The following is a 72,089-nucleotide window of genomic DNA, read 5'->3' on the forward strand; positions in this document are numbered from 1 at the left end:
TAGGACACCTCAATAAAAATGTGTCCTTGTAGGGTGTCCTTAAAGCCCATAATCCTAGTAGTGCGTTTATCTTTACTTTATTTTGTTAGGTTTTGTGGTAGTTTTCTTATTTTTGAATTTGTTTAAGTAGATGGTAAATAAATAAAAAAAACAATAGTCTTGCCTATTTACTATTTGCTTATTACTTATTGCAAGTTCAGCTTTTAGTATGTTGAAATTTGTTGTTGAAAGTAAAAAGTTGTAATTGCGGTAAAATTGGACTAATTGGAGCATATTGTACTTGTGAAAGTTAGCCTTAATTACTCATTCTTTTTACTTAAAAATTGTACCAATTTCGCTTTTAGCTTGTAAGTTTTAAATTTCTTTGATTTTGTCAAGGTATTTTAATTTCACTCCTTTAAGGTTTGAATTTAATTAGAACTTGTGGAGTAGGATTTTATCTTTGTACCGTCGAGTTTATTCACTCTTCACAAGTAAGCTCATCTGATTGAATTAATTCATGAGGAGTTATCGAAAAGTTGAGTGTTAGACAACACCCAAAGATGGATTCCTATTCCCCTTTTAAGTAAATTGGATTGGGATTTCACCTTTGTAACGGATTGGTTCATCACTTTTCACCACTAGGCTCACCTTAAGAAGGCGATGTCTAGGTAAGAGGCTAGGGATTTATCCCGGGTATTGTGTCATGTACTAAGTGAGCCTCGCTCTACCAAAGCCGCATCTACTCTTACCTGGTCGTACTTCGATAAGAGTTACCGAAGGTTTTAAGTGTTGAACTTTGCGTTTAAGTTTGGAACTACGCCAAGCGTCGCACTTAGCTTGGAACTACGCCAAGCTCGTTACACCTAATTTGGAACTACGCCAAATTTGAAATCCTTCTCCCATTTGCTTTTTTACTTACAAGTTCTTGCTAAATTCTTATCCTCTTAGAAGCGCTATTAAAGTTCTATTGATAAAGGAAGGGAGGTTGAAAATAAACAAGTCTTTGAGCAAATTGCACATATTTGGGTAAAAAGCGTAAATAATTAAGCAAGATCTAACAATTGCAATTTGCAAAAGTTTGAAAGATTTGTGCGATTACTCTTTTTAAGTGTGTTAATTTGTATAGTTTCTTGTATTCTTATTTACTAACACTTTTGACTTGTGTGATTCATATCCCGTCAATTTGGAAGTGGTTTACACACCGTTCTAGAGCCTAACGATCAATCGACACCGCAAGGGCAATCACTTAAGCTCACGGCCCCTTCTTCATCTACTATCTATTCTAATACGTTGGTTCAATCATCCGAGGAAGTATAATTCGGAGAAAGGGAGTCCGGTTCTAGTTGTTAATAATCTAGCCACCTTGGATAGATTATTCAAGCTAGACCAAGAAGCAAGGGTTGCAAATCCAAGCCTTGGACCGAGAAAGTATCATATTGTGATGGCCGGCGAAGAAGAAAGAGAGGAAATAGGAGAGCAAAGGCCAATAAGGGATTGTGCCTTACCATCATTGTCCACACATTCAAGATGCATTGTCTTGCCACCGTGTGCCTCTTCATTTGAGATAAAACCAAGCTTCTTGCAAACGCTTCCAACCTTTTATGGATTGCCAAACAATGATCCATATCACCATCTACTAGAGTTTGAGGAGGCTTGTGCAAATATTAAGCTCAATGGAATGACGGAGAATGCTTTTGAAGCTTAGATTGTTTCCATGTTCCTTGAAGGAGAAAGCAAAGATGTGGCTCAACAAGTTGCCTTCTAATAATATCCACTCTTGGGAAGATATGTAAAGGAAGTTTATCACTAAGTACTTTCCACCCGGAAAAGCAAATGAGCGAAGGACCGCTTTGATGACCTTTAGAGAAGATCAAGATGAGTTATTCCACGAAGCATGGGAGAGGTTCAAGGACCTTGAGCTTGGTTGCCCTAACCATGGTCAAAGTCAAGACATGTTGATGAGTCTTTTCTATCAAGGGTTGTCTTCGGAAACTAGAAGGAAAGTTGATAATGCAAGTGGCGGTGACTTCATGGATATGACCTCAAGAGAAGCACATCAAGTGTTGGAGAAACTAGCCGAGAGATCTCAATTATGGGACAATAACCCACAAGGCTGCAAGTCTTCTTCTACACATGTGTCTTTGAGAGATGCCACTCAACCTAAAATTGGTGGTATGTATGAGATTAAGACTCCTAATGTGGATGTACAACAAGAGCTTAGAAGAATGAAAGAGAGCATGAACAAGAAGTTTGAGATGTTATTGAAGCAACAAGCTAAGGGTGGTCGCGAGCATGTCAATGAGGTAAATCAAGAGCCACTTGTGTGTTTGATATGTGAAGGAGTCAACCATGATACCCTTTCTTGTCCACATGGTGATTGTTTCCCAGAGATTATCGAAGAGTGCAAGAAAATGGGGTACCAAAGGCCCAAGAATGATCCATACTCCAACACATATAATCTCGGTTGGAGGAACCATCCTAACTTTTCATGGGGTGGCAATCAAGGTGGAAATCAAGAAGGTGCACAAGGAGTTGGTTATGGTGGCGGTAATTATGGAGGGGCTAGTGGAAGCCAAGGGTTTCAAGGCAATAAGGGTGTAGTTGGTGGTAATGCTTATCCTAGGCCACCTTATCAAGCAAGACCTCCCTTCCAAGCTCCTATTCCTCAAGCTCAAGCACCTATTCCTCTACCTCAAGGGGAAGCACCAAAGTCTAGCTTAGAGAAGATGCTTGTCAAGATGCTTGGTATCCGAGAGGAGTCGTGGAGGATGTGCTAGTACATGTGGATGAATTGGTCATGCCAGCCGATTTCGTTATTCTTGACATGGAAGAAGTCTACCAAGATGATCTCCCTATCATCTTTGGTAGAGCTTTTATGGCCACGGTGGGGACAAAGATTGATGTCAAATTGGGCTTACTCACCATGACCGTATATGACACCACTATTGGGTTCAAGATCTTTGATGAATTAAGGAAGCCCATGAGGTTGCTAAAAGTCTATTCTATTGAAGTGGGGGACAACATTGATGACTTGGTGGAACACACTTTTTGTGAGACTTCATCAAGTGATGCCTTGGAAGCGGCATTAGCACACTTCGGGATGGATTTTTGTGAAGAGGGTACTATGGAAGCCGTTGAGCATCTTGATTCTTATCTTTCTATGGGTAGACCGACATTTGAGGATAATGAGATGCATGCCTCTAACACTTATCTTTCCATTGATTCCATTCCTCCGATTGTAAGTTCGACTTCGATTGAGTTGAAGAAGGAGGTCATTAAGCTTCTTGATAATGGAGTGATTTATTCCATTTCATATTCCAAGTGGGTATCACCAATTCAAGTGGTGCCCAAGAAGGGTGGAATGATGGTGGTAGAAAATGAAAAGGGAGAGATGGTTCCTCAAAGGGTTGCCGACACATGGAGAGTGTGTGTAGATTACCGGAAGCTCAATACCGCCACTCGAAAGGATCACTTCCCACTCCCTTTCATAGACCAAATGCTTGAGAGACTTGCGGGGCACTCATATTATTGCTTCTTGGACGGGTATAGCGGCTACAACCAAATTCCGATTGCTCCACAAGACCAAGAGAAGAGTACCTTTACATGTCCTTATGGCAGTCTCGCCTACCGGCGGATGCCATTCGGGCTATGCAATGCACCCGCCACTTTTCAAAGATGTATGATGGCAATATTCGGAGATGTGGTGGAGAAGTTTCTAGAAGTGTTCATGGATGACTTCTCGGTTTTTGGTGATAGCTTTGAGAAGTGTCTTGATCATCTTTCTCGTGTCTTGAAGAGGTGTGAAGTGTCACGCCCCTGATTTTTAACACAAATAAAAATCGATATACAATCTCATAATTATACATGCGTGATCGTTCAGTCATCAATATCAAATTGATAGGAGCATTTTTATGCGACGTTTTAATAGTTAACTCCCCATATTTTGCTTAGTTATTTCCTTTACTTAATCATTTTTAATTTAGTTTCTATTTTCTAGGTATATCGAATAAATGGAGAAGAAATGAGCTTAAAGGCAGAAGGGATGCAGAAATGAGCTGAAATGAAGAAATGGAGTATTCCTGGTCTGACTAGGAATCCCAGTCAACGCAGGAATCCTGATGAGGCTAGGAAACCTGAAGGCTAATCAAGGGAGATTAAATCTGATTTTTGCATGGGAAATCAAGGAGATTACGTTGAGAAAATCAAGGGAGAGTTTCAAGGGATTGTGCAACAAGATAAGGCTCAAAACAAGTCCAGATTCGTTCCTTAATTCCCTCAAGATTTGTTGGCTGAAATTAGAGAATAAAATCTGCAATTTTAATGTGGAAATCAAGAGAAAATCAAGGGGAGGAAATTAAGGATAAAGCCATGGAGAGATTTAAGGGAGAAAATGTCCAAAACAAGTCCAGATTCATTCCTAATTTCACTTAAGAGCAATTTGGCCGAAAATTAAGAATAAAATCAGATTAAATCTTGGGAAAATCAGCAACAATATATTAGGGATTGATTTTGGAGCTTTTTGATTGGTTGGATGACATAGCAGAGCTGACGTGGCATTATCTGATTGGTTAATGCTGTGTGGATCAATCTTGAAGACTTGGAGACTAAGTTGCCATCCTCCTATAAATAGGAGCATTCTCTACACAATTCAACACACCATCAAACTACAACACCACAACACACAACAACAACAACACCTCTTCAATCAGAAAAATTCTCTCCATTCTCTAGTCTTCAGAAGCTCTGCGTCTCAACCAAGGAGGAGAAGAAGTCATGCAATACATCAAGATCCTAGCCACCATCCATCCTTGTGTCGTCCCTAGAAGATTGCTTGCTTTCAAGGATCTTCAATTTCTTCGTCTCAAGGCTTGTCATCAATCTTTCACGGTGTATTTCATACTTTCTTTTGTTTTCCTTTGTTCGATTCGTAGAGTTATGAATTCTAGTTAACATGACGTTAAGGGAAAAGTTTAAAGCCCATTTTTTATGTTTTGAAATAAAGTTGTGATTGATAGGAGCATTTTAATGCGACGTTTTAACTGCATTTTCCTACATTTTCTGCGTTATTTCCTTAATAAAACTCTGTTTAGGAAAGTTTCCATTCTTCGATTGGGAAAGTTCCTATTTGTAGAAAGTTTCTATTTTGTAGTTTCTATTTTTCATTTTCTGGAAAGTTTCCATTTTCAGTTTAGGAAAGTTGCCATTTTTCATTTTAGGAAAGTTTCTATTTTTCTTAATAGTTTCTGTTGGCTGGAGATTTTAAAGGAAAGAGAATATGTGTTGAACACGAAAAGCTCTCAAAGGAGTCTAGATTCATCCCTAGAATTCCTAAAGGAAGTTTGGCCGAATTTGAACTACAAAATCAGAAATTATCTCAAGGTATTTCGGCAACTAAATAATAGGGAGGTATTTTAGAGAATTTTGTGATTGGTTGGACCACCTCATAGGGCTTATGTGGCAAGCTAGCATTGGAGGAAATTATGTGGAGTTATCACATTAATGCCGTGAGAATTTTGAGAGAAGTACACAGCTTGGAGAGCAAGGAGGCCGTCCCCTATATATACTCTCTCATTCTCAACTTCTAGGGTCCCTCTCTTTTACGTTTTATACTTTAGAAAAATCAGAAAACCTCTTTAGTTTCCGTGAGCATCTTCATTCCTCTCTCTATCCTCTAGTCATCTCCACGAGTTCAAGCAAGGCCAAGGGAGAAGAAGAATTGCCGTGAGCATCCATCATCCATCACCATCCTTGAAGCTTGCTTTCGAGATTCAAGGGATCATAACATCAATCGTTCATCACCATCATCATCCACGGTGTAATCCGATTCTCCTTTGTAACCTTTGCTTTGAATTTCGTTGGTTATGAACTAGTTGACATATATGTTTGAACAAGTATTAATTTCTGGAATTTTTATAATTGAATGAGAATTTCGACTTATATATTTTGATTCTAATGTTGCTTATGTGAGAATTTTTAATTGAATTTGCTTTACAGAAAACTTTTATATGTTCATCTTATTTGGGTCGACACTTATAGGATTTGCATGTAATTGGTGCTAGGTTTAAGAACATGAATCAACTTTTTGCTTTGTGTAAACTTGAATCAAAGTAGTAAAGGTTTTGGACAAAGATCGAATTTAATTGAAGAGGATTGCAATTAGGTGGACTTTTCCATAACTAAGTTGTACACTTGAGTTGATAGCCTTTCTCTATGTCTAATGCGTTAAACATGTCATGATTGACTAGCTTTCTAGGGCTTTGATAGGAGCATTTTAATGCGACGTTTTAACTGCATTTCCCTACATTTTTCTGCGCCATTTCCTTGAAAAATCCTTGTTTTGGAAAGTTTCCATTCTTTGATTGGGAAAGTTCCTTATTGTAGAAAGTTTCCATTTTTGTAGTTTTCATTTCTCATTTCTGGCAAGTTTCCATTTTCAGTTTAGGAAAGTTTCTATTTTTCATTTTTAGAAAGTTTCTATTTTTAATACAGTTTCTATTTTCAGGACCTCCGAGCTAAAAAGTGGAAATGAACGCACGAATGGAAAGAGGAGCCTGCGAACATCAAGACGAACGAATATGAGAGAAAATGGCCCACACATTTGAGCAGAAATGAAGAAATAAGCTTTCCTAGTCCAACCAGGAAATCCTACGAAATGGAGGAAGGCTTCCCCAGCAAGTTTCCAACGCAACTATGAAAAAGAAATGGAAAAACAATGTGTTTTGCGTTGGAAGATGAGAAGGCTTGAAGATGAAGCAACGAGGCCCAAGAACTCTATGGATTTTCGGCAAAATGGATCAAGGCCCATCAAAGCCCATGACATTAGGGTTTGTGACGCAAAACCCTAACCCTAAAGATGTTTTGCCGTGAAAACCAAAGGGGAGAGAGAGAAGGTGGCGTGAAAATCAAAAGAAGAATAAAAGATTACACAAGAGATTTTCTAGGGTGAAGTTTATGGAAAGAATTCATTCCTAGAAACCCTAAGCATGTTTTGGCCGAAATATCAAGAAGAAAATCAGAAAATATTCAAGGAATTTCGGCAAGAATATATTAGGGTATCTTCTTGGAGTTTTATGATTGGTTGGATGACACACTAGGGCTTACTTGGCAAATTCTCATTGGTGGAAGGCATGTGGAATTATTAATTTAATTCCTTGGAAAATAAATCAGAAATTCACGGCTTGGAGACCAAGTATGCGGTCCCCTATATATACTCTCTCATTCTCAACGTCTAGGGTTCCTCTCCCATACGTTTTACAACTTAGAAAAAATCAGAAAATCCCTCTAGCATAGCCGTGAGTTCCTCCATCCTCTAGAGCAAGCCACAAGTTCAAGCAAGGCCAAGGAAGAGAAGAAGAAGCCGTGACCTATTCCTCCACCATCCACCTTTGAAGCTTGCTTTCGAGTTTTAAAGAATTCATCTTTATTCAACCATTATCATCTTCCATCCACGGTGTAATTCAATCTCTACTTTGTAACCTTTGCTTTGAATTTCGTTGGTTTTGTTCTAGTTGACATATGTGTTTGAATGAATATTAATTTCTGGAATTTTTTATGATTGAATGAAATTTTCAGATTCATATTATTGTTCTTCGAAAGTTGCTTATGTGGGTTTGTTTAATTAAATTTGCATTATAGATAACTTTTGTATTTTAATCTTATGTGGTTGCAAACATTTAGGGTTTCAATATGAATGGTGTTACAATTTAAGAACATGAATCAACTTTTTGGTTTTGTGTTCTTGAATCGAAAAGTAGTAAAGGTTTTGTACAAAAATCAAATTTAATTAAAGAGGATTGCAATTAGGTGGACTTTTTCATACTAAGTTGCACACTTGAGTTGATAGCCTTTCTAGGTGCTTATTGCGTTGAACATGTCATGATTGACTAGCTTTCTAGGGCTTGAATGCATGTTTGATAGGATTAGTCTTTGTGCTTTCACTTAGATTAATTAGCATTGAAAAGTAAAATATGGGAAATTGTTTGCTTTTAACGTTTCACATGATCAACTCCTTTCTCATGACTTTGATGAACAATATTAGGGTTTGAATCAATTTTAATCATATGTTTCGGGCTTTGATCTTTGTTCTCTCATTCCATTTGTATTTTTATGTTTTTGCATTTTAATTGTTTTGTTAACTTAGTTTTATTTTCGAAAAACCAAAAACAAAATTCCCCCTTTTCGTGTAAAATGTTTATAATTGTAAATATCTTTGTGAATATTATACTTTGTTTTAATTTTAATTGTTTAATTGTTTGACAATGACAGGTGTACCCTCAATCCCCGGAATAGAACGATCCCTATTTGCTTATACTACTAACGATATTTCAGGGTTAAATTATGCGCTTGCAAAAAGCGTGTCAGGCTTGATTACATGTTTGATAGGATTGATCTAGGTGCTTTCGCTTAGGTTAATTAGCATTGAAAAGTAAAATAGGGGAAATCATTTGCTTTCGAATGTTTCACATGATCAACTCCTTTCTCATGACTTAGATGAACAATATTAGAATTGAATCGAATTTGACTATAAGTTTCGGTTTTGATCTTTGTTTCTCTCATTCTATCTTTATATTTATGTTTTTGCATTTTGATTGTTTTCTTTACTTAGTTTATTTTCGAAAACCAAAACAAAATCCCCCTTTCTCGTAAATAATGTTTATACTTGTGAATATCTTTGTGAATATTATACTTTGTTTTAATTTTAATTGTTTAATTGTTTGACAATGACAGGTGTACCCTCAATCCCCGGAATAGAACGATCCCTATTTACTATATACTACTAATGACATTTCAGGGTTAAATTATGCGCTTGCAATAAGCGCATCAGTGATTTTTATATGTTGATTTTTATGTTGCTTATGTGAGATTGCTTAATTGATTTTGTTTTATAGAAAACTTTTATATGTATGTGTTCTTTGGTGGCCAACTTAGGATATATGCATGTAATTGGAGCTAGATTTAAGTAGTAAAGGCTTTGGACAAAAGTCGAAATCAATTAAGGAGGATTGCAAATAGGTGAACTTATTCATAACTAGGTTGTGCACTTTAGTTGACATCCTTTCTTTGTTCTTCATGCATTGAATGTGTTCTTGAGTAGCTAGCTTTCTAGACTATGATTGCATGTTCAATAGGATTAATTTAGGTGCTTTCACTTAGATTAATTATTGAAGGAAAGTAAAATATGAGAAATCGTTTGCTTTCTAACGTTTCACATGGTCAACTTTTTTCTCATGACATAGATAATCAACTATAGGAATTGTAATTGGATTTCATGCATATGATTGTGGTTTTGATCTTTGTTCATTACGTTCTACCCTTGTATATATGTTTTAACATTTTCTTTATTTTATTTACTTTTAATTTTTGATTTAATAATCCTAATCCCCCCTCTTTACGTTAACTTGTATATATTTCTATTCTTTGTTTTATTTTTGTAAATAATACTTTTTACTTACTTGTTTTTGCAATTACAGGTGTACCCTCAATCCCCGGCTAGAACGATCCCTACTTATTCTATACTAACGATGACATTTTACAGGGTTAAATTATGCGCTTGCTTTTTAGCGTATCACAAATACCTGGAAACTTTTTCCCTTTAAACTACCCACATATTGATGCCCTTAACCCACTATGCCAAAATTGACCCGCTCCATAGAGTCATATATTACATAAGCTTACGAATTAAATTGTCAACAACAAAATAATAAGTAAATGCTCCTCAGAGCTTACTACAAGCGGAAGTCATAACAACGGTAAAGTCACAAAATTGGCTTCCTACCGTAATGCTGTCAGCACGCCACCTCAGCTTCAGCCACGATTACCCTGACTTGCAGGATTAACCCCTATACCATTCCATTGAATAGTGCACCGGGTTGCCACACAACAAACCCGGTAAGCTTATAAAGCTCGTATGAGTAAACTCAAAACCACAAAGCAAAACACATTTCTTAAGTCACCACAACCTAAACAACGATAAGCATACATCTCGCACCTACAACCATCAATTCCATATCCTTCCACATCGTGCTTACATAAGTGAACTGGTGACTAAAGCCTAATGCTCAGATCCTCAATCCTAGCATCCAATTACACAAATTTCGGTCAAATAAGACTTCCTCAAGCAATGTTTGACGCCATCCTGATAGGAGCATAAAGTGCGACGATATTATTGAGTATATGCCCCATTTTAGACTTGTTTCTCCCTTAAGTTTCGTGTTTTGAGTTATCGAGTCAGTTTAAGAGTCTTGTACAGTGTTTGGCGTAAAATAGGCGCAAAATGCGAAATTTATGAAAAAAATCCTAACGGGATCAGGATTCCTTACCGTCGACGTTTTTGCGGTCTTTACATTAATTCCCTTTATTTTCTCTTAAAAAAAATCTGATATTCTCCACCTTTTTGTAGGAAATTTAACACGTTTGACCAAGCAATGAAGAAGGGAAATAAAGGAGAAAGACGTTTCAGCTGGAAAATAAATAAAGGAGAAAGACGTTTTCAGTTCGGGAATAAAGGAGAAAGACGTTTCAGCTGTTAAAAAGACCCCATTATGAGAGGAGTTAATGCCATAAAGGAGACGTTTTCAGTTGGAAAATTAAAGGAATTATGATGCAATCCCATCCGTCCAATGATGAAGGGTATGATCGACAAAAGCCAACCAATGCTCCCCTATAAATAGGCAACGTCCAGAACAGAATTTCCATCACTTCCTAGCCAAGATCACTTCCCGGCCTATCACTTCCCGGCCCATCACTTCCTAACCAAGATCACTTCCTGGCCAAAAACGTTTCCGAGACTCTGCCCAATTCACTCCTTACACTTCCATCACTCACAAGACCGTGACCACCATCCATCCATCAATCTACGAAGTTCTTAGGCGCTGAGTCAAGGACGCTCCACCACCATAGTAGAGACGAGTTCATCACCTTGTTGCCAAGACGCTGAGGAAAGCTTCAAAGTGTAACTATGACTCTACTTACAATTTTTATTTCGGTTTTGTGTGTTTGGATTTGCGAGTTGTGTAATTGGAGACATGAGATTTTTAGAATATTTTTATTAATATTTTTGAGATTTTCAGTTTATTATTGAGTTAATTTCGAGAATTCTTTGATGATGCATGTCACAATCTTGTGCCCTTTTACGTGTTTAGGTAATTTTCAGAGTTAGGTTAATAAGTTTGCATGCTAGAATCACGCTGAGTATTCTTGTGTGTTTGCTTAATTTGCCAAGGGTAATTGTTATTTGTTAAGGCGCTGAGTTAAACAAGTAGTAATTAGTTCTAAAAAGTGGTAAAAATCATGCTTTAATGATTAAATGATTCTGGAAATTACGTGTTAAATTCTATGTGTAATGGTTAATTTGCACGTGTGAGTTGATTCGAGGGTTAGATAATACTACTAGTTAAGAGAATTACGCTGAGTGTTTTCGAAAATTAGTAGTATTAGGCTTGGTAAGGACTTTTCCGATCCAAGCCTACATTAGAACGAATCAGATAAATGGATTGATCCGCTGAGGCTTTTCATTTGGGCTCTTATCTATGCATTCAAGATGGGCACAGTTTTGTAGCATGTTGAAATGAATTTCTCAGTGGTATTGGTCTAGGTTAGGGAAGTCGATCATTGTATATAGTTTTATTTGTTTCGTTTTTATTTTAAGTAGATTAGGAACCAAATCTCAAAACCCCCATTTTATTGTTTTATTTGTTAATTGACCTTTTTGTGTAGGTGTACCCTACAATCCCCGGACTGAACGATCCCTGCTTATCCTATACTGACAACTACATTTTGCAGGGTTAAATTGTGAGGCTATTTTAGCCGCATCAATTTTTGGCGCCGTTGCCGGGGATTGTTAAAATCCCTAGTACTTAAAGTGTCATTGATTTTGTTGTTTATATAGAATGCATGCTAAATTTTTGTACTACACTTGTGGAATGGTGACAAATTGCGATTTATGTTTGGCCAAGCTATAATTGTGATTTAGTTTAAGTTTTATGAGTGTTACGAAACTAAGCATGTCTTTTATAATTGTTGTACAATTTGTAGAAGTTTTTAAGCATGTTGTAAATTGTAGAATGAGTTTTTTTTTTTTTTTTTTTTTAAGCATGTTGTAAATTGTATGTGTTTCACTTAGATTAATATACTTAGGTAGTCATGAATTTAGTTAAATACTTAATTGTTGTCAGTGTGTAAAATCGTATGAGTAGACAAGGGCCCTTTTGTTAATATTGGCCTAAACCCTTCATTAGTACCTTGCTAAGGTCTCTTGAGGTTGAGGGCGGCCTTTATTAGCACTTGGAGAACGGTCTAACACATAAGTTAATTTCCCAGCTGAGTAAGGGGCGCATACGGATGGTGTCTTAGGTTGGGACCCTGGGTGATGGGTTCAATTGGATCTCAGAGATACTATAGAATGTGCGTACACCACTATGTGGGAGTAGCCGATAGGGGCCTAAACCTCAATGAGGGAGTAGCCTCCGTAGTATCACCAAAACGAGTCCTCCCTCTCACTTAACTCTTAATCTGGCCATTCGGCCTTCTGAAACAAAGGAAAGAGACTTATGTCTAGGCGACTATCCCTATATCGTATCTCACCAATAGTAGTGGTTTCTATTGGGCTCGACTTACAACTTGAAATCAATTGAGATATTAACTAAGTTTATAACAAACTTAAACTTAAAAAAAAAAAAAAAAAAAAAAAAATGTTGTGTGACATGCTTAAGGTATATTGGATTAAACATGACCTTGTCGAGGGTAGCTGTTCTATAGTCCCATTGCACAAACGAGGTCCTCTGTTCCAGTACCTAAGTATGTAAATGTAAAAGTAACTTAGAAAGTAGGAAAGACATAATGCTTCATGGATCTACAAGGAGAAGACAAAGGCCTACCATGACAAAATGATCCGCGGAAAAAGCTTCCAAGTGGGCCAGAAAGTTCTGTTATTCCATTCCAGACTTAAGCTATTCCCTGGTAAACTTCGTTCTCGTTGGGTTGGCCCATTTATAGTTACAAATGTGTTTGCTCATGGTGCTGTAGAGATCAAGAGTGAGAAGACGGGGAAGGAGTTCAAGGTAAATGGGCATCATCTCAAGCCCTACTATGAGTCCTTCGTGGGGCACACATTGGAAGAGATACCCCTCCAGGAGGCACCCCATGACGTGTGAACAAGGAGAAGAGTCCCGGCTGAAGGACTGTAAATATTAAGCGCTGCATGGGAGGCAACCCATTTCAACAGAAGCTGTGGAGGAGCCATCAACGAGAGTTTGACATTTCTATCCCTTCACTTGCTTAGGTTGAATTGTACTTGTGTCTTTGTTTGTTTGTTTGTTTATTTTACCCTTCCCATATTTAGGGTCTATATACCATATTTCTTGCCTACATTGAGGACAATGTAGATTCTAAGTGTGGGGTGGGTTTACACCTTTATTTTCAGAATTTTTTTTTAGTTTAAAAAAAAAAAAATTTATTTTGTTGGTTTTATAGTCTTTTTGTTTGTTTGAGTCTTAGGATGCTCCTAATGTCTAGGATGAACATGTCTCTGAATTCATGGCTGAAGGTTTTCACAATCGAAATAGGACTTAATTGAATTCTGTGGTTAATCGACGTTGTGATACTTGTATGAAGATTTGAGATAGGATCGTAACTTGGTTCATTAAGCATGCTAGGATTAAGTCTGATTCATTTGACCCTAAGTGAGCTTTTGAGCTAAACTACTTTCTTTTCGAGGGCTTAAATGATAATTCCAGAATTTCATGGCTGTATTTGCAAAACCTCATCATTCTTTGAAAATCCAATGATCATGTGCCATAGATTTTAATGGACTAGAGAATACTAGAACTCGGCTGTTGTGACTGTCAAAACTTGTATGCCATAATATGCTCTGATCCTGGATAGGATAGAAGGCATTAGGGTAACCACCATAGCCAAACAAGCATGTGTCCCCAATTGTGCCCGTCGTGGGACTCCTTAGAGTGAACCCCTTTGAGCCTACGTTGAAAACCTTTGTTTCATCACCCTCACTACCCTACCCTGAGCTTAGTACAGGATATCTCTACCCTTGTCCTAGGGACTTAGTAGAGCATGACATAGTGTGTAGGGGTGACGATGAAAGACAACTGTGGGGTGGGGAAAAACCAAGAGAAAGAAACAAAAAAAATAGCCATAAAAAATGAAAGAAAATGAAAAAAAAGAAAGAAAGAAAAAACGGCAAAAGAAAAGAAAAATTGAAAAGAAAACTCTTGGGAAATTGTTGAAGTGTGGTTTTGGACTTTCATATTTGTAGAAGGCTCAAAGTTGAAAATTAGGCCTTTGTCCGTTTCCATGTTGGTTAGAGTGAATTGGGTCCAAAATAATGATAATTGGCCCATACAAAAATGATGACATAAGGTGGTCCATATATGCTCTGCTAGGTCCTTAGGATTTTTGTATCCTTAATCTTCATTTCGAAAACCCTAGCTTAGCCCCATTACAACCTATTTTAAGTGCTTACTTGATCCTTGAGATGGGCAGTCTTTGGTTAGTGGAGTCAGGTACGCAGTCGAGCTTATGGTTTAGGTCCATTTGTGCACTTAGTCATTTCATGAGGTCTTTAAAAAATTCTTCACAAAATGCGTTTATTGATGAAATATGCAAGCTGTTTGTTGCCTTACAATTTGTTCTCTTGCATATACTTGAGTGTGAAGCTTTTAAGCATAGCCATTTCTGAGAGAAAAATCGAGAGTATGCCTTGTGAGTTTGGATTTGACTTGTTCGAAACATGCTATCATTCACTGTATAACTTAAGTTCTCCACATCTTACTTAGTCATATGAGCGTTACATGTTTATTAACCATGGAATTATCTATGCGATTTTGATTAAGTGTTTAACGTGAAAGCCATGAGTTTGGAGTCTCTGAGACAACAGTTAGGGGTAGTAGAGTCATTTACTTGCTTTTTGTCGAGTCTTTGTTTTGTTTTGTACTTCTGTTTTGCTAAGGGACTAGCAAAAGCTAAGTGTGGGGTATTTGATAGGAGCATAAAGTGCGACGATATTATTGAGTATATGCCCCATTTTAGACTTGTTTCTCCCTTAAGTTTCGTGTTTTGAGTTATCGAGTCAGTTTAAGAGTCTTGTACAGTGTTTGGCGTAAAATAGGCGCAAAATGCGAAATTTATGAAAAAAATCCTAACGGGATCAGGATTCCTTACCGTCGACGTTTTTGCGGTCTTTACATTAATTCCCTTTATTTTCTCTTAAAAAAAATCTGATATTCTCCACCTTTTTGTAGGAAATTTAACACGTTTGACCAAGCAATGAAGAAGGGAAATAAAGGAGAAAGACGTTTCAGCTGGAAAATAAATAAAGGAGAAAGACGTTTTCAGTTCGGGAATAAAGGAGAAAGACGTTTCAGCTGTTAAAAAGACCCCATTATGAGAGGAGTTAATGCCATAAAGGAGACGTTTTCAGTTGGAAAATTAAAGGAATTATGATGCAATCCCATCCGTCCAATGATGAAGGGTATGATCGACAAAAGCCAACCAATGCTCCCCTATAAATAGGCAACGTCCAGAACAGAATTTCCATCACTTCCTAGCCAAGATCACTTCCCGGCCTATCACTTCCCGGCCCATCACTTCCTAACCAAGATCACTTCCTGGCCAAAAACGTTTCCGAGACTCTGCCCAATTCACTCCTTACACTTCCATCACTCACAAGACCGTGACCACCATCCATCCATCAATCTACGAAGTTCTTAGGCGCTGAGTCAAGGACGCTCCACCACCATAGTAGAGACGAGTTCATCACCTTGTTGCCAAGACGCTGAGGAAAGCTTCAAAGTGTAACTATGACTCTACTTACAATTTTTATTTCGGTTTTGTGTGTTTGGATTTGCGAGTTGTGTAATTGGAGACATGAGATTTTTAGAATATTTTTATTAATATTTTTGAGATTTTCAGTTTATTATTGAGTTAATTTCGAGAATTCTTTGATGATGCATGTCACAATCTTGTGCCCTTTTACGTGTTTAGGTAATTTTCAGAGTTAGGTTAATAAGTTTGCATGCTAGAATCACGCTGAGTATTCTTGTGTGTTTGCTTAATTTGCCAAGGGTAATTGTTATTTGTTAAGGCGCTGAGTTAAACAAGTAGTAATTAGTTCTAAAAAGTGGTAAAAATCATGCTTTAATGATTAAATGATTCTGGAAATTACGTGTTAAATTCTATGTGTAATGGTTAATTTGCACGTGTGAGTTGATTCGAGGGTTAGATAATACTACTAGTTAAGAGAATTACGCTGAGTGTTTTCGAAAATTAGTAGTATTAGGCTTGGTAAGGACTTTTCCGATCCAAGCCTACATTAGAACGAATCAGATAAATGGATTGATCCGCTGAGGCTTTTCATTTGGGCTCTTATCTATGCATTCAAGATGGGCACAGTTTTGTAGCATGTTGAAATGAATTTCTCAGTGGTATTGGTCTAGGTTAGGGAAGTCGATCATTGTATATAGTTTTATTTGTTTCGTTTTTATTTTAAGTAGATTAGGAACCAAATCTCAAAACCCCCATTTTATTGTTTTATTTGTTAATTGACCTTTTTGTGTAGGTGTACCCTACAATCCCCGGACTGAACGATCCCTGCTTATCCTATACTGACAACTACATTTTGCAGGGTTAAATTGTGAGGCTATTTTAGCCGCATCACATCCTAATGCCCTATGGCGAATTCCAGAATCACACTCATTCCCTCCCCACTGGAAGCCTTTGTCATCAACATGACATCAAAGGTGAAAAGCAATGAATCACCTTCCTATCCTCACCACATAGTACTATTCGTCACCACTATGGCCCTTAAGATAAATCAAAGCATCAATCAATAAATCAAGAAGAAAACAAGGCAATTACAATTCAAGCAGCAAGCAAAACAATTCATAGTAACCCCTGCATATAATTTAGTTCAGAGAGTCACATTAAGTCAAGCAATTCAAGTCAAATTAGTCATCGTAACCCCACACTCTGACGTTGATACGTGCAAAAGCATTCGCCAATTTAAACCCTGAAAATGTCGAGCGTTAGTATAGGATAAGCAGGGATCGTTCTAAACCGGGGATTGAGGGTGCAACATGTGAAAAACAAATTAAAGAAGAATATACAAGTTTACGAAAATTATAAGAACACTTTACAAATTTACACAAAAATTACAAGTTACAAATATGCACAAATTCCGAACAAACAAAGAATCACAAAGAGTTAGAGAACATCACATACATTCACACGAAATTAGAGAGCAAGAATTATGAGAGAAACGAAATATACAAGTCTACATATATATAGGATCCGAAAATTAGAGAGAAAACCAAGTTAGAATGGGTTTAGAAATCCTACGCCTATTTAAATACATTTTACAAGTCCAAATCATATTAGAAATCCATGTACAACAAAGATTACTAGTTATAATTAGGATTACTTAATCTACAAGAAAACAAAAGTCAAAGCAAAGTCAAATTAGGACTCCTAAGTCAAAACTAACTCTAACTACTTTTCCTAAAAAACACCAAAGAATCCCCAAAATTTAGGAACTCCTAAAAACCACCAAAATAATTCCTAGAAAACACTAACACATATTTACTATTCACGGAGACACTATTCACGAATTTTTAAAAACATTTTTTATTTTATTTTATTTATTATCTAAGTTAACATGCTACCTAAAAGTCTAAGTTAATTTTAATTATTTACACAAACAAGAAAACATAAAGATGGCGGGTTTTTGAAGATTGAAAACAGAAATTTTAGAAAACAAATAAAGATTAAAAACCGTTTCTATACAAAAGTGGGAAAAGAAGGATTTTTGGAAAAACAATTTATCAAGAACCATTCAAGATCAACATATTCATGCATCCCTTAATCTTGTTAATTACCATGGAACATCATCAACCAAGAAACAAAGATCAACGCAACCAATGTCCCTTTTAACTTTCTTTCTTATGTTAATCGAAATAGCAAAGCACCAAATCAATTTATTTTGAAAACCCGAATACACACATACGTTGAAAATTCGTTTTCAAATCATTAAGTTCAAGAAAGAATTGATGAACATGCAAATCCAAGCGTGTCAAAACTATTCATCACATGCATAATCTGATTTCAACTCAAAGCAAGCCTTTACTACTATTTGAATTAGAGTTTACAAAGCATAAACCTAATTACTAGCAAGTTACATGCAATTCATCCTATTTGTTTGTCAGACCAAGTGAATCGTTAACATGTAATGAAGCACAAAATCAGATTATCATTCTATCAATTCGGAAATCAACAAGAATCAAACACACATAAACACATCAAACATTGAAAAGACTATCCAAATCGCATCCAAAAATCAAATTATCAAATCATTGTTTCGGTTTTACACAAAAGAAAATCAAAACAGAAAATCCAACTACAAGAACACTAAACCGTGAAGAAAACATATGGAATGTGGTATGAACAACCCTTAGACACGTCCCAAGGTCCAACGCAGATCCAAGGCGGCGGCACAAAGTGAAGATCACGGCAAAGGTGGAGGATGGCACGGCTAGGAACTTGTAGTAGCGAAAACCTGAAACTCAAGAGCACCCAAGTGAGAAATCAAAATTGTGGAGAAAGATGTTAACCTTGGGACGTCAAATACACTAGGTATATATAGGAGAACGTCTCAAGGCACTCCCAATTCGTTTCTACTTGACTTCTCTTAGTTTGTGTTGATTTAGAACTTCTTTGGCACAAAACAGATTTCCGGCAGACTTGACCTCAGTGCATTAAAACGACCATAACTTCTTCTAGAAAATAGATATCGCTGAGCTGTAAAATGTTATGGAAACTAGACATCTGTAGCTTTCCAACCATATAGAGATCATAATTTTCTGAGCTCTGAGAGATTTATGACACTCTGTTGAAGTTGACAAATCTTCACAGGCAGTAATCCGAATCTGTAATGGATTTGACTTTTAAAGAACAACTTAAGTCCAACTCGATTTCCCTTGCCATCACATGCCTCTCACATGTCTTCCACGCCTTATTGAAGAATGAAACGTCAAGAACTCCCTAGAACCTTCAAGAATCTCACAAAAATTCCAATCCATACTCAACTAGAAATCCAAACTCCACATTGCTTTGAAATCCGAATTCCTTGTTGCTTCCTCTTCCATGTGCACGGCATATGATCTTCTTGAGACTTCTAGATTCTTCATGAACGTTCCAAGGCACTCCTAGTATGAGTAGAACTCCATATGCAAGTAGGTTTCCTAGTTGAATACTGCTTCCTTTTCCGAGATGCTTCTACACTCTTCCGGAACCTTCCTGAGTAATCCTTATCCAACAGGGACTCCTTGTCACACTAGTATTCCTTATCTGAGTAGAATTGGGTTTCCTTGTCCAAGTAGTACTCCTAGTCCAAGTCAGCTTCAGACTCCTACTCCAACTGGGATTCCTTCTCCTAGTCAAACTGGGAGAACTTCCATTTCTTCATTTCTTTCCATTTCTGCGCCACTTGTGCCTTCCTTAGCCATTTTTGGACTTTGAGACTCCATTTAACCTGTAAAACACTAACTAAGTTAAATTGATCAAGTTAAAGGAAATAACTTAGCAAAATATAGGGTTTAAACATTATTAACGTCGCATTTTATGCTCCTATCAGACGTTCGTAGGTAATCCCGACCATCACAGCAGCCTTCTCGATTATTGTTAACTTAATAACAATTCAGCTCCGCTACCGAGCAGTCATCACACTGATCATCGCACAGATTCCACCGGTCATCACGCAGATATTCATCATCCTACTGATCATCACACAGATTGCAATTGTCCAGCTGATCATCACACAGATATCAATAGTCCAGCTGATCATCACACAGATTTCGTCGGTCATCACACAGATATCAATCATCACAAAGATTCATCACACTAATGTCAACGATTCATTACACATGTATTCCTACACAAACTTCACATGGCAATCATCACAAAGATTCATCACACTGATTCCAACGATTCATTACACAAATATTCTTACACAAGCTTCACATGACAATCATCACAAAGATTCATCACACTGATTCCAACGATTCATTACACAAATATTCCTACACAAGCTTCACATGACAATCATCACAAAGATTCAATACTTAATTTCACTATTTCCAACGATACTGAACTCAGTACGTCATATGCTGCCCATATCACAACAATTGCACCAATACATATATATATATATATATATATATATATATATATATATATATATATATATATATATATATATATATACGTAGTCATTCACTCAGGAATGCCACCAATACCAACTACAGTCATAGTTAACCTAATAACTCCAAGACAATAGGGTAACCATGCTCATAACGAATATCGATCATGCTCATAACAAATATCGTGAGATTTACTTACCTTGAAACTCCAGCTACGTCTTCAATATAGAACAAAGCAGCCAATCCACAACATAAGCGTCCAAAAATACTTCGTCAAGTACCTAATCACATACGGTTTCAACTTAGTAACAATTCACAAACGATTTAAGTCTGAAACCCCTGCTTTGAACTAAAATCCCCAAAGTGGCGCCAATCGAGGCGAAACCACATCCGAGACCTCCCAAAGTCTCCGGAATACTTCCACGATTGATATGTCCAAACCACAAGTCGATCGGAAGCTCGAATCCTCATGGATCGAATAAATCCACCGGTATGAAACCGTAAAAATCATAACAATTCCATTCGAACTCTAAAATTTGCATATTATATATCGAAACGCTCGTATCAACGAGTAGAACATATATAATACCAAAAACAGTTCCTTACATGGCCAGAATGCCACCAGAATGCCGCCACAGGCGGTTGCACACCGCCGCCGGCCAAAACTCATTATTTCCCAAAACTCCCAACATCAAAAAGTTTCATCTAAGCATGCTTGTAAATGTTCATAACTAGCTCGAAGTCAGAAAACAAGCTTAAAGGATCGAAAACTACCTCACAAGCCGTGGATTACTGTTCAATCCGAGTTGAACCAAGTTTCACGTGAATCGATCCAAACAACCACCAAGGATCGATCAAGGAGGTTGCTCTGAGCTCCCCAAGCTCGGCTTGAAGCCTCACCGACGTCGGAGATCGGAGAACCGATCGGGTCAGATTCCTCCAAAAGTCGCCGCCTTGCTGCACCTCCTCCGCCGTGAATCGTCGCAAGAGACTGCCACAGAGACGACCGCACAAGGGAGGCGAATTGATCTGTGCAGGTTTCAGGGCCGAAGGTCGCCGGAAAAGCAGGGTCGGATCACCGGGTTCGGGTCGGGTCAGACGCGGGTGAGGAGAGAGAACGGAGTGTTTCTCTGATTTTTCCCAAATGGTGAAAATAAAATGGAAATAGTAAATTTCCAAAAGTGGAAACTCTTATTTATAGAACTTTTCCAAAAATTCCGCATACCATAACTTTCTCATACGAACTCCGATTGACGCGTTCCGCATGTCCACGAACTCGTATCGACGCGCTCTACAACTTTCATGAAGGAAGTTTTCGGAGAATCCCAACGTATAAAAAGTCAACCTTTGCACCCCCCTAAAACCATACTTTTCAAATAATTAATTCGTCTTAAACACTTCCGCTCGGTCCACAAGCCACGAAACTGTCCTATAACCACAATTTAGATTCCGGAAAATCCTCGGAAAATAATGACGAATTTCCGGGATACTACATGAAGAGACTAATCTTGTGCTTAATTGGGAGAAGTGCCATCTAATGGTGCAAGAGGGGATTGTTCTCGGCCACTTGATTTCCTCAAAGGGGATAGAGGTGGATAAAGCCAAAATTGAATTAATTGAAAAATTACCGCCTCCTACTAATGTCAAGGGTATAAGAAGCTTCCTAGGCCATGCCGGTTTCTGTAGGAGGTTTATCAAAGACTTCTCCAAAATATGAAGCCTCTTTGTGATCTACTTGCTAAGGATGCTCCCTTTGTATTTAATGATGCTTGCATGGTTGCTTTCGAGAAGATTAAGGAGTTGCTTATCCAAGCCCCTATCATTTGTGTGCCGGATTGGTCTCTTCCTTTTGAGATCATGTGTGATGCGAGTGATTTTGCTATTTGGGCCGTGCTAGGCTGAAGATAAATGCTACTCCATGCCATATATTATGCAAGCCGGACTTTGAATGATGCTCAAATCAATTACACCATAACGGAGAAGGAATTGCTTGCGGTGGTATTTGTACTCGAGAAGTTTAGAAGTTACCTTTTGGGGTCTAAAGTAATTGTTCATACGGATCATTCCGCTCTCAAGTATCTTTTGTCTAAGAGTGACGCTAAACCAAGACTCCTAAGGTGGATTCTCCTTCTACAATAATTTGACTTGGAAATAATGGACAAGCCCGGGAGAGCAAACTTAGTTGCGGATCACCTCTCACGCCTCACTTGCGGCAATGGTGAGGAGTTGCCTTTGCATGACTCATTCCCCAATGAGTGGTTACTCTCTATACTTGCAAATAAGCTTCCATGGTTTGCACACATAGTCAACTACTTGGCAAGTGGGGGAAAATGCTTTCCTAAGACTTTTGACTTCCATGCAAGGAAGAGACTAATGCATAAAGCACGACACTACTTTTGGGAAGATCCTTATCTATTCAAGCAATGTAAAGATCAATTAGTGAGGAGGTGCATTCCGGAGGAAGAAGTGCAAAGTGTCTTGTCTTTTAGCCATGATCATGCATGTGGTGGTCACCATGGAGGAAAAAGGACAGCCCAAAAGGTACTCAATTGTGGGTTTTGGTGGCCTTCATTGTTTAAGGATGCCCATGCTTTTGTGAGTTCTTGTGACCGGTGTGAAAGAGTAGGAAACATTTCTTCAAGAGACCAAATGCCTTTGAACTACATGCTTGAAGTGGAGATATTTGATGTATGGGGCATTGATTTTATGGGGCCTTTCCCAAGTTCACATGGCTGTCTCTACATCCTTGTGGCGGTTGATTACGTAAGTAAATGGGTGGAAGTCGTAGCCACAAAGGCAAATGACCACAAGGTTGTACTTAATGATAGGAGCATTTTAATGCGACGTTTTAACTGCTATTTCCCTACATTTCTTGCGTTATTTCCTTAATAAAACTCTGTTTAGAAAAGTTTCCATTATTCAATTGGGAAAGTTCCTATTTGTAGAAAGTTTCCCATTTTAGTTGAGGAAAGTTTCCGTTTTTTGATAGGAGCATTTTAATGCGACATTTTAACTGCATTTCTCTACATTTTTCTACGCCATTTCCTTGAAAAATCCTTGTTTTTGGAGAGTTTCCATTCTTTGATTGGGAAAGTTCCTTATTGTAGAAAGTTTCCATTTTGTAGTTTTCATTTCTCATTTCTGGCAAGTTTCCATTTTCAGTTTAGGAAAGTTTCTATTTTTCATTTTTAGTAAGTTTCTATTTTTCAATTTTAGAAAGTTTCTATTTTTAATACAGTTTCTATTTTCAGGACCTCCGAGCTAAAAAGTGGAAATGAACGCACGAATGGAAAGAGGAGCATGCGAACATCAAGACGAACGAATATGAGACAAAACGGCCCACACATTTGACCAGAAATGAAGAAATAAGCTTTCCTAGTCCAACCAGGAAATCCTACGAAATGGAGGAAGGCTTCCCTAGCAAGTTTCCAACGCAACTATGAAAAAGAAATGGAAAAACAATATGTTTTGCGTTGGAAAATGAGAAGGCTTGAAGATGAAGCAACGAGGCCCAAGAACTCTATGGATTTTCGGCAATTGGATCAAAGCCCACTAAAAGCCCATGCAATTAGGGTTTGTGACGCATGGAACAAACCATGCGTCACAAACCCTAGGAGAGTTTGCCGTGAAAATCAAGAGAGAAACAAGGAGTTTGCCGTGAGAAAAATCAGAAAATAAGAAAAGATTTCGATGGAGATTTCTTAGGGAGATTTTAAAGGAAAGAGAATAAGTGTTGAACACAAAAAGCTCTCAAAGGAGTCTAGATTCGTCCCCTTTATTCTCTAAATATATTGTTGCCGAAATTGGTGAAGGAAATCAGAAAATATCTCTATATATTTCGGCAAGATTATTTAGGGAATAAACATTGGAATTTTGTGATTGGTTGGAACACATCATAGGGCTTATGTGGCAAGCAAGCATTGGAGGAAATTATGTGGCATTTTCAGATTAATTCTATGTGATTTACACGGCTTGGAGACCAAGAAAGCCGTCCCCTATATAATCCCTCTCATTCTCAACGTCTAGGGTTCCCCTTTTTGCCGTTTAGACTTTGGAAAAAAATCAGAAAATATTCTCTTTGCCGTGAGCTTTTGAGTCCTTTCTCCATCCTCTAGTCATCTCCACGAGTTCAAGCAAGGCCAAAGAAGAAGAAGAGAAGCCGTGAGCATCACCATCCATATCCATCCTTGAAGCTTGCTTTCGAGTTTCAAGAAACCACAACGTGAATCATCCATCTCATCTTCATCCACGGTGTAATCCGATTCTTCTTTGTAACCTTTGCTTTGAATTTCGTTGGTTATGAACTAGTTGATAGGAGCATAAAGTGCAACGATATTATTGAGTATATGCCCCATTTTAGCCTTGTTTCTCCCTTAAGTTTCGTGTTTTGAGTCATCGAGTCATTTTAAGAGTCTTGTAGAGTGTTTGGCGTGAAATAAGCGGAAAATGATAAATTCATGAAAAATCCTGGCTGGATCAGGATTTCTCACTGTCGACTTTTTTTGCGGTCTTTACATTTTAATTCCCTTTATTTTCTCTAGAAAATTCTGATATTCTCCTGCTTATTGTAGGAAACCTTGGCTGGTGGAACTCTTGGAAACAGCAATGATGGAGTCATAAAATAAAGCATTTAAGACATTTGACCGAGCAATGAAGAAGGGAAATAAAGGAGAAAGACGTTTTTCAGCTGTGGAATAAAGGAGAAAGATGTTTCAACTGGAAAATAAATAAAGGAGAAAGACGTTTCAGCTGTTAAAAGACCCCATTATGAGAGGAATTAAGGCCATAAAGGAGATGTTTTAGTTGGGAAATTAAAAGAATTATGATGCAATCCCATCCGTCCAAATGATGAAGGGTATGATCGACAAAAGCCAACCAATGCTCCCCTATAAATAGGCAACATCCAGAATAGAATTTCCATCACTTCCTGGCCAAAAACTTTTCCGAGACTCTGCCCAATTCACTCCTTACACTTCCATCACTCACAAGACCGTGACCACCATCCATCCATCATTCTACGAAGTTCTTAGGCGCTGAGTCAAGGACGCTCCACCACCATAGCAGAGACGAGTTCATCACCTTGTTGCCAAGCCGCTGAGGAAAGCTTCAAAGTGTAACTATGACTCTACTTACAATTTTTATTTCGGTTTTGTGTGTTTGGATTTGCGAGTTGTGTAATTGGAGACATGAGATTTTTAGAATATTTTTATTAATATTTTTGAGATTTTCAGTTTATTATTGAGTTAATTTCGAGAATTCTTTGATGATGCATGTCACAATCTTGTGCCCTTTTACGTGTTTAGGTAATTTTCAGAGTTAGGTTAATAAGTTTGCATGCTAGAATCACGCTGAGTATTCTTGTGTGTTTGCTTAATTTGCCAAGGGTAATTGTTATTTGTTAAGGCGCTGAGTTAAACAAGTAGTAATTAGTTCTAAAAAGTGGTAAAAATCATGCTTTAATGATTGAATGATTCTGGAAATTACGTGTTAAATTCTATGTGTAATGGTTAATTTGCACGTGTGGGTTGATTCGAGGGTTAGATAATACTACTAGTTAAGAGAATTACGCTGAGTGTTTTCGAAAATTAGTAGTATTAGGCTTGGTAAGGACTTTTCCGATCCAAGCCTACATTAGAACGAATCAGATAAATGGATTGATCCGCTGAGGCTTTTCATTTGGGCTCTTATCTATGCATTCAAGATGGGCACAGTTTTGTAGCATGTTGAAATGAATTTCTGAGTGGTATTGGTCTAGGTTAGGGAAGTCGATCATTGTATATAGTTTTATTTGTTTTGTTTTTATTTTAAGTAGATTAGGAACCAAATTTCAAAACCCCCATTTTATTCTTTTATTTGTTAATTGACCTTTTTGTGTAGGTGTACCCTACAATCCCCGGACTGAACGATCCCTGCATATCCTATACTGACAACTACATTTTGCAGGGTTAAATTGTGAGGCTATTTTAGCCGCACCACTAGTTGACATATATGTTTAAACAAAGTTATTGATTCTGAAATTTTATGATTAATTGAAGAATTTTCAGATTCTTGTATTGTGATTCATTGTTGCTTTTGTGTGAGTGTTTGATTAAATTTGCATGATAGATATCTCTTGTATGTTAATTCTAATTGGTTCGAAACTTTTAGGATTTTTATATAATTGGTGCTACGAATTTAAGAACATGAATCAACTTTTTGGTTTTGTGTTCTTAAATCGAAAAGTAGTAAAGGTTTTGTGCAAAAATCGGATTTAATCAAAGAGAATTGCAATTAGGTGGACTTTTTCATACTAAGTTGCACACTTGAGTTGATAGCCTTTCTAGGTGTTTATTGCGTTAAACATGTGTGATTGACTAGCTTTCTGGGGCTTGAATGCATGTTTGATAGGATTAGTCTTTGTGCTTTCACTTAGATTAATTTAGCATTGAAAAGTAAAAAAATGGGAATTGTTTGCTTTCTAACAATTTACATGATCAACTCCTCTTGCATGACTTTGATGAACAATGTTAGAACTTGAGTCGATTTTAATCATATGTTTTGGTTTTGATCTTTGTTTTCTCATTCCATTCGTATTTTTATGTTTTTGCATTTTAATTGTTTTGTTAACTTAGTTTTATTTTCAGAAAACCAAAATCAAAAATATCCCCCCTTTTTCGTAAATAGTGTATATATGTGTGAATATTATACCTTGTTTTAATTTTAATTGTTTAATTGTTTGACAATAACAGGTGTACCCTCAATCCCCGGAATAGAACGATCCCTATTTACTTATACTACTAATGACATTTCAGGGTTAAATTATGCGCTTGCTAAAAGCTCATCAGTTTTTGGCGCCGTTGCCGGGGATTGAAAAATCATTTGTTGTTTTGTAAATAATATGTTTTATATATATTGTGTTCGAAAAAAAAACAAAAAGAAGAAAAAAAATTTAAAAAAAAAAAAAAAAAAAAAATTTACTTGTTAATTATTTTGTAATTGTCGAAATTTAGATTAATTATTTAGGTTGTTATTTATATTATTGAACACGAGTTTAATTGTAGGTTGTAAATTAAAGAAGGAATAGGTGAAGTCGTGTTTATTAATATTGGCCTAAACCCCTTATTGGTACCTAGTTCAGGTCCCTTAAGGTTGAGGGCGGCCTTTATTAACATTCATTGAACTGTCTTCACACTTAGGACCTTTTATATCCAAGTAAGTATAACCTATGTGAGATGGTGTCTAGGAAGGGGACAACGTTCATAACAGGTTCTGGATTCAGAAAGGCTTAAAAATGGGCGTAAACCACTATGTGGGAGTAGCCTATGCCAAAATGGATCCTACCTCTCTTGTTCGTCCTCCCCTACCTGGCCATTTCAGTAAGGTTGCCCAAAGGATGTAGGAGGGACTTTGTGTCTAGACGATTATACTTGGGCCGCACGTCCACTTGGTTTACCGCTCAGAATTAAATTTGATATCAATAATATTTATGACAAAAGAAAATGTAAAAAAATTTGTTGTGATGCATTAAGGTATATTAGATTAAACATAATCTTGGAAAGGTAGCTCTTACAGCCCATTGCACTCCGAGATTCCCTATTCCCGTACCTAAGTGTTGAAAATATTTGTAAAATAAAAAAATAAAAAAAATAAAAAAAAAAGAGAAAAGAGAAAAGAAAACGAAAAAAAAAATTAATTAAATGTGAATAGTGACGTTTTGTGTTTTGTGTGAAAGTTTTGTGCATACTTGTCTAATTATACTCGTAAAGAAATATATTTAAAGAAAATAAAAATGGAGTTATGAATTTTGTTAAATACTTAATTGTTGTGAGTGTGTAAAATCGTATGAGTAGACAATGGCCATTTTGTTAATATTGGCCTTAACCCTTCATTCGTACCTTTCTAAGGTCTTATGAGGTTGAGGGCGGCCTTTATTAACATTTGGAGAACAGTTTAACACATGAGTTACCTTCCAAGCTGAGTAAGGGGCATTACAGATAGTGTCTTAGGTTGAGACCCTGGGTGATGGGTTCAAATTGGATCTCAGAGATACTATAGACTGTGCGTAAACCACAATGTGGAAGTAGCCAATAGGGGCGTAAACCTCAATGAGGGAGTAGCCTCCGTAGTATCACCAAAATGAGTCCTCCCTCTCACTTACTTCTTAATCTGGCTATCTGGCCTTCTGAAACAAAGGAAAGTGACTTATGTCTAAGCGACTATCCCTATATCGTAGCTCACCAATAGTAGTGGTTTCTATTGGGCTCGACTTACAACTTGGAATCAATTGAGTTATTAACTATGTTTATAACATTTCCATGTAAAAGTAAAGTACTTGTACATACCCTTCACATGTAAATTGGTTTGTTTTCTTACTTCTCTTACTTGTACAAAATTTTTAAGTTTCTTTTGTTGCTTGTGAATAGTGACGTTTTTGTATCAAATATTAACTTGTATTTCTTGTCTTTTGTAAGTTACTAACTTTTGTAAATCTTAATGTTGTTCAGACTCTCCATGAATTTTCGAGCCTTCTAAACTCCCTAGCAAGAAAGAGATTGTAGAAAGGCTCACTCGTTTGAAGAATCCTCCACAACTCGAATACAGAAGACCTTCCCCTTTGACATTCAAAGAATACACAATTAACGAGCAAGGGAAGAGGGTCTATTCTTCTGAGAAGTCTACTCCACCTACTCCTACTCCATCTCCTCCTTCACGTTCACCTTCACCTGTGGTTTCGTCCAACTCTACTCCACCACCTTCACCACCACCTGAAGAAGTAAGGGAAGAAAGAATGGCATCCATTAGGGAACTATCCACAGCAACAGTCGAGGGAGGACCCCCTACGGGAATTGTGTACCCTGCCCCTGCAGCAGGAAGACAAGCAGAGTTTGAGCTGAAGAGTGGATTCTTGCACCAGCTCCCTATCTTCCATGGGCTTAATATGGAGGACGCCAATAAGCATCTTAGAGCATTCCAGGCTGTGTGTTCTAACAAGCAACCACAGGGAGCAGATGAGACCATTTTTAAAATGAAGGCATTTTCGTTCTCCCTAGCTGACAGAGCCAAAGATTGGCTATATGAGATCCCTGCTGGACGTATTACTTCGTGGGACACAATGAAGAAGGCCTTCTTGGAAAAATACTTCCCAGCTTCAAAGGTCATCACACTCAGGAAGAAGCTCAGTGGAATTGAGCAAGGCCATGATGAGTCCTATGGTGCCTACTATGAAAGGTTCAACTCCTTACTTGCCCAATGCCCCCAACATCAGATGAAGAATGAAACCCTGCTTACATGTTTTTATGAGGGACTCTTACCCTTAGAGAGGCAAATGCTTGATGCTGCAGCTGGAGGAGCTTTTGTGGACAAGTCACCTGCAGCTGGAAGGGAACTTATTGAGAATCGTGCCCTAAACAATCAACAATATGAGGGTATAGGACACTCCATTCGAAAGGTGCATGAGGTGGGAAAGAATACTGCCATTGAGGACCAACTAAATAAGCTCACCTTCCTAATGAGCCCAGTCGTCACTTCCAAGGGACCAAGTGCCACAATTGCTTGTGGGGTATGCTCTATGCAAGGGCATGTTACAGATCAGTGCCCTCAACTCAATGAAAATGGAGGATGGGAATCTGCAAATGCTATTGGAGGATATCAAGGAGGATATCAAGGGGGATATCAAGGAGGACCTCCACGTCCTAGGCATGACCCTTATTCAAATACGTACAATCCAGGATGGAGGGACCATCCCAACTTCAAGTGGACCAACAATGAAAACGTTCAGAATCCTCTTGGTGGGAACTTCCAACGTCCTCAAGGGCCTTCATTTCAAGGATCTTCCTTTCAAAGGCCCTACATGCCTCCTCAACAGAATTCAGGAAGTTCCAACTCTCACTATGATAGAACGTTGGAGGCCTTGACTAGCTCTACACAAGCCTTGACAAACTCTACTCAGGCTTTGATTCAAGGACAACAGACCCATACTAAGGACATTGCAGACCTTAAGAAGCAGATGGGCCAAGTTGTGGACTTCATGAGCAAGATTCATGAGACTGGGAAGCTTCCTAGTGTCACAATACCTAACCCTAAAGGTAATGTGGAGAATGCATCAGTCGTGACTACAAGGAGCGGAAGACCATTTGTGGATCAACCCAAGCAAACCAAGAAGGCCCAAGTGAGCATAGAGATTGAGGAAGACCAAGAACCCACCAAGTTGGGTATTGAGAAGGACCCTGCAACGTCCAAAGAAGAAACCAAGGCGTCCTCACCAAAGAAAAAACCGGAAATTAAAGGTATTCATTCTAACTTATCAAATTCGGTTATTGCTAACCCTTCTTCTTCTTGCATACCCTTCCCACGCAGGTTTGCCAAATCTAAGAAGGATGAGAGTGACCAAGCTATCTTGGAAACTTTCAAGAAGGTGCAAGTGAACTTACCCCTCCTAGAGGCCATCAAGCAAGTCCCTAAGTATGCCAAGTTCCTCAAAGAGCTTTGCACTACTAGGAGAGTAAACCGTGAAAAGGAGGTGGTAAAGGTAAGTGAGAACGTCTCTGCCTTGATTCAGAGGAAGATTCCTCCAAAGTGTAAGGATCTTGGAAGCTTTACTATTCCATGTACTATTGGTAACTCTCGCTTTAAGAATGCCATGCTAGACCTAGGTGCATCTGTTAATGTTATGCCCTATTCTGTGTATGAAACCCTAGGTCTGGGTGAACTTAAATCTGATAATGTTATCATTCAGTTAGCTGACAGATCCAATGCATACCCTAGAGGTTTCTTGGAGGATGTGCTTGTGCAGGTTGATGAGCTTTTTGCAAGCGCATAATTTAACCCTGAAATGTCATTAGTAGTATAAAGTAAATAGGGATCGTTCTATTCCGGGGATTGAGGGTACACCTGTCATTATCAAACAATTAAACAATTAAAATTAAAACAAAGTATAATATTCACACATATACACATTATTTTTCCATTTCTTTTTTCATAGTAACGTTGGAAACTTCATTGGTAAGCTTTCCTCCTTTTCGCAGGGTTTCCTGGTTGAAGCAGGAAAACTTCTTTTCTTCATTTCTGCTCATTTCTGTGGTCCATTGTTTCTCATTTTTGCTCCCCTTGACTTTCGCAAGCTCCTCTTTCCATTTGTGAGTTCATTTCCACTTTTTAGCTCGGAGGTCCTGAAAATAGAAACTAATAAGAAAAATAGAAACTTTCCTAAAATGAAAAATGGCAACTTTCCTAAACTGAAAATGGGAAACTTTCTAAAAATGAAAAATAGAAACTACCGAAAAATGGAAACTTACTAAAAATGATAAATAGAAACTACAAAAATAGAAACTTTCTACAAATAGGAACTTTCCCAATCAAAGAATGGAAACTTTCCTAAACAGAGTTTTATTAAGGAAATAACGCAAGAAATGTAGGGAAAGGCAAGTAAAACGTCGCATTAAAATGCTCCTATCACAGGTTAACCATCTTATCTTCCCAGCTGATTTTTATGTTTTGGAAATGGAGGACTCCCCTGTGAGTTCCACTCCATTGCTTTTGGGACGTCCTTTCTTAAGGACAGCTAGAACAAAGATAGATGTATATGCAGGCTCTCTCACCATGGAATTTGATGGTGACGTTATTGGCTTCAACATCTTTGAAGCCATGAGGTATCCTCTTGATGTTGATGATTGTTTTTCTACTGATATCTTAGATGATCTTGCACAGAAAATGTTTGATGTCATGAATGAGGATACCCTAGCCACGACTCTTGAACAAGGAGTAGGGTACACACAAGGTGGCGTCACTATCTCAGAAGATAAATTGAAGGACACTTGTGAGGAAAAGATCATTGAAAACGTCTCCTTCCTTGAGGCATCCCCCTATATAGGTAAGTCTAACTCTCCTTTGTCCATTCAGTTATCTACTAACAAGACTTTACCTTCAGTGGTACAGGCCCCAGAACTTGAGCTTAAACCTCTTCCAGACCACTTGAAGTATGTCTACTTAGGGGACAAGGAGACCTTACCAGTGATTGTGTCCTCTGCACTTACGACTCCACAAGAAGGGAAGTTGGTGGAAATGCTGAAACAACACAAGACCGCCATAGGATGGACATTGGCGGATATCAAGGGAATCAGCCCTACAACTTGCGTCCATAGGATACTTCTAGAGGAGGGGTCTAAACCCACTAGAAAGGCTCAACGTCGTCTCAACCCTCCAATGATGGAAGTTGTAAAGAAGGAGGTTATCAAACTCCTAGATTGTGGGGTAATCTACCCCATCTCAGACTCCAAGTGGGTCTCCCCAGTTCAGGTTGTGCCCAAGAAGTCTGGGGTAACTGTGGTAAAGAATGCTGAGAACGAACTGGTGCCCCAAAGGACAGTCACAGGCCACAGAGTGTGCATTGACTATAGGAGGCTCAACACAACAACAAGGAAAGATCACTTTCCTCTTCCATTCATTGATCAGATGCTTGAGCGCCTAGCTGGACATGACTACTACTGCTTCTTGGATGGCTACTCAGGCTACAATCAGATTGCCATAGCCAATGAAGATCAAGAGAAGACAACATTCACTTGCCCATTTGGGACGTTTGCCTATCGACGTATGCCCTTTGGCCTTTGCAACGCCCTAGGTACGTTTCAGAGGTGTATGGTAAGTATCTTTTCAGATCATATTGAGAAAATCATAGAGGTATTCATGGATGACTTTTCAGTTTTTGGAAAGAATTTTGATGATTGTCTTAATAATCTGGAGATAATTTTGAAACGTTGCATGGAAACTAACCTTGTATTAAACTGGGAAAAATGCCATTTTATGGTTAAACAAGGGATAGTTCTAGGACACATTGTCTCTGCTAGGGGAATAGAGGTTGATAAAGCCAAGGTGGATATTGTGCGTTACTTACCCTCTCCCACTTCTGTGAGAGAGATTCGTTCTTTCCTCGGCCATGCAGGTTTTTATAGGAGGTTCATCAAGGACTTCTCCAAGATTTCGAGACCTTTATGCCAACTACTCCAGAAGGATGTGACGTTTCACTTTGACAAGGAGTGTCAAGAAGCTTTTGACAAGCTTAAGGAGTTGTTGACGTCTGCCCCAATCATGTTGCCTCCAGATTGGTCCTTGCCCTTTGAGTTGATGTGTGATGCCTCTGACTACGCAGTTGGAGCTGTTTTGGGGCAAAGGAAGGACAAACGCCCTTATGCAATCTACTACGCCTCAAGGACTTTGAATGATGCACAGATGAACTACTCCACCACAGAGAAAGAGCTCCTTGCAGTTGTCTTTGCCCTTGAAAAGTTTTGTTCTTACTTACTTGGTACCAAGGTAATTATTTATACTGACCATGCAGCTTTGAAGTACTTGATGACCAAGAAGGAGGCGAAACCAAGGCCCATTATATGGATCCTACTCTTACAAGAATTTGACGTTGAAATCAAGGACAAGAAGGGTAGTGAAAACGTGGTAGCTGACCACTTAAGTCGTTTGGTGCATGCAGAAGACCCTCTACCTCTAGTGGAGACGTTTCCAGATGAGCAGCTTTTTGGAATTCAGGTACGTGAACCATGGTATGCAGATATTGTAAATTACATTGTTTCTAGAAAGATTCCTGATACCATGTCACGTGCTCATAGAGATAGGCTAAAGAAAACTGTTAAGCAATATGTTTGGGATGAACCTTACCTATGGAAATATTGTTCTGATCAACTGATTAGGAGATGTATACCTGAACATGAACATAATGCCATTCTTTCTTTCTGCCATTCTAAAGCATGTGGAGGTCACTTTGGGTCTAAAAAGACTGCATTTAAGGTGTTAGAGTCAGGGTTCTTTTGGCCAACGTTATTTAAGGATGCACATGCATATTGTTTAACTTGTGATAGATGCCAAAGAACCGGAAATCTAAGTTCTAGAGATCAAATGCCATTGTCTAATATCATAACTGTTGAAATATTTGATGTCTGGGGAATAGATTTCATGGGACCCTTCCCTTCATCTTTTGGGTGTTTATATATCTTACTTGCTGTGGACTATGTTTCCAAATGGGTGGAAGCAAAGGCCACTCGAACTAATGACTCTAAGGTTGTTGCAGATTTTATCAAGTCTAACATCTTTAGCAGGTTTGGAATGCCTAGAGTCCTCATTAGTGATGGTGGTTCCCATTTTTGCAATCGGACGATTGAGCCTTATTGAAGAAATATGATGTTACACATAAGGTTTCTACACCTTATCACCCCCAAACAAGTGGGCAAGCTGAAGTCTCAAATCGTCAGATTAAGGGGATATTGGAAAAGACTGTGAACCCTAAGAGGAAGGACTGGTCCCTACGCTTGGAGGATGCTTTGTGGGCCTACAGAACTGCTTACAAGACTCCCATAGGTATGTCACCATATCGAATTATCTATGGCAAACCTTGCCATTTACCTGTGGAGTTAGAGCACAAAGCTTGGTGGGCTGTGAAGCACTTCAACATGGATATTGATGCAGCTGGGCTTCATAGGAAGTTGCAATTGCAAGAGTTAGAGGTGATTAGGAATGATGCCTTCAAAAGTGCTAAGATTTACAAGGACAAGACTAAGGCATTCCATGACAAAATGATTCGAAGGAAGACTTTTGTTGTGGGCCAAAAAGTTCTTCTCTTCCACTCTCGTCTCAAACTCTTCCCGGGTAAGCTTCGTTCTCGTTGGATTGGACCTTTTGTTATCACTAATGTATTTTCCCATGGAGCTGTGCAGATAAAGAGTGAACAGACAGGTCACGAGTTCAAGGTGAATGGCCATCGCTTGAAGCCTTACTATGAGGCGTTTGTGGAGCATGAAGTGGAGGAAGTACCCCTCCAAAATGTTCCACACTTTGAGGATTAAATGGAGGTACAAGTCTAGGCTGAAAGACTATAAACATTAAGCGCTGCTTGGGAGGCAACCCAATTCAGAAGTAGCTGTGGAGGAGCCTTCAACGCAGATTTGTTCTTTTTCCTCCCTACTTCTCCATTTTGTATCTTTTGTTTTTCTTTTACTTTATTTTCGTAAATTTCATCCCTATATGCTTAAGTGTTTCATTGCATGCTTTTAATTGATTACATTGAGGACAATGCAATATTTAAGTGTGGGGGAAGGGATTTACATTTTTGAGTCTTTTATTTTGAGTCATATATATTGAAAAAAAAAATACAAAAAAATCGAAAAATGTCAAAAATAAAATAAAAAAAATTCGTTGCTTTTGTTTTTATTTTGTCTTTCAACTGTCTAGGATGATTCTATATCTCTGAAATTATGGCTAAAAGAGGATCACAACATTGAGATGATTTTAACATGGTATTCTTTGGTTAATTGAGATATGTGAAAAATGCATGCATGTGTAGTGGATATGGCATGACCTTGGTACAGAATATGAGCATGTTAAGATGAGTTTTGATTCATAAAGCCTATGTGAGATATTTGAGCCATGTCCCTCTTTCTTGGAGTGAAAATAAAAATATGTATTCTAAATTTCTTGGCGATGTTTTGATTATCTCATTATTCTTTCATCTTGATTGACTGCTTGCCATAGATTAAGTTTAATGGACTAGAGAATGCTAGAATTCGCTCTTGTGCTTGTTGAGACGTATATCAATACATGGCCCTGATTCTGGAAGGGATAGAGGCACCCTAGGAATTACCACCATTGCCATATAAACTTGTGTCCCTATTTGTGCCCGTCGTGGGACTCCCCTAGATAAGCCCCTTTGAGCCTACATTAAGCCTTTTCGTTCATCACCCTTAAAATCCTTAACCATGAAGCTTAGTATAGTTACAACCTTACCCTTTGTTCTAAGAACTTAGTGGAGATATCTTTTGAGACTAACTACATGGGTTTGGCGCTAAGGAGGAAAAATTGAGAAGAGGTGAAAGTTCAAGTGTGGGGGTAGACTTGTCCATGGAAAGGAAAATATGTTAAAGCCGTGAAAAATGAAAAGAAAAAAAAATAATGTGTACGGCTAAAAAGAAAAAAGAAAGCAATGTATATGGATTTTAGTCCCCCATACTTAGTGATTTCGGAGTTTACTTTAAATTGAAGGCCCAATACAGAAAAATTTGGCCTTTGTCCATTTCACTAGAGTTCAAGGGAAGTTTACAATGAAGATTGGGCCCAACATGAAGACATTAGGCCCTTTTATGTTACCTCTAGGGGAAAGTGACGTTTTTGCAATGCCTTGGTGGAATATTTCGAGGTCTCTACATTTACATGTGCTCTGCTAGGTTTTTAGGACACTTTGATAAATCCTTACCTTTCGTTTCTTTAAACCTTGAGCCTTGGCCCCATTACAACCCTTGAGAAGACCTTCTTGATCCTTAAGATGGGACAGCCTTTGATGTGGAGATGAGTTACAAGAGTTGAACCTATGGCAGTCCATTCGTGCAAGTAGTTGGTATCCATCATGAGATCTTTAAAAGCAAAAATATATTCATGTGTTTTCGTTTCTTATATATGTGAGTTAATTGATTGCCTCAAAATACTTTCTCTCACATATAACTGAGTGATTATAAGCTTTTAAGCATTGCCATGATCTGAGAGAAGAAAGAGTGGATATACTTGTGAGATTTGAATCATACTTGTCTGAAGCATGAAGAGCTTAACCCCATCACCATTGTTACAATCAAGTCCTACTTATGTATGCGCGGATTATATGTTTTAATTAACTCTTGAATGCTTAAACATTGAATCTTGGTTGAGTGCTAATCTTGGTGTTGTGAAAGTAAGAGATTGCTGAGACAAAAAGTTGAAGGGCAATAGAGTCTTTAAATTTCGTTGAGTCTTAGTGTGTGTCTTAGTGTGATATTGCTAAGGGACTAGCAAAAGCTAAGTGTGGGGGAATTTGATAGGAGCATTTTAATGCGACGTTTTAACTGCATTTCTCTACATTTTTCTGCGCCATTTCCTTGAAAAATCCTTGTTTTTGGAGAGTTTCCATTCTTTGATTGGGAAAGTTCCTTATTGTAGAAAGTTTCCATTTTGTAGTTTTCATTTCTCATTTCTGGCAAGTTTCCATTTTCAGTTTAGGAAAGTTTCTATTTTTCATTTTTAGTAAGTTTCTATTTTTCAATTTTAGAAAGTTTCTATTTTTAATACAGTTTCTATTTTCAGGACCTCCGAGCTAAAAAGTGGAAATGAACGCACGAATGGAAAGAGGAGCATGCGAACATCAAGACGAACGAATATGAGACAAAACGGCCCACACATTTGAGCAGAAATGAAGAAATAAGCTTTCCTAGTCCAACCCGGAAATCCTACGAAATGGAGGAAGGCTTCCCTAGCAAGTTTCCAACGCAACTATGAAAAAGAAATGGAAAAACAATATGTTTTGCGTTGGAAAATGAGAAGGCTTGAAGATGAAGCAACGAGGCCCAAGAACTCTATGGATTTTCGGCAATTGGATCAAAGCCCACTAAAAGCCCATGCAATTAGGGTTTGTGACGCATGGAACAAACCCTAGGAGAGTTTGCCGTGAAAATCAAGAGAGAAACAAGGAGTTTGCCGTGAGAAAAATCAGAAAATAAGAAAAGATTTCGATGGAGATTTCTTAGGGAGATTTTAAAGGAAAGAGAATATGTGTTGAACACAAAAAGCTCTCAAAGGAGTCTAGATTCGTCCCCTTTATTCTCTAAATATATTGTTGCCGAAATTGGTGAAGGAAATCAGAAAATATCTCTATATATTTCGGCAAGATTATTTAGGGAATAAACATTGGAATTTTGTGATTGGTTGGAACACATCATAGGGCTTATGTGGCAAGCAAGCATTGGAGGAAATTATGTGGCATTTTCAGATTAATTCTATGTGATTTACACGGCTTGGAGACCAAGAAAGCCGTCCCCTATATAATCCCTCTCATTCTCAACGTCTAGGGTTCCCCTTTTTGCCGTTTAGACTTTGGAAAAAAATCAGAAAATATTCTCTTTGCCGTGAGCTTTTGAGTCCTTTCTCCATCCTCTAGTCATCTCCACGAGTTCAAGCAAGGCCAAAGAAGAAGAAGAGAAGCCGTGAGCATCACCATCCATATCCATCCTTGAAGCTTGCTTTCGAGTTTCAAGAAACCAAAACGTGAATCATCCATCTCATCTTCATCCACGGTGTAATCCGATTCTTCTTTGTAACCTTTGCTTTGAATTTCGTTGGTTATGAACTAGTTGATAGGAGCATAAAGTGCGACGATATTATTGAGTATATGCCCCATTTTAGCCTTGTTTCTCCCTTAAGTTTCGTGTTTTGAGTCATCGAGTCATTTTATGAGTCTTGTAGAGTGTTTGGCGTGAAATAAGCGGAAAAAGATAAATTCATGAAAAATCCTGGCTGGATCAGGATTCCTCACTGTCGACTATTTTTGCGGTCTTTACATTTTAATTCCCTTTATTTTCTCTAGAAAATTCTGATATTCTCCTGCTTATTGTAGGAAACCTTGGCTGGTGGAACTCTTGGAAACAGCAATGATGGAGTCATAAAATAAAGCATTTAAGACATTTGACCGAGCAATGAAGAAGGTAAATAAAGGAGAAAGACGTTTTTCAGTTGTGGAATAAAGGAGAAAGATGTTTCAACTGGAAAATAAATAAAGGAGAAAGACGTTTCAGCTGTTAAAAGACCCCATTATGAGAGGAATTAAGGCCATAAAGGAGATGTTTCAGTTGAGAAATTAAAAGAATTATGATGCAATCCCATCCGTCCAAATGATGAAGGGTATGATCGACAAAAGCCAACAATTGCTCCCCTATAAATAGGCAACATCCAGAACAGAATTTCCATCACTTCCTGGCCAAAAACTTTTCCGAGACTCTGCCCAATTCACTCCTTACACTTCCATCACTCACAAGACCGTGACCACCATCCATCCATCATTCTACGAAGTTCTTAGGCGCTGAGTCAAGGACGCTCCACCAGCATAGCAGAGACGAGTTCATCACCTTGTTGCCCAGCCGCTGAGGAAAGCTTCAAAGTGTAACTATGACTCTACTTACAATTTTTATTTCGGTTTTGTGTGTTTGGATTTGCGAGTTGTGTAATTGGAGACATGAGATTTTTAGAATATTTTTATTAATATTTTTGAGATTTTCAGTTTATTATTGAGTTAATTTCGGGAATTCTTTGATGATGCATGTCACAATCTTGTGCCCTTTTACGTGTTTAGGTAATTTTCAGAGTTAGGTTAATAAGTTTGCATGCTAGAATCACGCTGAGTATTCTTGTGTGTTTGCTTAATTTGCCAAGGATAATTGTTATTTGTTAAGGCGCTGAGTTAAACAAGTAGTAATTAGTTCTAAAAAGTGGTAAAAATCATGCTTTAATGATTAAATGATTCTGAAAATTACGTGTTAAATTCTATGTGTAATGGTTAATTTGCACGTGTGAGTTGATTCGAGGGTTAGATAATACTACTAGTTAAGAGAATTACGCTGAGTGTTTTCGAAAATTAGTAGTATTAGGCTTGGTAAGGACTTTTCCGATCCAAGCCTACATTAGAACGAATCAGATAAATGGATTGATCCGCTGAGGCTTTTCATTTGGGCTCTTATCTATGCATTCAAGATGGGCACAGTTTTGTAGCATGTTGAAATGAATTTCTGAGTGGTATTGGTCTAGGTTAGGGAAGTCGATCATTGTATATAGTTTTATTTGTTTTGTTTTTATTTTAAGTAGATTAGGAACCAAATTTCAAAACCCCCATTTTATTCTTTTATTTGTTAATTGACCTTTTTGTGTAGGTGTACCCTACAATCCCCGGACTGAACGATCCCTGCTTATCCTATACTGACAACTACATTTTGCAGGGTTAAATTGTGAAGCTATTTTAGCCGCCCCAATTTTTGGCGCCGTTGCCGGGGATTGTTAAAATCCCTAGTACTTAAAGTGTCATCAATTTTGTTGTATATAGAATGCCTTCTAAATTTTTGTACTACACTTGTGGAATGGTGACAAATTGCGATTTTTTGTTAGGCCAAGCTTTAATTGTGATTTAGTTTAAGTTTTATTAGTGTTACAAAATTAAGCATGTATTTTATAATTGTTGTACAATTTGTAGAAGTTTGTTTTTTTTAGCATGTTGTAAATTGTATGTGTTTCACTTAGATTAATATACTTAGGTAGTCATGAATTTAGTTAAATACTTAATTGTTTTAAGTGTGTAAAATCGTATGAGTAGACAAGGGCCCTTTTGTTAATATTGGCCTAAACCCTTCATTAGTACCTTGCTAAGGTCTCTTGAGGTTGAGGGCGGCCTTTATTAGCACTTGGAGAACGGTCTAACACATAAGTTAATTTCCCAGCTGAGTAAGGGGCGCATACGGATGGTGTCTTAGGTTGGGACCCTGGGTGATGGGTTCAATTGGATCTCAGAGATACTATAGAATGTGCGTAAACCACTATGTGGGAGTAGCCGATAGGGGCCTAAACCTCAATGAGGGAGTAGCCTCCGTAGTATCACCAAAATGAGTCCTCCCTCTCACTTAACTCTTAATCTGGCCATCCGGCCTTCTGAAACAAAGGAAAGAGACTTATGTCTAGGCGACTATCCCTATATCGTATCTCACCAATAGTAGTGGTTTCTATTGGGCTCGACTTACAACTTGGAATCAATTGAGAGATTAACTAAGTTTATAACAAACTTAAACTTAAAAAAAAAAAAATAATAAAAAAATGTTGTGTGACATGCTTAAGGTATATTGGATTAAACATGACCTTGTCGAGGGTAGCTGTTCTATAGTCCCATTGCACAAAGGAGGTCCTTTGTTCCAGTACCTAAGTATGTAAATGTAAAAGTAACTTAGAAAGTAGGAAAGACATAATGTTTGTATTTCGAACCTTGTATATGTTACTAACACTTGATTTGGTCTTAAAGGTCCATGAATGTCCACTGTCTCTGATAAGACTAAGGAGCTCTTTGAAAAATTGGAACGTGCTAGGCAAAGGGCAGAACTCACTTTTTCAGACCGCCCTCCTCTAGAAAGGAGGGATTCTCAGGACTCTAGCTATTCAGGTTATAACTCCTCAACTAGATCAACCGAGGAGATCAACAAACCTGACCATTTTGAAGAAGGAGAAGAACAAGTCTTTGAAGAGGAAGAAGAGGAGGTCACTGAAGAGGACGTTGCGAACACAGAAGAGGAAGAAGAGGAAGAGCACGCCAGTGTTGAGCAAGTACAAGCACAAATGGCTGAGACTATTAGGCAACTGTCTAATCCTACAGGTGGGGGTGCTGCGCCCTTATGCATTGCCTATCCAGAACCAGGAGAGGGGCTTAATGATGATTTTGAGTTAAAGAGTGGGTTTCTGCATCACCTACCCAAGTTTCATGGGATGAGTAGTGAAGACACCAACAAGCATCTCAAGGAGTTCGAGTTTGTCTGTGGGAGTATGTGCCCTAAAGGAGCTGATATCAATATCTTGAAGATGAAGGCATTCCCCTTTACTTTGGAGGACAAGGCCAAGACTTGGCTATTTGAGCTGCCTGCTGGGACCATCAACACTTGGGATAGGATGAAGGGCGAGTTCCTTACGAAGTACTTTCCTGCCTCAAAGGTCACTGTTTTGAGGAAGCAGATTAGTGGAATCACGCAAGGACATGAGGAGAATTTCTGCAATTATTGGGATAGATTTAAGAGCCTTGTAGCATCATGCCCTAACCATGGGATGAGTGAGGGGTCCCTCCTTACCTATTTTTATGAAGGACTCACCGCTAATGAGCGTGGTCTGTTAGATGCTGCTGCTGGAGGGTCCTTTATGGATAAGACACCTGCTGATGCAAGGGAGCTACTTACTAATCGTGCACTAAACTATCAGCAATATGAGGGGGTGCTTTCCTCTCAACGGAGGGTACATGAGGTGTCCACTAACTCTGCTCTTGAAGACAAGGTCAACAAGATGTCTGCTCTGCTGTCTCAAGTCTTAAACGGTAATGGAGGAGGAGCAATGGCTCAAGTGTGTGGGATGTGCTCGACTCAAGGGCACCCCACTGATAAATGTCCCCAGCTTGCCTCTCCAGAAGGATGGGAATCTGTTAACGCCCTAGGTTATCATGGAGGTCAGGGTGGCCCGAGGTACAACCCTTACTCAAATCCATACAATCCTGGGCTCAGAGATCACCCCAACTTTCGTTGGGCCAACAATGATAACACCTTGAGATCACCTCAAGGCCCAGGTCAGAATTCTCAGCGCCCACCAAGTTTGTTTTTTAGGCCTCAGGTACCTCAAACGTTTGGTATTCCCAATTCTGTCCCTCCACCTCCTGTTTCTAATACTTTCAGTGCCCCTAATTATGATGAACTGTTGAAGTCCCTTGCTGCAGGGCAACAACAACTTAACACGGCTACTCAAGCTTTGGTTGTAGGACAAGCGACCCATTCAAAGGATATTGCAGAGCTCAAGAATCAAATGGGCCAAGTGGTGGATTTCATGGGTCGGATTGCTGAAACAGGGAAGCTACCAAGCAACACAGTGCCTAACCCAAGGAATGAGCACGCCCAAGCCATCATCACTAGGAGTGGACGCGTACTAGTTGACCCTCCCAGAGCCCACAAGAAGACCCAAGCGGCCCATAATGAAGAAGAAGACGTTGTGGAGGTGTCTAAGGAGGATGTTGAGAAGGACCTAGCTACATCAAGGGTGGAAGTTAACGTGCCCCAAGCTGAGGCACCAAAAGGTACAATTCCTAACTCTAGTGGTTTAGTTAAGACTAACCCAGTTGTTTCTATACCTTTCCCAAGCAGGTTTGCCAAGACGAAGAAAGATAAATCTGATCAAGAGATCTTGGAAATCTTCAAGAAGGTTCAAGTGAATATGCCCCTGATTGAGTGCATCAAACAAGTGCCTAAATACGCCAAGTTCTTGAAGGAGCTATGCACCACAAGGAGGCAGACAAGAGAGAAAGAGGTGGTGCAAATGAGCGAGACGGTATCAGCCGTTATCCAGAGGAAACTACCCCCAAAGTTAAAGGACCCAGGGAGTTTTTCTGTTCCATGTATCATTGGTGACACTAGGTTTGAAAATGTGATGTTAGACTTAGGGGCATCCATAAATGTTATGCCTTATAATTTGTATGTGTCCCTAGGTCTAGGCCCTCTTAAAAGGGATAATGTTGTCATTCAACTTGCTGATAGGTCTAACAAATACCCTCAAGGGTATGTTGAGGATGTTCTTGTGCAGGTAAACCATCTGATATTCCCTGCGGATTTCTACGTATTGGACATGGAGGAATCACCCCTAAATACCACTCCATTACTTTTAGGGCGTCCCTTTATGATGACTGCAAGAACAAAGATCGACGTGTACAAAGGGACTCTCACCATGGAGTTTGATGGTGATGTTATACGCTTCAACATTCTTGAAGCCATGAGGTACCCTGTTTCTGACTTGAAACCGTGCTTTGCTATTGATGTAGTTGATTCACTCGCGCAGGTTTTTTCTGAAGCAATGGTTGAGGATGAATTGGCTCTGACCCTAGAGGAGGGGGTCGGATATGATGCAAATGGGGAACCTATCCCCAAGGTTGAGTGGGACGTTGAGGAGCCTAGAGTGATCAAGACTGTGGCCTCACTGGAGGCTCAGCCTATAAAGAGGTCAATTTCTTATTTGTCAATTCCGGTTTCTACTAATAAAATGCTACGCTCTATTGTTCAGGCACCCAAGTTGGAATTGAAGGTACTCCCTGAGCATTTGAAGTACGCGTACCTAGGAGAAAAGGAGACCCTCCCAGTGATCATATCATCAAGGCTGGAAGTAGAGCAAGAAAGGAAGTTGGTGGACGTGTTGAAGAAGCACAAGACTGCCATTGGTTGGACTCTAGCAGATATCAAGGGAATCAGCCCAACCACGTGTGTCCACCGGATCCTGTTAGAAGATGGCGCCAAGCCCACAAGAGAAGCCCAAAGGCGTCTACATCCGCCCATGATGAAGGTGGTCCAAGACGAGGTGATCAAGTTGCTAGATTGTGGGGTGATCTACCCCATTTCTGATAGTAAGTGGGTCTCTCCAGTGCAAGTGGTGCCCAAGAAGTCTGGGGTGACAGTGGTATAGAACGAGGACAATGAGCTAGTGCCCCAGAGATTAGTGACTGGTCATAGGGCATGTATCGACTACCGGAAGCTGAATGCCACAACGAGGAAGGATCATATGCCCTTGCCTTTTATTGACCAGATGTTGGAGCGCTTAGCGGGCCATTCCTACTATTGCTTCTTGGACGGATATAGTGGATACAACCAGATCAGCATAGCCCACGAGGATCAGGAGAAGACGACCTTCACGTGCCCCTTTGGGACCTTTGCTTATAGGCGCATGCCCTTCGGCTTATGCAACGCACCAGGTACTTTCCAAAGATGTATGCTTTCCATTTTCTCAGAATACATTGAAAATATTATTGAAGTCTTTATGGACGACTTTAGTGTCTTCGGTAAAAATTTTGATACTTGTTTAGAGAATCTAGGATCGATACTTGAGAGGTGTGTAGAAACTAACCTTGTGCTGAATTGGGAGAAGTGTCACTTCATGGTGACACAAGGGATAGTGTTAGGACACATAATATCTGCTAGGGGCATTGAGGTAGATAAGGCTAAGGTTGATCTTGTACGTCACTTACCCTCCCCCACAACTGTGAGGGAGGTACGCTCTTTTCTTGGCCATGCAGGATTTTACAGGCGGTTCATCAAAGACTTCTCCAAGGTGGCGAGACCTATGTGTGCCCTATTGCAAAAGGACATGCCCTTTGTGTTCAATGAGGATTGCAAGAAGGCGTTTGAAAAGCTCAAGGAGTTGTTGACGACAGCCCCCATCATATGTCCTCCGGATTGGAGTCTACCCTTCGAGCTTATGTGTGATGCATCAGACTATGCTGTTGGAGCTGTGTTGGGCCAGAGGAAGGATAAGAAGCCCTATGCTATTTACTATGCTTCTCGGACCCTCAACGACACCCAGCTCAACTACTCCACCACTGAAAAAGAACTCTTGGCTGTAGTTTTTGCTTTAGATAAATTTCGTTCTTATTTATTGCACTCTAAAGTAATTGTTTACTCTGACCATGCAGCCTTGAGATATCTGATGATCAAGAAGGAGGCCAAGCCCAGATTAATTCGATGGATCCTGCTGCTTCAGGAGTTTGACCTAGAGATCAAGGACAAGAAGGAAAGCGAGAATGTGGTGGCGGACCATTTGAGCAGGATAGTACATGAGGAGGACGTCCAGCCCCTACAGGAAACTTTCCCATATGAGCAGCTCTTTGGGATAGAGGTTAGTGTGCCCTGGTATGCGGATATAGTTAACTATTTAGTCACTAGGACATTTCCTGACACACTTTCCAAAGCTAGTAAGGATAAATTGAAGAAAATGGCTAGGCACTTTATTTGGGATGAGCCCTATTTATGGAAACATTGTAGTGACCAAGTCATTAGGAGATGTGTCCCAGAGTCTGAGCATAGGTCAATTCTGTCATTTTGCCATAGTGAGGCTTGTGGAGGCCACTTTGGGCCTCGTAGAACGGCCTTGAAGGTCTTAGACTGTGGATTTTATTGGCCCACTATCTTCAAGGATGCAAACTTGTTTTGTATTTCTTGTGATAGATGCCAACGGACTGGTAATCTTGGCCCAAAAGATCAAATGCCCATGAGCCCAATAATAACTGTAGAAATTTTTGATGTTTGGGGCATTGACTTTATGGGCCCATTTCCTTCGTCTAATGGCTGTTTATATATACTATTGGCTGTGGACTATGTATCAAAGTGGGTGGAAGCAAAAGCCACCAGGACTGAACGATCCCTGCTTATCCTATACTGACAACTACATTTTGCAGGGTTAAATTGTGAGGCTATTTAAGCCGCACCAATTTTTGGCGTTCAAAAGTGGTTGCAGGTTTCTTGAAAACTAACATATTTTCCAGGTTTGGTGTGCCACGTGTGCTGATCAGTGATGGAGGTTCTCATTTTTGCAACCGGACAATCGAGGCTTTGCTGAAGAAGTATGGGGTAACCCATAAGGTGTCCACGCCCTACCACCCTCAGACCAGTGGCCAAGCAGAGGTGTCCAACAGGGAGATCAAGAGGATACTCGAGAAGACAGTGGGCCCAACAAGGAAAGATTGGAGCCAGAGATTAGATGATGCATTGTGGGCCTACAGAACAGCCTACAAGACGCCTATTGGGATGTCTCCCTTTAGGTTGGCCTACGGAAAGGCATGCCACCTTCCAGTGGAGCTAGAGCACAAGGCTTGGTGGGCTGTCCAGAAGTTCAACATGGATTATGATGAAGCGGGACTACATAGGAAGCTACAGCTAAATGAGCTTGAGGAGATAAGGAATGAGGCCTACGATGCTTCATGGATCTACAAGGAGAAGACAAAGGCCTACCATGACAAAATGATCCGCGGAAAAAGCTTCCAAGTGGGCCAGAAAGTTCTGTTATTCCATTCCAGACTTAAGCTATTCCCAGGTAAACTTCGTTCTCGTTGGGTTGGCCCATTTATAGTTACAAATGTGTTTGCTCATGGTGCGGTAGAGATCAAGAGTGAGAAGACGGGGAAGGAGTTCAAGGTAAATGGGCATCGTCTCAAGCCCTACTATGAGTCCTTCGTGGGGCACACATTGGAAGAAATACCCCTCCAGGAGGCACCCCATGACGTGTGAACAAGGAAAAGAGTCCCGGCTGAAGGACTATAAATATTAAGCGCTGCATGGGAGGCAACCCATTTCAACCGAAGCTGTGGAGGAGCCATCAACGAGAGTTTGACATTTCTATCCCTTCACTTGCTTAGGTTGAATTGTACTTGTGTCTTTGTTTGTTTGTTTGTTTATTTTACCCTTCCCATATTTAGGGTCTATATACCATATTCTTTTGCCTACATTGAGGACAATGTAGATTCTAAGTATGGGGTGGGTTTACAACTTTATTTTCAGAATTTTTTTCAGTAAAAAAAAAAAAAAAAACAAAAAAAAACAAAAATTATTTCGTTGGTTTTAGAGTCTTTTTGTTTGTTTGAGTCTTAGGATGTCCCTAACGTCTAGGATGACCATGTCTCTGAATTCATGGCTGAAGGTTTTCACAATCGAAATAGGACTTAATTGAATTCTGTGGTTAAGCGATGTTGTGATACTTGTATGAAGATTTGAGATAGGATCGTAACTTGGTTCATTAAGCATGCTAGGATTAAGTCTAATTCATTTGACCCTAAGTGAGCTTTTGAGCTAAAATACTTTCTTTTCGAGTGCTTATTGATAAATTCATAATTTCGTGGCTGTATTTGCAAAACCTCATCATTCTTGGAAATCCAATGATCATGTGCCATAGATTTTAATGGACTACAGAGTACTAGAACTCGGCTGTTGTGACTGTCAAAACTTGTATGCCATAATATGCACTGATCCTGGATAGGATAGAAGGCATTAGGGTAACCACCATAGCCAAACAAGCATGTGTCCCCAATTGTGCCCGTCGTGGGACTCCTTAGAATGAACCCCTTTGAGCCTACGTTGAAAACCTTTGTTTCATCACCCTCACTACCCTACCATGAGCTTAGTACAGGATATCTCTACCTTTGTCTTAGGGACTTAGTAGAGCATGACATAGTATGTAGGGGTGACGATGAAAGACAAGTGTGGGGTGGGGAAAATCCAAGAAAAAAAAAAGAAGAGAAAGAAAAAAAAAAAAAAAATTTGCCATAAAAAAAAAAAGAAAGAAAATGAAAATGAAAAAGAAAGAAAGAAAAACGGCAAAAGAAAACTCTTGGGAAATTGTTGAAGTGTGGTTTTGGACTTTCATATTTGTAGAAGGCTCAAAGTTGGAAATTAGGCCTTTGTCCGTTTCCATGTTGGTTAGAGTGAAGGTTGGGTTCAAAACAATGATAATTGGCCCACAAAAATGGTGACATAAGGTGGTCCATATATGCTCTGCTAGGTCCTTAGGATTTTTGTATCCTTAATCTTCATTTCGAAAACCCTAGCTTAGCCCCATTACAACCTGTTTCAAGTCCTTACTTGATCCTTGAGATGGGCAGCCTTTGGTGAGTGGAGTCAGTTACGCAGTCGAGCTTATGGTTTAGGTCCATTTGTGCACTTAGTCATTTCATGAGGTCTTTTAAAAAAAAAAAATTCTTCACAAAATGCTTTTATTGATGAAATATGCAAGTTGTTTGTTGCCTTACAATATGTTCTCTTGCATATACTTGAGTGTGAAGCTTTTAAGCATAGCCATTTCTGAGAGAAAAATCGAGAGTATGCCTTGTGAGTTTGGATTGGACTTGTTCGAAACATGCTATCATTCACTGTATAACTTAAGTTCTCCATATCTTACTTAGTCATATGAGTGTTACATGTTTATTAACCATGGAATTATCTATGCGATTTTGATTAAGTGTTTAACGTGAAAGCCATGAGTTTAGAGTCTCTGAGACAACAGTTAGGGGCAGTAGAGTCATTTACTTGCTTTTTGTCGAGTATTTGTTCTGTTTTGTATTTCTGTTTTGCTAAGGGACTAGCAAAAGCTAAGTGTGGGGTATTTGATAGGAGCATAAAGTGCGACGATATTATTGAGTATATGCCCCATTTTAGCCTTGTTTCTCCCTTAAGTTTCGTGTTTTGAGTCATCGAGTCATTTTAAGAGTCTTGTAGAGTGTTTGGCGTGAAATATGCGGAAAAAGATAAATTCATGAAAAATCCTGGCTGGATCAGGATTCCTCACTGTCGACTATTTTTGCGGTCTTTACATTTTAATTCCCTTTATTTTCTCTAGAAAATTCTGATATTCTCCTGCTTATTGTAGGAAACCTTGGCTGGTGGAACTCTTGGAAACAGCAATGATGGAGTCATAAAATAAAGCATTTAAGACATTTGACCGAGCAATGAAGAAGGGAAATAAAGGAGAAAGACGTTTTTCAGTTGTGGAATAAAGAAGAAAGATGTTTCAACTGGAAAATAAATAAAGGAGAAAGACGTTTCAGCTGTTAAAAGACCCCATTATGAGAGGAATTAAGGCCATAAAGGAGATGTTTCAGTTGGGAAATTAAAAGAATTATGATGCAATCCCATCCGTCCAAATGATGAAGGGTATGATCGACAAAAGCCAACCAATGCTCCCCTATAAATAGGCAACATCCAGAACAGAATTTCCATCACTTCCTGGCCAAAAACATTTCCGAGACTCTGCCCAATTCACTCCTTACACTTCCATCACTCACAAGACCGTGACCACCATCCATCCATCATTCTACGAAGTTCTTAGGCGCTGAGTCAAGGACGCTCCACCACCATAGCAGAGACGAGTTCATCACCTTGTTGCCCAGCCGCTGAGGAAAGCTTCAAAGTGTAACTATGACTCTACTTACAATTTTTATTTCGGTTTTGTGTGTTTGGATTTGCGAGTTGTGTAATTGGAGACATGAGATTTTTAGAATATTTTTATTAATATTTTTGAGATTTTCAGTTTATTATTGAGTTAATTTCGAGAATTCTTTGATGATGCATGTCACAATCTTGTGCCCTTTTACGTGTTTAGGTAATTTTCAGAGTTAGGTTAATAAGTTTGCATGCTAGAATCACGCTGAGTATTCTTGTGTGTTTGCTTAATTTGCCAAGGGTAATTGTTATTTGTTAAGGCGCTGAGTTAAACAAGTAGTAATTAGTTCTAAAAAGTGGTAAAAATCATGCTTTAATGATTAAATGATTCTGAAAATTACGTGTTAAATTCTATGTGTAATGGTTAATTTGCACGTGTGAGTTGATTCGAGGGTTAGATAATACTACTAGTTAAGAGAATTACGCTGAGTGTTTTCGAAAATTAGTAGTATTAGGCTTGGTAAGGACTTTTCCGATCCAAGCCTACATTAGAACGAATCAGATAAATGGATTGATCCGCTGAGGCTTTTCATTTGGGCTCTTATCTATGCATTCAAGATGGGCACAGTTTTGTAGCATGTTGAAATGAATTTCTGAGTGGTATTGGTCTAGGTTAGGGAAGTCGATCATTGTATATAGTTTTATTTGTTTTGTTTTTATTTTAAGTAGATTAGGAACCAAATTTCAAAACCCCCATTTTATTCTTTTATTTGTTAATTGACCTTTTTGTGTAGGTGTACCCTACAATCCCCGGACTGAACGATCCCTGTTTATCCTATACTGACAACTACATTTTGCAGGGTTAAATTGTGAGGCTATTTTAGCCGCACCACTAGTTGACATATATGTTTAAACAAAGTTATTGATTCTTCTTTGTAACCTTTGCTTTGAATTTCGTTGGTTATGAACTAGTTGACATATATGTTTAAACAAAGTTATTGATTCTGAAATTTTATGATTAATTGAAGAATTTTCAGATTCTTGTATTGCGATTCATTGTTTCTTTTGTGTGAGTGTTTGATTAAATTTGCATGATAGATATCTCTTGTATGTTAATTCTAATTGGTTCGAAACTTTTAGGATTTTTATATAATTGGTGCTACAAATTTAAGAACATGAATCAACTTTTTGGTTTTGTGTTCTTAAATCGAAAAGTAGTAAAGGTTTTGTGCAAAAATCGGATTTAATCAAAGAGAATTGCAATTAGGTGGACTTTTTCATACTAAGTTGCACACTTGAGTTGATAGTCTTTCTAGGTGTTTATTGCGTTAAACATGTGTGATTGACTTGCTTTCTAGGGCTTGAATGCATGTTTGATAGGATTAGTCTTTGTGCTTTCACTTAGATTAATTTAGCATTGAAAAGTAAAAAAATGGGAATTGTTTGCTTTCTAACAATTTACATGATCAACTCCTCTTGCATGACTTTGATGAACAATGTTAGAACTTGAGTCGATTTTAATCATATGTTTTGGTTTTGATCTTTGTTTTCTCATTCCATGCGTATTTTTATGTTTTTGCATTTTAATTGTTTTGTTAACTTAGTTTTATTTTCAGAAAACCAAAATCAAAAATATCCCCCCTTTTTCGTAAATAGTGTATATATGTGTGAATATTATACCTTGTTTTAATTTTAATTGTTTAATTGTTTGACAATGACAGGTGTACCCTCAATCCCTGGAATAGAACGATCCCTATTTACTTATACTACTAATGACATTTCAGGGTTAAATTATGCGCTTGCTAAAAGCTCATCAATTTTTGGCGCCGTTGCCGGGGATTGAAAAATCATTTGTTGTTTGGTGAATAATATGTTTTGTATATATTGTGTTCGAAAAAAAAACAAAAAGAAGAAAAAAAAATTTAAAAAAAAAAAATAATAAATAAAAAATAATTTACTTGTTAATTATTTTGTAATTGTCGAAATTTAGATTAATTATTTAGGTTGTTATTTATATTATTGAACACGAGTTTAATTGTAGGTTGTAAATTAAAGAAGGAATAGGTGAAGTCGTGTTTATTAATATTGGCCTAAACCCCTTATTGGTACCTAGTTCAGGTCCCTTAAGGTTGAGGGCGGCCTTTATTAACATTCATTGAACTGTCTTCACACTTAGGACCTTTTATATCCAAGTAAGTATAGCCTATGTGAGATGGTGTCTAGGAAGGGGACAACGTTCATAACAGGTTCTGGATTCAGAAAGGCTTAAAAATGGGCGTAAACCACTATGTGGGAGTAGCCTATGCCAAAATGAATCCTACCTCTTGTGTTCGTCCTCCCCTACCTGGCCATTTCAGTAAGGTTGCCCAAAGGATGTAGGAGGGACTTTGTGTCTAGACGATTATACTTGGGCCGCACGTCCACTTGGTTTACCGCTCGGAATTAAATTTGATATCAATAATATTTATGACAAAAGAAAATGTAAAAAAATTTGTTGTGATGCATTAAGGTATATTGGATTAAACATAATCTTGGAAAGGTAGCTGTTACAGCCCATTGCACTCCGAGATTCCCTGTTCCCGTACCTAAGTGTTGAAAATATTTGTAAAATAAAAAAATAAAAAAAATAAAAAAAATAAAAAAAAGAAAAAAAAAAGAGAAAAGAAAACGAAAAAAAAAATTAATTAAATGAGAATAGTGACGTTTTGTGTTTTGTGTGAAAGTTTTGTGCATACTTGTCTAATTATACTCGTAAAGAAATATATTTAAAGAAAATAAAAATGGAGTTATGAATTTTGTTAAATACTTAATTGTTGTGAGTGTGTAAAATCGTATGAGTAGACAAGGGCCCTTTTGTTAATATTGGCCTTAACCCTTCATTCGTACCTTTCTAAGGTCTTATGAGGTTGAGGGCGGCCTTTATTAACATTTGGAGAACAGTTTAACACATGAGTTACCTTCCAAGCTGAGTAAGGGGCATTACAGATAGTGTCTTAGGTTGAGACCCTGGGTGATGGGTTCAAATTGGATCTCAGAGATACTATAGACTGTGCGTAAACCACAATGTGGAAGTAGCCAATAGGGGCGTAAACCTCAATGAGGGAGTAGCCTCCGTAGTATCACCAAAATGAGTCCTCCCTCTCACTTACTTCTTAATCTGGCTATCTGGCCTTCTGAAACAAAGGAAAGTGACTTATGTCTAAGCGACTATCCCTATATCGTAGCTCACCAATAGTAGTGGTTTCTATTGGGCTCGACTTACAACTTGGAATCAATTGAGTTATTAACTATGTTTATAACATTTCCATGTAAAAGTAAAGTACTTGTACATACCCTTCACATGTAAATTGGTTTGTTTTCTTACTTCTCTTACTTGTACAAAATTTGTAAGTTTCTTTTGTTGCTTGTGAATAGTGACGTTTTTGTATCAAATATTAACTTGTATTTCTTGTCTTTTGTAAGTTACTAACTTTTGTAAATCTTAATGTTGTTCAGACTCTCCATGAATGTCCGAGCCTTCTAAACTCCCTAACAAGAAAGAGATTGAAGAAAGGCTCACTCGTTTGAAGAATCCTCCACAACTCGAATACAGAAGACCTTCCCCTTTGACATTCAAAGAATACACAATTAACGAGCAAGGGAAGAGGGTCTATTCTTCTGAGGAGTCTACTCCACCTACTACTCCATCTCCTCCTTCACGTTCACCTTCACCTGTGGTTTCGTCCAACTCTACTCCACCACCTTCACCACCACCTGAAGAAGTAAGGGAAGAAAGAATGGCATCCATTAGGGAACTATCCACAGCAACAGTCGAGGGAGGACCCCCTACGGGAATTGTGTACCCTGCCCCTGCAGCAGGAAGACAAGCAGAGTTTGAGCTGAAGAGTGGATTCTTGCACCAGCTCCCTATCTTCCATGGGCTTAATATGGAGGACGCCAATAAGCATCTTAGAGCATTCCAGGCTGTGTGTTCTAACATGCAACCACAGGGAGCAGATGAGACCATTTTTAAAATGAAGGCATTTTTGTTCTCCCTAGCTGACAGAGCCAAAGATTGGCTATATGAGATCCCTGCTGGACGTATTACTTCGTGGGACACAATGAAGAAGGCCTTCTTGGAAAAATACTTCCCAGCTTCAAAGGTCATCACACTCAGGAAGAAGCTCAGTGGAATTGAGCAAGGCCATGATGAGTCCTATGGTGCCTACTATGAAAGGTTCAACTCCTTACTTGCCCAATGCCCCCAACATCAGATGAAGAATGAAACCCTGCTGACATGTTTTTATGAGGGACTCTTACCCTTAGAGAGGCAAATGCTTTATGCTGCAGCTGGAGGAGCTTTTGTGGACAAGTCACCTGCAGCTAGAAGGGAACTTATTGAGAATCGTGCCCTAAACAATCAACAATATGAGGGTATAGGACACTCCATTCGAAAGGTGCATGAGGTGGGAAAGAATACTGCCATTGAGGACCAACTAAATAAGCTCACCTTCCTAATGAGCCAAGTCGTCACTTCCAAGGGACCAAGTGCCACAATTGCTTGTGGGGTATGCTCTATGCAAGGGCATGTTACATATCAGTGCCCTCAACTCAATGAAAATGGAGGATGGGAATCTGCAAATGCTATTGGAGGATATCAAGGAGGATATCAAGGGGGATATCAAGGAGGACCTCCACGTCCTAGGCATGACCCTTATTCAAATACGTACAACCCAGGATGGAGGGACCATCCCAACTTCAAGTGGACCAACAATGAAAACGTTCAGAATCCTCTTGGTGGGAACTTCCAACGTCCTCAAGGGCCTTCATTTCAAGGATCTTCTTTTCAAAGGCCCTACATGCCTCCTCAACAGAATTCAGGAAGTTCCAACTCTCACTATGATAAAACGTTGGAGGCCTTGACTAGCTCTACACAAGCCTTGACAAACTCTACTCAGGCTTTGATTCAAGGACAACAGACCCATACTAAGGACATTGCAGACCTTAAGAAGCAGATGGGCCAAGTTGTGGACTTCATGAGCAAGATTCATGAGACTGGGAAGCTTCCTAGTGTCACAATACCTAACCCTAAAGGTAATGTGGAGAATGCATCAGTCGTGACTACAAGGAGCGGAAGACCATTTGTGGATCAACCCAAGCAAACCAAGAAGGCCCAAGTGAGCATAGAGATTGAGGAAGACCAAGAACCCACCAAGTTGGGTATTGAGAAGGACCCTGCAACGTCCAAAGAAGAAACCAAGGCGTCCTCACCAAAGAAAAAACCGGAAATTAAAGGTATTCATTCTAACTTATCAAATTCGGTTATTGCTAACCCTTCTTCTTCTTGCATACCCTTCCCACGCAGGTTTGCCAAATCTAAGAAGGATGAGAGTGACCAAGCTATCTTGGAAACTTTCAAGAAGGTGCAAGTGAACTTACCCCTCCTAGAGGCCATCAAGCAAGTCCCTAAGTATGCCAAGTTCCTCAAAGAGCTTTGCACTACTAGGAGAGTAAACCGTGAAAAGGAGGTGGTAAAGGTAAGTGAGAACGTCTCTGCCTTGATTCAGAGGAAGATTCCTCCAAAGTGTAAGGATCTTGGAAGCTTTACTATTCCATGTACTATTGGTAACTCTCGCTTTAAGAATGCCATGCTAGACCTAGGTGCATCTGTTAATGTTATGCCCTATTCTGTGTATGAAACCCTAGGTCTGGGTGAACTTAAATCTGATAATGTTATCATTCAGTTAGCTGACAGATCCAATGCATACCCTAGAGGTTTCTTGGAGGATGTGCTTGTGCAGGTTGATGAGCTTTTTGCAAGCGCATAATTTAACCCTGAAATGTCATTAGTAGTATAAAGTAAATAGGGATCGTTCTATTCCGGGGATTGAGGGTACACCTGTCATTATCAAACAATTAAACAATTAAAATTAAAACAAAGTATAATATTCACACATATACACATTATTTTTCCATTTCTTTTTTCATAGTAACGTTGGAAACTTCATTGGTAAGCTTTCCTCCTTTTCGCAGGGTTTCCTGGTTGAAGCAGGAAAACTTCTTTTCTTCATTTCTGCTCATTTCTGTGGTCCATTGTTTCTCATTTTTGCTCCCCTTGACTTTCGCAAGCTCCTCTTTCCATTTGTGAGTTCATTTCCACTTTTTAGCTCGGAGGTCCTGAAAATAGAAACTAATAAGAAAAATAGAAACTTTCCTAAAATGAAAAATGGCAACTTTCCTAAACTGAAAATGGGAAACTTTCTAAAAATGAAAAATAGAAACTACCGAAAAATGGAAACTTACTAAAAATGATAAATAGAAACTACAAAAATAGAAACTTTCTACAAATAGGAACTTTCCCAATCAAAGAATGGAAACTTTCCTAAACAGAGTTTTATTAAGGAAATAACGCAAGAAATGTAGGGAAAGGCAAGTAAAACGTCGCATTAAAATGCTCCTATCACAGGTTAACCATCTTATCTTCCCAGCTGATTTTTATGTTTTGGAAATGGAGGACTCCCCTGTGAGTTCCACTCCATTGCTTTTGGGACGTCCTTTCTTAAGGACAGCTAGAACAAAGATAGATGTATATGCAGGCTCTCTCACCATGGAATTTGATGGTGACGTTATTGGCTTCAACATCTTTGAAGCCATGAGGTATCCTCTTGATGTTGATGATTGTTTTTCTACTGATATCTTAGATGATCTTGCACAGAAAATGTTTGATGTCATGAATGAGGATACCCTAGCCACGACTCTTGAACAAGGAGTAGGGTACACACAAGGTGGCGTCACTATCTCAGAAGATAAATTGAAGGACACTTGTGAGGAAAAGATCATTGAAAACGTCTCCTTCCTTGAGGCATCCCCCTATATAGGTAAGTCTAACTCTCCTTTGTCCATTCAGTTATCTACTAACAAGACTTTACCTTCAGTGGTACAGGCCCCAGAACTTGAGCTTAAACCTCTTCCAGACCACTTGAAGTATGTCTACTTAGGGGACAAGGAGACCTTACCAGTGATTGTGTCCTCTGCACTTACGACTCCACAAGAAGGGAAGTTGGTGGAAATGCTGAAACAACACAAGACCGCCATAGGATGGACATTGGCGGATATCAAGGGAATCAGCCCTACAACTTGCGTCCATAGGATACTTCTAGAGGAGGGGTCTAAACCCACTAGAAAGGCTCAACGTCGTCTCAACCCTCCAATGATGGAAGTTGTAAAGAAGGAGGTTATCAAACTCCTAGATTGTGGGGTAATCTACCCCATCTCAGACTCCAAGTGGGTCTCCCCAGTTCAGGTTGTGCCCAAGAAGTCTGGGGTAACTGTGGTAAAGAATGCTGAGAACGAACTGGTGCCCCAAAGGACAGTCACAGGCCACAGAGTGTGCATTGACTATAGGAGGCTCAACACAACAACAAGGAAAGATCACTTTCCTCTTCCATTCATTGATCAGATGCTTGAGCGCCTAGCTGGACATGACTACTACTGCTTCTTGGATGGCTACTCAGGCTACAATCAGATTGCCATAGCCAATGAAGATCAAGAGAAGACAACATTCACTTGCCCATTTGGGACGTTTGCCTATCGACGTATGCCCTTTGGCCTTTGCAACGCCCTAGGTACGTTTCAGAGGTGTATGGTAAGTATCTTTTCAGATCATATTGAGAAAATCATAGAGGTATTCATGGATGACTTTTCAGTTTTTGGAAAGAATTTTGATGATTGTCTTAATAATCTGGAGATAATTTTGAAACGTTGCATGGAAACTAACCTTGTATTAAACTGGGAAAAATGCCATTTTATGGTTAAACAAGGGATAGTTCTAGGACACATTGTCTCTGCTAGGGGAATAGAGGTTGATAAAGCCAAGGTGGATATTGTGCGTTACTTACCCTCTCCCACTTCTGTGAGAGAGATTCGTTCTTTCCTCGGCCATGCAGGTTTTTATAGGAGGTTCATCAAGGACTTCTCCAAGATTTCGAGACCTTTATGCCAACTACTCCAGAAGGATGTGACGTTTCACTTTGACAAGGAGTGTCAAGAAGCTTTTGACAAGCTTAAGGAGTTGTTGACGTCTGCCCCAATCATGTTGCCTCCAGATTGGTCCTTGCCCTTTGAGTTGATGTGTGATGCCTCTGACTACGCAGTTGGAGCTGTTTTGGGGCAAAGGAAGGACAAACGCCCTTATGCAATCTACTACGCCTCAAGGACTTTGAATGATGCACAGATGAACTACTCCACCACAGAGAAAGAGCTCCTTGCAGTTGTCTTTGCCCTTGAAAAGTTTCGTTCTTACTTACTTGGTACCAAGGTAATTATTTATACTGACCATGCAGCTTTGAAGTACTTGATGACCAAGAAGGAGGCGAAACCAAGGCTCATTAGATGGATCCTACTCTTACAAGAATTTGACGTTGAAATCAAGGATGGTAGCTGACCACTTGAGTCGTTTGGTGCATGCAGAAGACCCTCTACCTCTAGTGGAGACGTTTCCAGATGAGCAGCTTTTTGGAATTCAGGTACGTGAACCATGGTATGCAGATATTGTAAATTACATTGTTTCTAGAAAGATTCCTGATACCATGTCACGTGCTCATAGAGATAGGCTAAAGAAAACTGTTAAGCAATATGTTTGGGATGAACCTTACCTATGGAAATATTGTTCTGATCAACTGATTAGGAGATGTATACCTGAACATGAACATAATGCCATACTTTCATTCTGCCATTCTAAAGCATGTGGAGGTCACTTTGGGTCTAAAAAGACTGCATTTAAGGTGTTAGAGTCAGGGTTCTTTTGGCCAACGTTATTTAAGGATGCACATGCATATTGTTTAACTTGTGATAGATGCCAAAGAACCGGAAATCTAAGTTCTAGAGATCAAATGCCATTGTCTAATATCATAACTGTTGAAATATTTGATGTCTGGGGAATAGATTTCATGGGACCCTTCCCTTCATCTTTTGGGTGTTTATATATCTTACTTGCTGTGGACTATGTTTCCAAATGGGTGGAAGCAAAGGCCACTCGAACTAATGACTCTAAGGTTGTTGCAGATTTTATCAAGTCTAACATCTTTAGCAGGTTTGGAATGCCTAGAGTCCTCATTAGTGATGGTGGTTCCCATTTTTGCAATCGGACGATTGAGGCCTTGTTGAAGAAATATGATGTTACACATAAGGTTTCTACACCTTATCACCCCCAAACAAGTGGGCAAGCTGAAGTCTCAAATCGTCAGATTAAGGGGATATTGGAAAAGACTGTGAACCCTAAGAGGAAGGACTGGTCCCTACGCTTGGAGGATGCTTTGTGGGCCTACAGAACTGCTTACAAGACTCCCATAGGTATGTCACCATATCGAATTATCTATGGCAAACCTTGCCATTTACCTGTGGAGTTAGAGCACAAAGCTTGGTGGGCTGTGAAGCACTTCAACATGGATATTGATGCAGCTGGGCTTCATAGGAAGTTGCAATTGCAAGAGTTAGAGGAGATTAGGAATGATGCCTTCGAAAGTGCTAAGATTTACAAGGACAAGACTAAGGCATTCCATGATAAAATGATTCGAAGGAAGACTTTTGTTGTGGGCCAAAAAGTTCTTCTCTTCCACTCTTGTCTCAAACTCTTCCCGGGTAAGCTTCGTTCTCGTTGGATTGGACCTTTTGTTATCACTAATGTATTTTCCCATGGAGCTGTGCAGATAAAGAGTGAACAGACAGGTCACGAGTTCAAGGTGAATGGCCATCGCTTGAAGCCTTACTATGAGGCGTTTGTGGAGCATGAAGTGGAGGAAGTACCCCTCCAAAATGTTCCACACTTTGAGGATTAAATGGAGGTACAAGTCTAGGCTGAAAGACTATAAACATTAAGCGCTGCTTGGGAGGCAACCCAATTCAGAAGTAGCTGTGGAGGAGCCTTCAACGCAGATTTGTTCTTTTTCCTCCCTACTTCTCCATTTTGTATCTTTTGTTTTTCTTTTACTTTATTTTCATAAATTTCATCCCTATATGCTTAAGTGTTTCATTGCATGCTTTTAATTGATTACATTGAGGACAATGCAATATTTAAGTGTGGGGGAAGGGATTTACATTTTTGAGTCTTTTATTTTGAGTCATATATATTGAAAAAAAAAAATACAAAAAAATCGAAAAATGTCAAAAATAAAATAAAAAAAATTCGTTGCTTTTGTTTTTATTTTGAGTCATAGGATGCCTTTCAACTGTCTAGGATGATTCTATATCTCTGAAATTATGGCTAAAAGAGGATCACAACATTGAGATGATTTTAACATGGTATTCTTTGGTTAATTGAGATATGTGAAAAATGGATGCATGTGTAGTGGATATGGCATGACCTTGGTACAGAATATGAGCATGTTAAGATGAGTTTTGATTCATAAAGCCTATGTGAGATATTTGAGCCATGTCCCTCTTTCTTGGAGTGAAAATAAAAATATGTATTCTTAATTTCTTGGCGATGTTTTGATGATCTCATTATTCTTTCATCTTGATTGACTGCTTGCCATAGATTAAGTTTAATGGACTAGAGAATGCTAGAATTCGCTCTTGTGCTTGTTGAGACGTATATCAATACATGGCCCTGATTCTGGAAGGGATAGAGGCACCCTAGGAATTACCACCATTGCCATATAAACTTGTGTCCCTATTTGTGCCCGTCGTGGGACTCCCCTAGATAAGCCCCATTGAGCCTACATTAAGCCTTTTCGTTCATCACCCTTAAAATCCTTAACCATGAAGCTTAGTATAGTTACAACCTTACCCCTTTGTTCTAAGAACTTAGTGGAGATATCTTTTGAGACTAACTACATGGGTTTGGCGCTAAGGAGGAAAAATTGAGAAGAGGTGAAAGTTCAAGTGTGGGGGTAGACTTGTCCATGGAAAGGAAAATATGTTAAAGCCGTGAAAAATGAAAAGAAAAGAAAATAATGTGTACGGCTAAAAAGAAAAAAGAAAGCAATGTATATGGATTTTAGTCCCCCATACTTAGTGATTTTGGAGTTTACTTTAAATTGAAGGCCCAATACAGAAAAATTTGGCCTTTGTCCATTTCACTAGAGTTCAAGGGAAGTTTACAATGAAGATTGGGCCCAACATGAAGACATTAGGCCCTTTTATGTTACCTCTAGGGGAAAGTGACGTTTTTGCAATGCCTTGGTGGAATATTTCGAGGTCTCTACATTTACATGTGCTCTGCTAGGTTTTTAGGACACTTTGATAAATCCTTACCTTTCGTTTCTTTAAACCTTGAGCCTTGGCCCCATTACAACACTTGAGAAGACCTTCTTGATCCTTAAGATGGGACAGCCTTTGATGTGGAGATGAGTTACAAGAGTTGAACCTATGGCAGTCCATTCGTGCAAGTAGTTGGTATCCATCATGAGATCTTTAAAAGCAAAAATATATTCATGTGTTTTCGTTTCTTATATATGTGAGTTAATTGATTGCCTCAAAATACTTTCTCTCACATATAACTGAGTGATTATAAGCTTTTAAGCATTGCCATGATCTGAGAGAAGAAAGAGTGGATATACTTGTGAGATTTGAATCATACTTGTCTGAAGCATGCTGAGCTTAACCCCATCACCATTGTTACAACCAAGTCCTACTTATGTATGCGCGGATTATATGTTTTAATTAACTCTTGAATGCTTAAACATTGAATCTTGGTTGAGTGCTAATCTTGGTGTTGTGAAAGTAAGAGATTGCTGAGACAAAAAGTTGAAGGGCAATAGAGTCTTTGTTCGTTTAGAGTCTTTAAATTTCGTTGAGTCTTAGTGTGTGTCTTGGTGTGATTTTGCTAAGGGACTAGCAAAAGCTAAGTGTGGGGGAATTTGATAGGAGCATTTTAATGCGACGTTTTAACTGCATTTCTGATAGGAGCATTTTAATGCGACATTTTAACTGCATTTCCCTACATTTTTCTGCGCCATTTCCTTGAAAAATCCTTGTTTTGGAAAGTTTCCATTCTTTGATTGGGAAAGTTCCTTATTGTAGAAAGTTTCTATTTTGTAGTTTTCATTTCTCATTTCTGGCAAGTTTCCATTTTCAGTTTAGGAAAGTTTCTATTTTTCATTTTTAGTAAGTTTCTATTTTTCAATTTTAGAAAGTTTCTATTTTTAATACAGTTTCTATTTTCAGGACCTCCGAGCTAAAAAGTGGAAATGAACGCACGAATGGAAAGAGGAGCATGCGAACATCAAGACGAACGAATATGAGAGAAAACGGCCCACACATTTGAGCAGAAATGAAGAAATAATCTTTCCTTGTCCAACCAGGAAATCCTACGAAATGGAGGAAGGCTTCCCTAGCAAGTTTCCAACGCAACTATGAAAAAGAAATGGAAAAACAATATGTTTTGCGTTGGAAAATGAGAAGGCTTGAAGATGAAGCAACGAGGCCCAAGAACTCTATGGATTTTCGGCAATTGGATCAAAGCCCACTAAAAGGCCATGCAATTAGGGTTTGTGACGCATGGAACAAACCCTAGGAGAGTTTGCCGTGAAAATCAAGAGAGAAACAAGGAGTTTGCCGTGAGAAAAATCAGAAAATAAGAAAAAGATTTCGATGGAGATTTCTTAGGGAGATTTTAAAGGAAAGAGAATATGTGTTGAACACAAAAAGCTCTCAAAGGAGTCTAGATTCGTCCCCTATATTCTCTAAATATATTGTTGCCGAAATTGGTGAAGGAAATCAGAAAATATCTCTATATATTTCGGCAAGATTATTTAGGGAATAAACATTGGAATTTTGTGATTGGTTGGAACACGTCATAGGGCTTATGTGGCAAGCAAGCATTGGAGGAAATTATGTGGCATTTTCAGATTAATTCTATGTGATTTACACGGCTTGGAGACCAAGAAAGCCGTCCCCTATATAATCCCTCTCATTCTCAACGTCTAGGGTTCCCCTTTTTGCCGTTTAGACTTTGGAAAAAAATCAGAAAATATTCTCTTTGCCGTGAGCTTTTGAGTCCTTTCTCCATCCTCTAGTCATCTCCACGAGTTCAAGCAAGGCCAAAGAAGAAGAAGAGAAGCCGTGAGCATCACCATCCATATCCATCCTTGAAGCTTGCTTTCGAGTTTCAAGAAACCACAACGTGAATCATCCATCTCATCTTCATCCACGGTGTAATCCGATTCTTCTTTGTAACCTTTGCTTTGAATTTCGTTGGTTATGAACTAGTTGACATATATGTTTAAACAAAGTTATTGATTCTGAAATTTTATGATTAATTGAAGAATTTTCAGATTCTTGTATTGCGATTCATTGTTGCTTTTGTGTGAGTGTTTGATTAAATTTGCATGATAGATATCTCTTGTATGTTAATTCTAATTGGTTCGAAACTTTTAGGATTTTTATATAATTGGTGCTACGAATTTAAGAACATGAATCAACTTTTTGGTTTTGTGTTCTTAAATCGAAAAGTAGTAAAGGTTTTGTGCAAAAATCGGATTTAATCAAAGAGAATTGCAATTAGGTGGACTTTTTCATACTAAGTTGCACACTTGAGTTGATAGCCTTTCTAGGTGTTTATTGCGTTAAACATGTGTGATTGACTAGCTTTCTAGGGCTTGAATGCATGTTTGATAGGATTAGTCTTTGTGCTTTCACTTAGATTAATTTAGCATTGAAAAGTAAAAAAATGGGAATTGTTTGCTTTCTAACAATTTACATGATCAACTCCTCTTGCATGACTTTGATGAACAATGTTAGAACTTGAGTCGATTTTAATCATATGTTTTGGTTTTGATCTTTGTTTTCTCATTCCATTCGTATTTTTATGTTTTTGCATTTTAATTGTTTTGTTAACTTAGTTTTATTTTCAGAAAACCAAAATCAAAAATATCCCCCCTTTTTCGTAAATAGTGTATATATGTGTGAATATTATACCTTGTTTTAATTTTAATTGTTTAATTGTTTGACAATGACAGGTGTACCCTCAATCCCCGGAATTGAACGATCCCTATTTACTTATACTACTAATGACATTTCAGGGTTAAATTATGCGCTTGCTAAAAGCTCATCATTTTTCATTTTAGGAAAGTTTCTATTTTTCATTAACAGTTTCTATTTTCAGGTACTTGGAATAAATGAGCTGAAATGAGCTCATAAATGGAAATAGGAGCTAGCCAACGTTGGAGGGAGACAAGATGAGATACAAAGGGAAGCACAAATGAGCAGAAATGAAGAAATGAAGCTTTCCTGGTCCAACCAGGAAATCCTGTTCGAAAGAGGAAACTATGTGACGCAAGACTCCAAAGCCCATCAAGATGTGTGACCGAAATAATGAAGTGACATGGCATGAGAGAAGCTTCTTGAAGACACTAGAAGATGTCATGGCAAATAAGTGACGCAAGGAAGCCCAAGAACTCTCAAGACCTTTGTGGATTTTCGGCAATGGACAAAAGCCCATGTGAGCTAGGGTTTTGTGACGTCAAAGAGTCAAAGTTCGAGGAAACCCTATTGTTGCCGTCCAAAGCCAAGAGAAAATCAAGGTGACACCGTGGAAATTAAAGATGATTGATAGAAGATTTCAAGGGGAGATTTTTGATACGCTAAAAGCAAGCGCATAATTTAACCCTGAAATGTCATTAGTAGTATAAGTAAATAGGGATCGTTCTATTCCGGGGATTGAGGGTACACCTGTCATTGTCAAACAATTAAACAATTAACATTAAAACAAAGTATAATATTCACAAAGATATTCACAAATATAAACATTTTACACGAAAAAGGGGGATTTTTGGTTTTGGTTTTCGAAAATAAACTAAGTTAAGAAAACAAATAAAACACAAAAACATAAAAACACGAATGGAATGAGAGAACAAAGATCAAAACCAAAACTATGATTAAAATCGATTCAAACCCTAATAATGTTCATCTAAGTCATGAGAAAGGAGTTGATCATGTGAAACGTTCAAAAGCAAACAATTTCCCATATTTTACTTTTCAATGCTAATTAACCTAAGTGAAAGCACCTAGATTAATCCTATCAAACATGTAATCAAACCCTAGAAAGCTAGTCAATCATGACATGTTCAACGCATTAGACACATAGAAAGGCTATCAACTCAAGTGTACAACTTAGTATGGAAAAGTCCACCTAATTGCAATTCTCTTCAATTAAATTCGATTTTTGTACAAAACCTTTACTACTTCGATTCAAGTTTACACAAAACAAAAAGTTGATTTCATGTTCTTAAACCTAGCAACAATTATATCAAAACCCTAAGTGTTTCGAACCACATAAGATTAAAATACAAAAGATATCTATAACGCAAATTTAATCAAACAAAATCACATAAGCAACTTTAGAATCACAACATATGAATCTGAAAATTCTCAATTAATCATAAAATTCCAGAAATTAATATTTGTTCAAACATGTATGTCAACTAGAACAACACCAACGAAATTCAAAGCAAAGGTTACAAAGGAGAATCGGATTACACCGTGAGATGGAGGGGATGATGATGAACGATTGATGTGGTGGTCTCTTGAATCTTGAAAGCAAGCTTCAAGGTTGGAGATGGATGACAGATGCTCACGGCAATTCTCCTTCTCCCTTGGCCTTGGTTGAACTCGTGGAGGTGACTAGAGGATGGAGGAACTCACGGCTATGCTAAGAACTTTTCTGAATTTTTTTCTAAAGTGTAAAACGTAAAGATCGGGAGAGGACCCTTTGGCGTTGAGAAAGGGGGAGTATATATAGGGGACGCATCCTTGCTCTCCAAGCCGTGTAATTCTCTCAAAGTTCTCACGGCAATGATGTGCTAACTCCACATAATTTCCTCCAATGCATGCTTGCCACATAAGCCCTATGATGTGGTCCAACCAATCATATAATTCTAATTTAATTCCCTAAATAATCTTGCCGAAATTCCATGGATATATTCTGATTTTATACTTTAAATTCGGCCAAAACTCCTTTAGGGAATATAGGGATGAACCTAGACACGTTTTGAACCTTTTCTTTATGTCCACACTTCTTCTTTCCTTAAAACTCTCCCCTAGAAACTCTCTTGGCGTCATCTTTGCTTAGCTTTCACGTTGCTTCCTCTTTTCTCTCTTAATTCCTCACGGCAAATACTTCTTTTCCTCTTGGCTTGGACGGCAAAAGGTCTTCTAGGGTTTATCTTTCCATTAAAATTGCCCTAGAAAATCTCTTGCCGAAATCTTCTAGGTTCTTCTTGATTCTCACGCCACTTCCCTTATTTATCTCTTGATATTTCACGGCAAAAGACTTCTAGGGTTTAATCCATTGCGTCACAACTCTAATTCCATGGGCTTTGTGGGCTTTTATCCAATTTGCCGAAAATCCACTTCATTCTTGAGAGTTCTTGGGCCTTGTTGCTTCAACTTCAAGCCTTGTCACCTTCCAACGTCAAGACACTTCATTTTTCCATTTCTTTTTCATGGTAACGTTGGAAACTTCATTGGTATGCTTTCCTCCTTTTCGCAGGGTTTCCTGGTTGAGGCAGGAAAACTTCTTTTCTTCATTTCTGCTCATTTCTGTGGCTCATTGCTCCTCATTTTTGCTCCCCTTAACGTTCGCAAGCTCCTCTTTCCATTTATGAGTTCATTTCCACTTTTTAGCTCCGAGGTCCTGAAAATAAAAAATAGTAAGAAAAATAGAAACTTTCCTAAAATAAAAAATGGCAACTTTCCTAAACTGAAAATGGAAACTTTCCAAAAATGAAAAATAGAAACTACAAAATAGAAACTTTCTACAAATAGGAACTTTCCCAATCAAAGAATGGAAACTTTCCTACACAGAGTTTTAATAAGGAAATAACGCAAGAAATGTAGGGAAAAACAAGTAAAACGTCGCATTAAAATGCTCCTATCAGATTCCCCCACACTTAGCTTTTGCTAGTCCCTTAGCAAAATCACACTAAGACACAACGAAATTTAAAGACTCTATAAATACAATGACTCTATTGCCCTTCAACTTTTTGTCTCAGCAATCTCTTACTTTCACAACACCAAGATTAGCACTCAACCAAGATTCAATGTTTAAGCATTCAAGAGTTAATTAAAACATATAATCCGCACATACACAAGTAGGACTTGGTTGTAACAATGGTGATGGGGTTAAGCTCAGCATGCTTTAGACAAGTATGATTCAAATCTCACAAAGTATATCCACTCTTTCTTCTCTCAGATCATGGCAATGCTTAAAAGCTTATTCACTCAAGTATATGTGAAAGATAAACAAAGTAGATCACATATGTATAGAAACGAAAGCACATAAGTTTTCTTTTAAAGATCTCATGAAGGGTATCAACTGCCTGCACGAATGGATTGCCATAGGTTCAACTCTTGTAACTCATCTCCACATCAATGGCTGTCCCATCTTAAGGATCAAGAAGGTCTTCTCAAGGGTTGTAATGGGGCCAAGGCTCAAGGTTTAAAGAAATGAAAGGTAAGGATTTATCAAAGTGTCCTAAAAACCTAGCAGAGCTCATGTAAATGTAAAGACCTCAAGAAATCCACTAAGGCATGCAAAAACGTCACCTCCCATAGAAGGCTGTATAAAAAGGGCCAAATGTCTTCATGTTGGGCCCAATCTTCAATCTAAACTTCCCTGGAACTCTAGTGAAATGGACAAAGGCCAAATTTTTCTGTAGTGGGCCTTCAATTCAAAGAAAACTCCAAAATCACTAAGTATGGGGGACTAAAATCCATATACATTTCTTTCTTTTCTTTTCTAGCCGTGAGTATTTTTTTTTCTTTTCATTTCTCACGGCTTTCATATATTTTTTTATGGACAAGTCTATCCCCACACTTGAACTTTCACCTCTTCTCAATTTTCATCCTTAGCACCAAACCCATGTAGTATGTCTCAAAAGATAGCTCCACTAAGTTCTTAGAACAAAGGGTAAGGTTGTAACTATACTAAGCTTCATGGTTAAGGATTTTAAGGGTGATGAACGAAAAGGCTTAATGTAGGCTCAAAGGCTCATCTAGGGGGGTCCCACGACGGGCACAAATAGGGCCACAAGTTTATATGGCAATGGTGGTAATTCCTAGGGTGCCTCTATCCCTTCCCGAATCAGGGCCATGTATTGATATACGTCTTAACAAGCACAAGAGTGAATTCTAGCATTCTCTAGTCCATTAAACTTAATCTATGGCAAGCAGTCAATCAAGATGAAAGAACAATGAGATCATCAAAACATCGCCAAGAAATTAAGAATAAATATTTTTCATTTTCACTCCAAGAAAAAGGGACATGGCTCAAATATCTCACATGGGCTTTATGAATCACAACTCATCCTAACATGCTCATATTCTGTACCAGGGTTACGAGATCCATATCCACTACACATGCATGCATTTTTCATATATCTCAATTAACCAACAAATACCATGTTAAAATCATCTCAATGTTGTGATCCTCTTTTAGTCATGATGTTAGAGATATAGAATCATCCCAGACAGTTGAAAGGCATCCTATGACTCAAAACAAAAACAAAAGCAACGAAATTTTTTTGTTATTTTTGACATTTTTCGATTTTTTTTGTATTTTTTTTTTCAATATATATGACTCAAAAAGTATAAATCTCTTCCCCCACACTTAAATATTTCATTGTCCTCAATGTAATCAATTATAACATGCAATGAAACACTTAAGCATATAGAGAAGGAATTTACGAAAATAACTACTAAAACAAAACAAAACAAAAGAGAAAAATAAAAGAAGTAGGGAAGAAAAAACAAATCTGCGTTGAAGACTCCTCCACAGCTACTTCTGAATTGGGTTGCCTCCCAAGCAGCGCTTAATGTTTATAGTCTATCAGCCTAGACTTGGTTTCCTCTTGTCCTCAGTTGGTGGGACCTTCAAAGCCTCCCTTTGGATTTGGAATTGTGTTGCTCGGAAGCTTACCAGCTTCATGAAACTTGGTCATGAAGTCCACCACTTGTCCCATTTGCCTCTTGAGAGCCACAATGTCCTTGGTGTGGTTCTGTTGTCCTTGAAGCAAAACCTGTGTGGAACTAGTCAATGCCTGAGTAGAATTAGTCAATGCCTCTATCGTCTTATCATAGTGAGAATTTGAATTCCCTTGGTTCTGTTGAGGAGGCATGTAAGGCCCTTGAGGACGTTGAAAAGTAGGCCCTTGAGGACGTTGGAAATGGCCACCAAGAGGGTTCTGAACATTTTCATTGTTGGTCCACTTGAAGTTGGGGTGGTCCCTCCATCCAGGGTTATAGGTATTCGAATATGGGTCATACCTTGGATGTTGGGGACCCCCTTGGTTCCCTTGGTATCCTCCTACGGAATTCACAGATTCCCATCCTCCATTTTCACTGAGCTGAGGGCATTGATCTGTAACATGCCCTTGCATAGAGCATACCCCACAAGCTATTGTTGCACCTAATCCCTTAGAAGTGACAACTTGGTTCATAAGGAGAGTGAGCTTATTCAGTTGGTCTTCAATGGCAGTATTCTTGCTCACTTCATGTACCTTACGAATGGGGTGTCCTATACCCTGATATTGTTGGGTGTTTAGGGCACGATTGGCTATGAGTTCCTTCCCAGCCGCAGGTAACTTATCCACAAAAGCTCCTCCAGCTGCAGCATCGAGCATTTGCCTTTCTAAAGGTAGGAGTCCTTCATAAAAGCATGTAAGTAGGTTCTCCTCCTTCATCTGATGTTGAGGACATTGTGCAAGTAAGGAGTTGAACCTCTCATAGTAGGCACCATAGGACTCATCTTGAGCTTGCTCAATCCCACTTAGCTTCTTCCTGAGTGTTATGACCTTTGAAGCTGGGAAGTATTTTTCCAAGAAGGTCTTCATCATTGTGTCCCACGAAGTAATGCGTCCAGCAGGGATCTCATATAGCCAATCTTTGGCTCTGTCAGCTAAGGAGAAAGAAAATGCCTTCATCTTAAAAATGTTTTCATCTGCTCCCTGTGGTTGCATGTTTGCACACACAGCCTGGAATGCTCTGAGATGCTTGTTGGCGTCCTCCATATTAAGGCCGTGGAAACGAGGGAGCTGGTGCAAGAATCCACTCTTCAGCTCAAACTCTGCATGTTTTCCTGCAGCAGAGGCAGGGTATACAATGCCCGTAGGGGGTTCTCCTTGGACAGTTGCTGTGGAGAGTTCCCTAATGGATGCCATTCTCTCTTCCTTGACTTCTTCAGGTGGTGGTGAAAGTGGTGGTGTAGGGTTGGACGAAACCACAGGTGATGGTGAACGTGAAGGAGGAGATGGAGTAGGTGTAGGTGATGTAGACTCCTCAGAAGAATATATCCTCTTCCCTTGCTCGTTAAATGTATAGTCTTTGAATTGCAAGGGGGAAGGTCTTCTGTACTCAAGTGTAGGAGGATTTGCCAAGCGAGCGAGTCTTTCTTCAATCTCTTTCTTGCTAGGGATTTTAGAGGGCTCAGACATTCATGGAAATCCTGAACAACATTAAGATTTATACAAGTTAGTAAATTACAAAATATACAAGATATAAGTTAATAATTTTATACAAGAAAAACGTCACTATTCATTGTGCAACAAAAGAGAGACGTAAAAATTTTGTACAAGTAAGAGAAGTACAAAATAAACCAATTTACATGTGAAGGGTATGTACAAGTATTTTAATTTACATGGAAATGTTATAAACATAGTTAATATCTCAAATGATTCCAAGTTGTAAGTCGAGCCCAATAGAAACCACTACTATTGGTGAGCTACGATATAGGGATAGTCGCCTAGACATAAGTCACTTTCCTTTTGTTTCAGAAGGCCAAATAGCCAGATTAAGAAGTAAGTGAGAGGGAGGACTCATTTTGGTGATACTACGGAGGCTACTCCCTCATTGAGGTTTACGCCTCTATTGGCTACTTCCACATTGTGGTTTACGCACAGTCTATAGTATCTCTGAGATCCAATTTGAACCCATCACCTAGGGTCTCAACCTAAGACACCATATGTATATGCCCCTTACTCAGCTGGGAAATTAACTCATGTGTTAGACTGTTCTCCAAGTGCTAATATGCCCCTCAACCTCATAAGACCTTAGAAAGGTACGAATGAAGGGCCAATATTAACAAAAGGGCCCTTGTCTACTCATACGATTTTACATACTCACAACAATTAAGTATTTAACGAAATTCATAACTCCATTTGTATTTTCTGTATTTCTAACTTTTTACAAGTATAATTAGACAAATTATATACCAAAATTGCACAAACACATGTACGAAACGTCACTATTCACAATCATTTTTTTTTTCTTTTTCTTTTCCTCTTTTTCTCTTTTATTTTACAAAAATTTTCGACACTTAGGTACGAGAACAGGGAATCTCGGAGTGCAATGGGCTGTAACAGCTACCTTTCCAAGATTATGTTTAATCCAATATACCTTAATGCATCACAACAATTTCTTACATTTTCTTTTGTCATAAATATTATTGATATCAAGTCTAATTCCAAGCGGTAAATCAAGTGGACGTGCGGCCCAAGTATAATCGTCTAGACACAAAGTCCCTCCTACATCCTTTGGGCAACCTTACTGAAATGGCCAGGTAGGGGAGGACGAACACAAGAGGTAGGATCCATTTTGGCATAGGCTACTCCCACATAGTGGTTTACGCCCATTTGTAAGCCTTTCTGAATCCAGAACCCGTTATGAACGTTGTCCCCTTCCTAGACACCATCTCACATAGGCTATACTTACTTGGATGTAAAAGGTCCTAAGTGTGAAGACAGTTCAATGAATGTTAATAAAGGCCGCCCTCAACCTTAAGGGACCTGAACTAGGCACCAATAAGGGGTTTAGGCCAATATTAATAAACACGACTTCACCTATTCCTTCTTTAATTTACAACTCACAATTAAACTCGTGTTCAATAATATAAATAACAACCTAAGTATTTAAACTAAGTAAATTTCGACAATTACAAAAATTAACAAGTAAATTTTTTTTTTTTTTTTTCGGTTACAATATAAACAAAACACAATATTCACAATGTGACAAATGATTTTTCAATCCCCGGCAACGGCGCCAAAAATTGATACGCTAAAAGCAAGCGCATAATTTAACCCTGAAATGTCATTAGTAGTATAAGTAAATAGGGATCGTTCTATTCCGGGGATTGAGGGTACACCTGTCATTGTCAAACAATTAAACAATTAACATTAAAACAAAGTATAATATTCACAAAGATATTCACAAATATAAACATTTTACACGAAAAAGGGGGATTTTTGGTTTTGGTTTTCGAAAATAAACTAAGTTAAGAAAACAAATATAACACAAAAACATAAAAACACGAATGGAATGAGAGAACAAAGATCAAAACCAAAACTATGATTAAAATCGATTCAAACCCTAATAATGTTCATCTAAGTTATGAGAAAGGAGTTGATCATGTGAAACGTTCAAAAGCAAACAATTTCCCATATTTTACTTTTCAATGCTAATTAACCTAAGTGAAAGCACCTAGAGAATTTGATAGGAGCATTTTAATGCGACATTTTAACTGTTATTTCCCTACATTTCCTGCGTTATTTCCTTAATGAAACTCTGTTTAGGAAAGTTTTCATCCTTTGATTGGGAAAGTTCCTTATTGTAGAAAGTTTCCATTTTGTAGTTTCTATTTTTCATTTTTAGAAAGTTTCCCTTTTTAGTTTAGGAAAGTTTCCGTTTTTCATTT

At 38.6% G+C, this 72,089-nt stretch overlaps 1 pseudogene; it reads left to right on the plus strand.

Annotated features, from left to right (window-relative positions):
- The first annotated feature begins 22,340 nt into the window (after positions 1 to 22,340).
- Positions 22,341 to 57,848, plus strand: LOC133744536 (uncharacterized; annotated as a pseudogene).
- The last annotated feature ends 14,241 nt before the right edge of the window (positions 57,849 to 72,089 follow it).

The sequence above is a fragment of the Rosa rugosa genome, chromosome 4 (genome assembly GCF_958449725.1).
Source record: "Rosa rugosa chromosome 4, drRosRugo1.1, whole genome shotgun sequence".
In the NCBI taxonomy this organism is placed as follows: domain Eukaryota; kingdom Viridiplantae; phylum Streptophyta; class Magnoliopsida; order Rosales; family Rosaceae; genus Rosa; species Rosa rugosa.